The sequence below is a fragment of the Erigeron canadensis genome, chromosome 3 (assembly GCF_010389155.1).
Source record: "Erigeron canadensis isolate Cc75 chromosome 3, C_canadensis_v1, whole genome shotgun sequence".
NCBI lineage: Eukaryota > Viridiplantae > Streptophyta > Magnoliopsida > Asterales > Asteraceae > Erigeron > Erigeron canadensis.
The window spans coordinates 29567444-29637150 of NC_057763.1; the positions used below are offsets into that span (position 1 = coordinate 29567444).

General features: G+C 32.8%; 8 protein-coding genes and 1 non-coding gene across 11 annotated transcripts; 3 read left to right on the forward strand and 6 right to left on the reverse strand.

Annotated features, from left to right (window-relative positions):
* Positions 1-1466: 1466 nt before the first annotated feature.
* On the reverse strand, positions 1467-3402 carry LOC122590615 (transcription factor HHO5-like). 2 transcript variants are annotated; one of them, XM_043762802.1, is made up of 5 exons: positions 3107-3402; positions 2575-2825; positions 2204-2477; positions 1827-1900; positions 1467-1736 (listed from the first exon to the last, which is right to left on the reverse strand). In XM_043762802.1, exons 1-5 carry the CDS (start codon positions 3324-3326, stop codon positions 1560-1562), a joined length of 996 nt encoding a protein of 331 aa, XP_043618737.1. In that variant the 5' UTR covers positions 3327-3402; the 3' UTR covers positions 1467-1559. The 2 variants fall into 2 exon arrangements, with proteins under 2 accessions (XP_043618737.1, XP_043618736.1); XM_043762801.1 differs by having other exon boundaries at positions 1827-1903; positions 3107-3400.
* Positions 3403-6136: 2734 nt separating this feature from the next.
* LOC122590614 (serine/threonine-protein kinase SRK2E) lies at positions 6137-9587 on the forward strand. Of its 2 annotated transcripts, none has more exons than XM_043762799.1 (9): positions 6137-6735; positions 7840-7914; positions 8006-8107; positions 8184-8237; positions 8339-8431; positions 8549-8641; positions 8768-8872; positions 8977-9075; positions 9173-9587. In XM_043762799.1, the coding sequence occupies exons 1-9, from the start codon at positions 6562-6564 to the stop codon at positions 9461-9463; spliced, it is 1086 nt and encodes a 361-aa protein (XP_043618734.1). In that variant the 5' UTR covers positions 6137-6561; the 3' UTR covers positions 9464-9587. The 2 variants fall into 2 exon arrangements, with proteins under 2 accessions (XP_043618734.1, XP_043618735.1); XM_043762800.1 differs by having other exon boundaries at positions 6600-6727.
* A 2340-nt stretch (positions 9588-11927) lies between these two features.
* TRNAP-AGG lies at positions 11928-11999 on the reverse strand. Its single transcript has one exon. It is a non-coding gene; the product is annotated as a tRNA-Pro (tRNA).
* Positions 12000-23206: 11207 nt separating this feature from the next.
* LOC122590701 (kinesin-like protein KIN-12D) lies at positions 23207-33384 on the forward strand. The gene is made up of 26 exons (XM_043762881.1): positions 23207-23798; positions 23899-24054; positions 24142-24225; positions 24697-24816; positions 24919-25032; positions 25103-25195; positions 25279-25439; positions 25535-25609; positions 25693-25780; positions 25852-25910; positions 25985-26048; positions 26130-26195; positions 26305-26433; positions 26524-26864; positions 26934-27009; positions 27086-27133; positions 27218-27262; positions 27343-27422; positions 27508-27580; positions 27659-28675; positions 28771-29784; positions 30146-31072; positions 31300-31407; positions 31494-31613; positions 31698-31808; positions 32861-33384. The coding sequence occupies exons 1-26, from the start codon at positions 23262-23264 to the stop codon at positions 32990-32992; spliced, it is 5838 nt and encodes a 1945-aa protein (XP_043618816.1). The 5' UTR covers positions 23207-23261; the 3' UTR covers positions 32993-33384.
* A 184-nt stretch (positions 33385-33568) lies between these two features.
* On the reverse strand, positions 33569-34798 carry LOC122593363 (CCG-binding protein 1-like). The gene is made up of 3 exons (XM_043765757.1): positions 34486-34798; positions 34248-34321; positions 33569-34048 (listed from the first exon to the last, which is right to left on the reverse strand). The coding sequence occupies exons 1-3, from the start codon at positions 34682-34684 to the stop codon at positions 33698-33700; spliced, it is 624 nt and encodes a 207-aa protein (XP_043621692.1). The 5' UTR covers positions 34685-34798; the 3' UTR covers positions 33569-33697.
* Positions 34799-36964: 2166 nt separating this feature from the next.
* LOC122591870 lies at positions 36965-43460 on the reverse strand. Its single transcript, XM_043764098.1, has 16 exons — positions 43319-43460; positions 42599-42697; positions 42056-42458; positions 41604-41781; positions 41374-41513; positions 40537-41296; positions 40308-40408; positions 40083-40227; positions 39932-40000; positions 39819-39864; positions 39283-39701; positions 38071-38150; positions 37809-37944; positions 37544-37721; positions 37374-37456; positions 36965-37299 (listed from the first exon to the last, which is right to left on the reverse strand). The coding sequence occupies exons 1-16, from the start codon at positions 43458-43460 to the stop codon at positions 37177-37179; spliced, it is 3102 nt and encodes a 1033-aa protein (XP_043620033.1). The 3' UTR covers positions 36965-37176.
* An 11698-nt stretch (positions 43461-55158) lies between these two features.
* LOC122594430 lies at positions 55159-56369 on the reverse strand. Its single transcript, XM_043766886.1, has 3 exons — positions 55967-56369; positions 55685-55792; positions 55159-55608 (listed from the first exon to the last, which is right to left on the reverse strand). The coding sequence occupies exons 1-3, from the start codon at positions 56291-56293 to the stop codon at positions 55321-55323; spliced, it is 723 nt and encodes a 240-aa protein (XP_043622821.1). The 5' UTR covers positions 56294-56369; the 3' UTR covers positions 55159-55320.
* A 2144-nt stretch (positions 56370-58513) lies between these two features.
* On the forward strand, positions 58514-59176 carry LOC122592918. The gene has a single exon (XM_043765250.1). It carries the CDS (start codon positions 58637-58639, stop codon positions 59009-59011), a length of 375 nt encoding a protein of 124 aa, XP_043621185.1. The 5' UTR covers positions 58514-58636; the 3' UTR covers positions 59012-59176.
* A 216-nt stretch (positions 59177-59392) lies between these two features.
* Positions 59393-60497, reverse strand: LOC122592917 (transmembrane protein 45A). The gene has a single exon (XM_043765249.1). It carries the CDS (start codon positions 60409-60411, stop codon positions 59521-59523), a length of 891 nt encoding a protein of 296 aa, XP_043621184.1. The 5' UTR covers positions 60412-60497; the 3' UTR covers positions 59393-59520.
* Positions 60498-69707: the final 9210 nt, after the last annotated feature.

A 69707-nucleotide genomic window follows, 5' to 3' on the forward strand; every position in this document is an offset into this window, starting at 1 on the left:
AGTTAGCTCAAGTGGTTAAGTACCTGCCTTACAAGCAGGAGGTCTTGGGTTCAAGACTTGGAAAGTACATAGGAAGTCTTTCTATAAAGACTTGGCTTGGGTATACCCAGATTTAAGTCTGAGGAGGCAGGGTTTACCTCTACTGATCGTCGTGCCTTCGGACGGATTAGTAGGGGTTTTTCCTCCATCGGGTATTTGAAATAGACATTTCTACTTTGAGGGAGTTCTCTAACGCGGACCCGGTTAAGACAACGTATGTTAGACCTCTCGCTGTCGTATCGCGACACGAAGTTCTCAAGCGAAATTCACCTTTCAAAAAAAAAAAAAAAATTTAATTATATATATATATATATTATATAGGTATTGTTCTCTTTTTACTTAATAAACTTAATAATTAAGAACTTAATTCATTTAATCAAATTTCATGTTCTTTTCGTGTTTAATAAACAAAAATAACCGTCAATTTATTTTTTACTTAATAAATTTAGACATTATTTATACATTCAGCACCTAACGACTAAAAAAAACGAGCCCTACTTAATTTGTATTAACTCTTATTATTATGTATGAACTAGCTAATTAACCCGGGTTCAACCTGGGTATTCTAAACAAGTTTCGTAAATACATGTCTATTATTATCACAATGAAGAATAGAAAAAACCGTAAGGTAAAAATGTTTATATTTTTAGTTGCAAGTTATCAATGTTGCTATAATAAAAAGAGAATATTCAACTTTTACTACATCATTAAAAAAATGTTATTATATATTAGGCACATTTTACATTAGGCTTGATAGTTTTAAAAACTTTTAAATGAAGAGACTAAAAATTAAAATTCAAATATGATGTCATAAATTAGTTAGATAAAAAATAAATAATTAATAAGAAAAAGCCTAGTGATGCCAAATAAGATTTTCTTAAAAAAGTATTGATGTCATCATAATCTTGTTTTATTTATATAAAAGATTATTTTTTCTTACGGTTTTTAAACGCGTAAAACAATTTTCCTGCATGAAACAAGAATTATTTTCTTGCCTACTTTTCCAAAAAGAGAATTTTCAGTTAAAATGTAAAGCGTAAACATAATCACTAGTCAACCTATGACACCTTATGCATATATAATATTTAGGGGATTTATATGATATTGAAGGGATTTAAAAAAAGAAAGATATGAATAAATATGATATTTGCTCTTATTTTGATCATCGCATGCTTGACTTGTCAAAGTATCCAGACCTCCTCCTACCTACTAAAGCACATATTAAACAAATGAGTAAAGCCAAGTCCATTCAAACAAAATAATGATTCATGATTCTAGATTTTTAGAGGACCAATATTCATTAATAATTCATTCTTCAATGGCCATGCTTTCTTATCTTATACATTCTAAATGAAGCCATATTGGACCAATATTTCATAAACATGGCAATATAATTTATATTTAAATCAAGGAATGTAGAATGTAAGTTAGAATCAAACTATAGTCCTGCAAAATTTTGTAACTTCTGTTTAAGTAACACATATATATTTTTTTCAATTGTAAAAACTTGTTAGACATGACTAGCTACCATTCCACCAATTGTTCTCAGATTTATCGTCTTCGTCATCCATGTTACTACTCCCATTCGGAAGGGGGCCATCAGGAGAACCCGATTGAGAATTGCTACATTTAGAGGATCCGACATTTTGATCACTTGTATTTGAAGTTGAATGTCGCCGCGTATGAAGTCTGTATTTCTGTGATTACATATATGAATAAGAAAACATAAATTTAGAACTTTTGACATGAGCTGTTTTACAAAAGTTGCAACAAGAAATTAAACTTACTTGCAAATGACTTTTCACTTCGTCATTGGTAAGACCATCTACTTGCATAAGCTCTCGAATCTGCTTAGGGGTGGCTACTACAAAAAAAAATTTTAAAAAATTGTATGAATAATTAATTCTTGATTTTGAATCTTGATCAAGTTGAAGGATTCATTGATTCATATTTTATAGTGGCAATAGAAAATCATAAAGTGCACTATATCTAATGGCATGCCAAAAATGTTGATCAAAATGCACAACATATATAATTATCTTTCCTCGACTGACTGTTAAAAAAAAGAAAAAAAAAAATACTAACAAAATCTTAATTACTAGCTATACATACTATGTAATAAAAGATTGATAATGAAAGTAGACATGATCAATTAAGGGCTAACCTTGTGAACCTCCAAGTCGTTGCAAGGCATCGACAAATCGTCTATGCAACTCGGTTGACCATGATCTCCTTTGTTTCCTAGATGTCTGCTGTTTTAATGGTGCATGCACAATGCTGGCTCTAATTTGTATATTTTTTGGTTGAACATTTGGTGGAGAAAATGGAATCAATCTACCTTTCCCATTTACTTCACCAAATAGACCACTTCCCCTCATTTGACTAGTGATTTCATGGTTGAAAATTGCTCTATTACTCGGATCTTCTTTCTCATTTCGCTACAACCAAATCAAACAATAAGTAAATCCATACACATTTATCAATCATATATATCTAATATTCTAAACGTACCATATAATTAACTTGTCATTTTACCTTTTTAATCGTTTGTGTGAATGAATTTGCTTTGTGATCGTGGTTCTCATTAGTATTCCAAAGATGAGTAGAGCTCAACCAATTCTTCTTATCACCATTAATGTCATTATGATGATTTCCAATATTGGCTTCAATTTTTATATCATCATCATTATCAAAACATTTTTTAATTGGCATAAATTCTTCAAGTACCGGTTCAACATATGATGACTTCTTTAACACCATTGATTCCTCTTTCAAAGCAGCAATTGCTAGAAAAAGAAGAAAAAAAAAAGAGGAAAAAGTTACACATGAAAGCTAGCCTACATATCATCCAAAAAGAAAATTAAGTACCTTGTCGATCATGATCATTGTAGTAAACTACATATATATACCCAATGAACATCATTTACATTTTACAAGATAATATAATAACAAACCCGTCTCTAGATTATAATAGTAATATTAATAAATAACGTACAACAAAACCAATGATCAACTTGATAATTAAGAAGTATATATAATATAAAAAGTATATAATTAATAAACAAACCATCGTTGATAAGAAGCATGGATAGAGGGAGTTCATGTTTAAATGCTTCTATTAATCTTGTTTCGCATTCTAACCGATGGACAAAATGATCAACTTGTAGTGACTTCTCCCTTAAGCTACCGATTTTCGATACTTCTTCAAGAAACATAGTGATTGTTTTTGGAATAAAAATTGGTCTAAAGTCCAAACTTGGTTCAGGAGATAGATTCAGGTTTCCCATGTGTGACGAAAAAGAAAAGAGCGAGACCGAAAGTGAAATGATGGAGAGCGATATGATTATGTATATGTAAATTGTGAGAGAAGAATGGAAAAGAATCTATGAGAATGTGAAAAATGAGAAAAAGTGTACATTCTTTTTGCATATTATCGGTTTAAAATTGACTTTATCCTCACACCGACTCTTATCTCCTTTTTTTTTGTCTCCGATTGTAATGTAATTGATTATTGATTATGGGTAGGTTTGGTAACTAGATTATATGATAGCTTATTATGGCTTCAATTTTTTAATTTTTATTCTTATTTTAAAAAGGTGTGGATCAATATCTAGCTTACATTGTTTTAACCGGGTTTGCGTTAGAGAGTCCTCTCACCTTCAGTACCTAGTAGGAGGAGAAACCTCCAACTAAACCGTCCGAAGACACGACATTTAATTGGGATAAAACTCTGCCCCCTCTGCAGGACTCAAGTTTGCTTTATTGGAGGACTTTATTTGTGAAATACCTTAAAATGTCCTTCCTATATCTCGAACTCGAGATATCTAGCATGAAAGGTTGGTGCTGCTATAAGTGGGAAGTACACTTCACTTTAATTATTTATGAAATAAGATGACAAACTTATATGAGTGTTTATAATATTTTCTAAACTAAACTAGCAATGATATATTTTCTTAATTTATCTTCATAACGATCTTCCTTACAAGATCATGATATAAAAATCAAGAAATGAGACTATGATATAAAAATCAAGAAATGAGACTAGGATAGAGAATTAATAATATTGAAACTATAATAAACATAACCACAAGCCGTACAACGGACAGGCCAAATCCCACTAGCTAGTTTAGACGTTTAGTTTAGAAAGAAAGAAGTCTATTTAGTTGCTGCGTTCTTGGATAGAAAGCGCAAAAGGCTAGGAATATGGTTTAATACAATAGAAAACCATACATGCCGGAAAGCCCAAGTTGAATAAAATACCATATGGGCTACCGTGATATGGACCAAGGACCCAGACATGTTTTGGATTAGAAAAAGATTTTACCGTTCTTTTGATACCTATAGCCCTATAGGTGTCATTGACTCATGGGTCACAAAAACAAAACAGCTTGACATTTTCAATTTCTCCAATTTGTTAGGCATTAAATTTGACCAAGTATCATAGCCAATTCTTAGGTGCACACTTCGAAAATACTCCGAACATGTGTTTTGGTTATAAGTTCTACAATATTTCTCTATTGTTCACACCCAAATTGTAACTATTTATATAACTAAAAGTACATCCTAAACAAGTATTGTATCATCATGTGCATATTTAGAGGCGCTACCACAACATATACAATTAACAATTCGTAGAGAATGATTCTTTACCTTTTTAAGTATATGTGTCATGTGTTTAATCCACTTTTGGACCCACGAATACGTTAATCCATATGTATATTTACATGGCTATTTCTGAATGAGTCGACACAAACAATGAAAAACATATACTTATTTTTGTACATGCCTTGTCATAGTTGACCTACTTGCTTGCTGAAACGTACCCATACACATTAAAAAATTTATAACCATTCTATTAATTGAACGTATGAGTATTGAGTGGTATATGATTTATAGTATATGCTACAACTCTTAGACAGCTGCAAAGGTTCTTTATTAATTTGAACGATAAAAGAAAGGGAAAATCATTAAATATAGTTTGAATGTTTGATAGTAAGTATAACTATTATTTTCTCCTAAAAAAATATTCATAGATATACTATTTTATTTTCACATTTCTATGGTTTAATGTACTAAGAAAAAGAAATGAGTTAATATGTAATATACAAAATAAATAATAATAAAAAATGAATATGCCACACTCATTTAAATTGTTAAGGTGTAAAAGTAGCGTGACATGTGAAAAGTTTTGTAAAATTAGGTAGGTATTCCTCATAATTTTGACCATGTGAGTTGATATAAACAACTGATATAATCGTGAGAAGTGGAACAAAGAGGAGTTAAAAGTGATGACAATGCATCAATCTAAACAAGTAATTATTATGTTAATAGACAGATGTTGAGGCAATTCATGTTAATAAAGGAAAGGAAAGAAGTTAATGGCACAACATACAATTATCTAGGAGATATGAATTTTGATTTGAACATAGTTTTACTCAAGTTTTTACAGCCGATATGCAAGAGTTTAAGGAATGTGTTGATACAATCAAAGTAGAGCGTTGTCGCCACCCACGAAGCTTCACACCACTCAGCCGTAGGAGCTTAAAAGTCTCAAACTTATGAATAAGTCCTTTTAAAATGGTAGTCCTACTTGAATATGCAATTGGAATTAAAAGTCTTTGTCCCAAAAACTCATAAAAGTATTGAAAAATCTTTAAAATAAAATTTTGATAAAAAAAAAAAATTGAAATAAAAAACCAAAGTTCCTAGCTTCATTTTCAAACTTCAGCTCGCTCCAAAGCCAAGAAATCACCCAAATCCATTTGAGGGGGAAAAACAATTGAATAAGTTGAAACAATAAACTTGTTAAACTTAAACTAATATTACAATCCAAAAAAAGTTGTGGTGGCATTTTTCTAGGGACTTCCAAGTTCCACCAATCCACTAAACATGTGCGACTCCTTATTAAACTATACAAAAATATCTACCATGTCTCCCTCAAACACACCCACAAACACACAACACCACCTATGCTTTTAACACTCTTTAAAATATAAGAGAGCAACAACAACAAATAATAAAAAGTCAAAAACCAAAAACCAAAAAAAAAAAAAACACACACACACACACAAGTCTTCACAACAAATTTAATACAAAGAAATACTTTATTAATTTAATTTTTATACTTTATTTTGTAGCAGAAGCATATCATATGTCACTTCCATTATTGTTGTTATTATTATCATCATCAACTCCACCTAGATTTCAGCAATCTATATTACTCATTTTTTTATACAAGTAAACCAAAAAAAAAAGTTTCACGGGCTTTGTAAACTATAACTTACACTTTCGGTATTCTATCTCTATCTCTATACATACACAAACTTTTTTTTTCCCCTTCACCAGTCCCTGTGATCACTGTCTTGCCACGTTCAATATATATATAGATACAGAACAAATATATAGATATACATAGTTTGTGACATGGGGTTTACGTGGATGGCTTGAAATGAGAGTTTGTGATTCTAAAGGTTGGATATAGATATATATTGGTGTGTGTGTATATATATAAGAGGGGTTTGGATGGATCGAGGGGTGGGACCAGGAGGAGGTATGGATTTGCCTATTATGCATGATAGTGATCGGTATGAGCTAGTGAAAGATATTGGGTCAGGTAATTTCGGTGTGGCTAGATTGATGAGGGATAAACTCACTAATGAGCTTGTTGCTGTTAAGTATATTGAGAGAGGTGAGAAGGTAATTATTATTTATTTTGTTGTACATTAATTTTTATATCTATATCTATATCTGTATTTGTATTTGTTTTTTTTTTAACAGCGAGTTAGTGGTTAGTAGTATGATTCATGTTTATGTGTGTTAATAGTGTGAAGGGACTCCGAAATTTGTTACGAAATAAATGATGTATTTTTCTTGTAATTTTTTAGTTAGACAGGTTGCTTGTTTAAGTGTTATGTAGGTGTCAATTTGAATTTTTTTTTTTTATATAGTGATACAGTTTTATTCAGATTCTCTGCTTTAGAAATAAGCTGAGTGATGAACACTTAAATGTAAGCAAATCCCGAATGCCCGTGTAATTATAGTTTGTTATTGTTTGTTATATGGTGTTTACTTTCAGACTTGAGTGTTATTTTAAAAGATCCGATTGTTATTCATTTAACAGATAGGTGGAAATTCAGAAAGGGAACTTATTAACAATGGTTTAGTAAGGCATATCATTATTGTTACCAAGGGAATTAGTAACTGAAACTTTTGGTTGTTTATGAAGTGCTTATATGCTTATGTGTAAAGCGGATTTTAACAGTTTTAGGTGTTTCGATCAAATTGTTTAGTTGCTTATCTTAGTAGTTATGATTAAGCAGTTCGGAAGAGCAGGTTGTTATTTGTGAAGCCAATAAGTACTTAGCTTTCCCGAACAACCCTTAAGGAATGACCTTTATTTCTTGTTTGTATTTACGTATCAATGAAGAGATGAATATGGTATCGTATCAGTGTTGCTTTAAGCATTTGAGATGGAATATGAGATCGGAAATGATAGTGGTCTATTCTTCGTTGCTGAAATGCAAAGTAGTAAAACAGGATCATGTGGTTTATACTAATAGAATCCCAATGATTATTGTCTAAAGGGCTGCCAGAAATGAACTTGAAAACAACATATGGTTATCTGAATTTGAACGGAAATATTTGAAAGATTGTCCTTGCCTAAGTTTATCTCCATTTACTTGTTCACGATACTAAAGCTTCTGACATTACATTTACTTGCGAATAATTCATAGATTCTCCTTTCTTAAGATTATTTCATATTTCTAATCATTGCTCGTTTCCTTACCATGAATTCAATAGATAGACGAAAATGTACAGAGGGAAATTATTAACCACAGATCACTAAGGCATCCCAACATTGTCAGATTCAAAGAGGTTTGTTCTTTCGCAAGAGATGATGTTTCAAGATTGAGAAATCAGTATTAACATTTTAGGTTTTAATTATGAGGCTTCACTTCGTCTCCAGGTCATCTTAACACCAACACATCTGGCCATTGTAATGGAATATGCATCTGGAGGGGAGCTATTTGAACGGATATGTAACGCTGGTCGGTTTCCAGAAGATGAGGTTTGTTCTCAATGCATCCATTTCAACTGTTATTTAAAGTTTTGTTTGTATGAAAGTGCCGATGGTTGTGTTGCAGGCTCGTTTTTTCTTCCAACAGCTCATTTCAGGAGTCAGCTACTGTCATAATATGGTATGAATCTGTTCTGTTTCTGTACAAATGTTACTTCCATATATGTTTGTGTTTGTATCTGTAAATGAGTTACTGATTAGTTCATGCTTTGTACAACGTAGCAAGTATGTCATCGTGACTTGAAGCTGGAGAACACGCTTCTAGATGGCAGCCCGGCTCCTAGGCTCAAAATTTGTGATTTTGGGTACTCAAAGGTACAATGCATCCTATATCCTTTCTATTGATATGTTTTCTATGCAATTTGCATGATATTACGCCACTTAAGTTTCATGTTGGTTCTGATAATTGAATCTTTCTGTTATTTTGGTCAGTCCTCTGTTCTCCATTCACAACCCAAATCTACTGTCGGCACACCTGCGTATATTGCTCCTGAAGTCTTGCTTAAGAAAGAATACGATGGCAAGGTAAATCTTGTAGGGAGTACTAAACATGTACTGTAAAGAACTTTAGTTTGCAGTACAGAATCTCACTTAAAGCCTCATTCTGGGACTTAAATTGTTTCGTTTAATGACTTCATTCTATGCATTCAGATTGCAGACGTGTGGTCTTGTGGTGTCACATTATATGTGATGCTCGTGGGAGCTTACCCTTTTGAGGACCCCGAAGAGCCCAAGAATTTTCGTAAGACCATACAGGTACCAATAACATCATACCTTTTCTTTTCCTTTACGGAACTAGTGGCCAGTCAATCCCCTGTGTTATAGTTGACTCAAGGGATAGCTTGTTTAACTTCCTGCAGCGAATTTTGAACGTCCAATACTCGATTCCAGCATATGTTCATATATCTGCTGAATGCCGCCATTTGATCTCCAGAATATTTGTTGCTGATCCTGCCAAGGTATCATAACTTTTTTGTTAATCATTTTAGTATGAATTTCATTTTCTTGGTTTTGTTGATTTTAAAGAACACAACATAATTTCAAAAACAATGACAGCGGATAACCATGGACGAGATTAAAACCCATGAATGGTTTGTAAAGAACCTACCAGCAGAGCTGACAAAAGACAATGCAATGGACCAATTTGGAGGACCAGATCAGCCGACTCAAAGTGTTGACGAAATCATGCAGATAATTGCAGAAGCTACGATCCCACCAGCGGGATCAAACAATCTGAACCAGTATCTTACTGGTAGTCTGGACATTGATGATGACATGGATGAGGATCTCGAGAGTGATGCAGATCTTGATATTGATAGCAGTGGGGAGATAGTATACGCAATGTAAGTATTTGGGAATTCAAGTAAACCTTGCTGCATTGCATCTTGTATTGTTTTTGCTTATACTCTTATAAGTTATAAAGTGTTGTATTTTCATCTGAAGATAAATTCGTGTTACTGTTGTTGTACCATTACTTGCTCCTTTGCTTTTCTTCCTTTTTTATAGGAATTTTACAAGTAATAAATAGGGAAAAATCTTGTTCAGTACCATCAATATTATTTGTTAAAAAGTTTTTCTTTTGGTAATGTTTCCATAATGCTTCCTCTAAATGAGACAGAAAGATATTAGATGTTAGAGGCAGTCACATTTAACAGGACCTTCTATATCTATGGAGGTCCAGAACATGACAGCAGGACTGCAGGGATTATATACTTCCCTACTTTTTAGTAGTTTATATATCAAGATAAAATTATTCTAATGTTACTTGAAAATTGGAACTGAACTGTGGGAAATGATACTATAGTCTCTGGAACTTTTATATATAGATTTTTACATTCTATATGCGGCAGATTTACAACCAGAAAATACAAAGAATGGAATTGAGCTGCCCACCAAACACGTGACAGATGTCTATTTTTACTCTAGCTTCTCCAAATACATGAAGCCAACCAAACATTTGTTTGTTATGTCAATCATGCCGTAGCCCATATGCCATTTTTGATCTTCAGTGACATTATTCGGCTTTGAAATTGCACTTGCCTGATTATCCCCAATTGATATAGATAAAAAATCTCGTGCCAGACTACATTTCCTTCATTTAAAAGCTGTGCCAGACTACATTTCCTTTATTCTGAAAGTGTGCAGCTATGCATATACTCATTGTTACCATTTTTAATTTTTAATTACCATTGGTGGAAATACTTAGGATAACCCGGAAACTGACAGGATAATTAAAAGTTTGTGATGTGAATTCTCGACCTGCTAACCCACCAATTTGCCATCCTACTTAGTTTTCACTTAGAGTTGGAGTTGACAACCAACCTGAAAGTATTTTCTAAGTTATATACAAGTTATAAGTCTACCCGCCAAGTTACCAACTCGTTTGACCTGAAACAACATGCAAGTATGCCGACCCATTTCTTATTAAGCAGAATACCAACCCGGAAACAAACAAACCTACCAACCCAATTGCCCTATCATCCGAAATCAACCTACTTACCCAAAACTAAACTGCCAACCCATTTGATCTAAAGCCAACCTAATTTATCCAAAACTAAGTTGTTTGTTAATTAATGGTAGGTTACCCTATTATTAATCTCAGGCATCCTTTGTGCAAAACTGTCTGAACTGCACTGCATTGATTATATGGATATGTTTTCATACTAAATTATCAGAAGATTGTTTTGGAAAAGCTAAAAAGGGGCCTCGTCTACTGCTAATTGATATATAGTTCAATGGGATCATTTTCTAAGAATCTGTGACTTAAGCAAAAGTTACCAGTTCATAAAATTTATAACTCTTACATTTGGCTTAGCTTGTTTTGAAGGCTTATGTTCTAGCTTATTTGAGTTCCACTTATCTATCTTTTCATGACTTAAAAATTGATGTATAAACTCATAGGCTAAAAAAATAAGCCACGAAAACAGGCTTAGCGTAGCTGAATAAGTAACTAAATGTCGATCTATCAGATTCATATATGCTCTTCATGTTGCATATGCTCTTCATGTTGCATATATCTACTACTGCTATGAGTAAAATGTATACATATCAATTTTTCGTTTACATATCTAAGTTTGATAATCTGAATTCTATGAACCAAACAAAAGCAGTGGCTTTGTCATTATGTGATTTTTAATTACGAGTTATATGACATTATTGGTGGTAGGGTTTGGTATATCCAATAAGCTGAACTTTTGTGATACTATAATGCATAAAGGGAAAAGCAAGGGACCCTTTTGTGCTATTGGAATGACCTGTTTAGTCCATCTATTCAAATGTATTGATTGTAAAGAAAACTACAAAAACATTTCCTTGGCTCTTCACCATCATCCAATTTTTTTTGTTCTAAAATAGTAGTAGTAAACACTTTTTGGTGTTCACCCATCATCCACATTATTATTATTGTATTAACTTGCCTTTGTATTTCATTGGTTGACACAGTTACATCTCAATTTTAATTTAAGAATATAATTATTTAAAACCTGGCACACCTTAACAATGTGGCCGGGTTATACATCCCAAAATTGACCGGCTAGCTTACGAATGTTTAACAGACGAATTCCTTGCTTATTTACGAGTTTTCTTCAATTTAAAAAAATCAAAATTGTTAAATATAAGTATTATAGGTTAGCTATAATCATGGGTTCATTTGCTTATATTCTCCGTTGGTTATAGTATACCACCAATGGAAATTATTTTAATCACGTTATTGTACGAGCTGTGCTAGTTGGGAAAAAAAAATATGGCTTGTGATTGGTGAGAAATTGGAATTATTGTGCTATGCTGGAAATATTAAAAATAAAAAACGATGGGGGCATTCCGAGAATTGAACTCGGGACCTCTCGCACCCTAAGCGAGAATCATACCACTAGACCAAATGCCCATTTTGCTTTTATGCTTTATCAAGAAGTTATATAACAAAAATAACTGGTATGTCGCTAGAAATTAATTCCGTTTTACTTGCACATTTATTTTTAATCTACGGTATAAATGTTACTCGTACTTCTTTATGATTCCTGTTTGGGCAAGGAATGAAGAAAATGGAATTAAACTTACAATTGAAGTGTACATATATATAGTAGTGATACAATTTCACACATACTTTACCAAAATAAAAAATAAAAAAATTCACATATATACTAAATGGAAAGAATTTTTTTTTTGTTATCATGTCTTAGTTTTAGAAATATGTGATTAAATAGTGGGTCACTATGATCAAATTGAAAACGAAATTTTCTTTTTAACGACAAATCTACTCGACCTATTCAATTATTTCAAATAATCGTAAGCTAGAAAGATTGAATCATAGACGCTCTTCACCCCGAAAGGGCAAAAATCTCTATAAAGTGGGATAATCTCATAATCCCATTTTTAGAACCAGAATCCGAAGAATGAACCGTATGTTGCTAATTCTGTACGTTTATATTAACTTGCCGTTTCAAAGAAGAAAAAGATGATCAACATTATAAAAAATTAAAAAGTACTTAAATGATCCAAAAAAAAAGACAGTTTTTTACGAACTTTTAGGCTTTTAGCCTTTATATATCTCGTATCAAAAATGATACTCCATCAACATTACAATATATATAGTATCGTATTTGAGGAGATGTACTTTGACTTGACAATATATATGTATATATCCAACAAGAAACTACTATTAACAAAATCTAAAAAGAAAAAATAATAAATGAACATATATCGATCGGCCACAAAATTTTCTTCTTCAAGGAAGAAGACCAATGAAAGGAGTTGAAGGAGAAGAAGAAAGACTTGGTTGGTTGTTTTGTTGATGAATTGCATACTTCAATTCTCCAAAGAATTCCATCACATACTCAAACCCAAGCTTCATTATTTTCATCCATAAATCCATTTTCTCAATCATCTTTTGTATATGTATATGTATTTCTGTGTTTGAGTGTATTTTATAAATGCATGCAAAGATGCGTTTATTTATAAGGCAGATTTAAGCACGTAAATGTGTGTATTTGGTGAGTGTATTAATCTTGAAAGTGATCGAAAGCAATGATCAAGCCGTTTTATATGGCCTTTGGTAAACTTGAAAGGGCATATTAGATTAGATATACTAAATAATAATTGAGATTGAACGTGTGATGTAAGAAGATGCATGGAAGATATGTAAGGCAATACAAGATTGACTCATCTTACCAAATGCAAGCCTTATCTTCTCATTAAGAACAACATATAATGTAAAATGATAAATTCTCCTAAAACATTAAAAAAATAACATGTGATATCTACTAATTTTCTTTTCTAATTTTGCCTCTGATTTTTTCACATGTCATCATCTCATAGTTAGGAGAATTATTAAACTATTTGGTTACGAGAACTAATCATTTCCTACAAATAATATATTATATGTAAACAAAGGAAAATGATAAATCCTGTAAAAAACTAATCTAAAAAAACTCTTAAAATCATTAAATTTTGACATGTGCATATCACATCCAGAAGTAATTATCATTTACTCGATCGTGTGTAGTGCAAGGGGTTGAACGTTTTGTGAAATGGTGGTAGTCGTGGATGATAGGATTATTGACATTATTAATCAATTAGTGGATAGTGGTGAAATAAGGGGTTTTAGTTTGATTAAAAACGATATGATTAAAATTGAGTGTTTGAGATTAAAACTTTTGAGAAGGGTCGACTTGGTGTCGACTGTCGACCTTGGGCCGTCTAAACTCCTATTCAAATTCTGGGCCGTCTAAACTCCTATGTAAGTCGTGAACTTGATTGCTTTTCTTGGCTATATTTTTTCCTAAGGTATAGTAAGAGTAATCTACGCAAGTCTTAACAAGCATTATGAAATGTATGATACTAATTGGATTGTATAAAATAGATGATAGCCAAACTATCAAAAGCTGTATCAAAATATCATAACTATATGCTTGTAGTAGAATGTATGTTTGTTTTTTTTTTTTAAATTATATTATTAAGAAAATGTTTGGGTTCACGGTTTGACCTAACAACCTAAGAAATCAACATGAAATTTTCAAGTTGATGGGTTGACAGGTCGAAATTACATAACCTAACCTGGTTATTTTTAGGTCGATTTCATCTGAAGTTTCATGTTCGGTCGACTATTGACAGCCCTAGTCTGAAGTAACATTGTCGGTCACAGCTGGAGTGACAGCAAGTGATTTATTTCTCAAGGAAGGTTTTGTAACTTAATAATTTATAGTTTATTATTTTACTATGACATATAAAAACAAGCTAATAAAGGAAATCTTTAGATTAGTAGTGAATTAAGATGGATTAATCAACATCAGTGGAAATTTTGAAAATACATAAACTAGAAGACGCCATGAATTATATGCATAATCATATAAAGCTGTAATAGAAGAAAAATGGTATGTGAATTGCTCTGTCGAAATGGGAATGGGTCAATGAGTGTGAGCCACAAAATGTTTAATAAAAGGTTTTGTTACGAAATGATTTTTTTAGTTAATTAATGGATATGATAATCACTAATGGGTTATTAAAAAAGTTTAAAGTACCTACAATGGAATATTCTCTAGTGGATTGCTATCTTTGCTCCTACAAAACGTATAATAGTTTTATAGATCATGTCTAAGTCTTTGAAACAAAACGTAAACATCAATTGAAAATGACAAAGACATTTTTTAATTCTAAAAGTGAGTCATTAATCAAGTTGTTTCATATATATATATGATATGATGTTTAGTTAATGATTAGTAATAGTTATATATAGTTATATAATATAAACAATCACACCTTATACAAATATACAATCAAGGCAGAAAGATACGTAAGGTGTATCAAACATAGCTCTTCTCGATCATCATATCAAACAAAATGTAATTCACCTAACCTATTTAACCCAAACCCATTTAGATCGAGTATTATATAAGTTTGGTTATATTCAACACCTTACCTCAAGTGTTCAATTTTAGTTTCAAACTCTGTTCTTATTGTGATTTAATTTGTATAGAACGATTAGAATGTGCATAAAAACTATCAAGTATTTCATTGATTTATCTTTCTATATATATATGTGTGTGTAAATAGCTCAATCATGTTTCCGATATGCCGTAGTTCATATACATATTTTTTTATGTTTTATGTAAGAAAATGGAAATTATTGGCTTTATGTTTTATGTAAGAAAATGGAAATTATTGGCTTTATTAATTGAATTCTATCCTTTTTTATTGTTTTTCTTTAAACGAGTAGTCTAATACAATAGTTGCATACAAACGAACTTACAGAAACGGGGATGAATCATGGATGTATATATGTATTATATGTATGTTTGATAATTTTTTAAGACTATATTTTCTATTTTGTGGATAATGATAAAGACGTGCATGTAATATTTTTTGTTATTAGATTAACATTAAAAGAGTTGTCACTTTTGTTTTAAAAAACCATATGTTTCTAAAAGCTCACTTGTTTTAATATACATGGTATATACAATGATTATAATTATAATAATTGAAAAAATGTTCCATCTAATAATAACTAGGATTTTACTCGCACAATACGGCGGCGGTGATGTTAGCAGCGGTGTGGTATTGGCGGCGATGGTTAGTAGTGGTGTTGGGCGGCGGTGGTTGGTGGTGGTGGTGGCGGTGTGGTTATTATTGTAAAAATATCAATGTAAAAAGGTTAGTGTAGTTATTTTAAGAGTCGATGAGTTTATGTTGTAAATCATTTCATTAAGGGTACGTATTATATGTATTTTAAGTGAAGAAGTTTTAAATTAGTGAATAAAAAAGAGAAAATTAACTAATTCATTCAAGGTAAAATGGCTATTTTGTATGAGGATATTCTTATGAAAGAGACTGTTAAAAAGTATTAAGTCTGAAAATTTAATAATTTTTATAATTCTAACCTAATACATTGTATCATTTAAATGGATGTAAGTCCGGGTTGTCTCTGACCCAAAACATCAACTTTTTATCTATTTTGTAATATTTAATTAATACTGGTTAAAACTCCACAATATTTATATATTATATTATAATTCACGATCCAATATACGGTACCTTTTTTTTTTACTGTACTAAAGACTTAGATTATTGATGGACTACTAGAATATTATTGATTAGAATATTATTGAGTCATTAAGGTACTATCTGATTATATTTCTATTAAGCAATGTTATCAATACATCAATTCAGAAGAAAACCTTTTCGCAAAATTTAAAGTCATGGACTTATAGTCTCTAGGTCTTATCCCACTAATTTAGTCACAATCTTATACCTAGACATGATTGTATAAACGCTAATTTAGAGCACCACAATATTGACGATCCTTGAGTTGATTTAATGAAGTTTGTCGCTTAATAAAAAAATACAATCTAGAATATACTTGTTCAAAATGTTAGTTATGGCCGAAATTGTTTGAGCTTCTCTTCTCTATTTTTCTTCTTTTTTCGAATATTAAAGAAAAGTAAAAAATATATATTTAAAAAACCTTTAATCTAGTGTTTTTTTTTAATACTAAAATTTGTACCTTGATGGCTTTGAAACAAAAACTCATTGGAGTTGCGTACTTAACATGCACTTGGTTTTAGTTATTTATTTATCAATATTAATTACGATTTATGATTAATAATTTATAAATTGATGGTAATTTATAAAAACACAATACTGTAATTTTGATAGTATTTGCTCTTTTTAACAATTTCTAAATTTAAAAACTCCTAAAAATTGATATTTGGTATCTGGGATTTTCAAGTTACTATTACATTGTAAAATGTGACGCACTAAAAACTGTTTAATATTTACAACTGAAATGTCACTAGTAGGAATGCAGGAGTGGCTATACATCTTGCACTATCAAATGTAACGTGCAGTGCAATTATTTTATCATATCCAAAAGTCCTTTTAGAAGAAATTGGAAACGTCAATAGAAAGACAAAAAATAAAAAATCTTTTTAATTCTAAAAGTGGTTCAAAGCAAGTTGTAATATGATGTTTATGTTTATTAATTTATAAACGAAAACAACTATACTTCTATTCATATTTTAGAGGGTGTTTGTGAAGTAAGTTTATGGATTTGGGTTAAGGCATCACTTCCAAATTTGGATGCATAATTGTTATCAAAAATGAGAACGTTTAAAGCTAATGTATACATACAAGTTACAACATTCATAATGATATTGATTTTACCTAATACATAACGCCATCATATTACGAGTATGTCACATTTATCTTTTTTGGGTTTGGGTCACGTATGCGAGTTTTTATCAAAAACCTTCCTAGGCCTGAATCAGGGTAAAAATAAAATCATCCACATATCTAGCCTTAGACTTGAATATTCGTTGCAAACAAAAAATTTGACTAAAAAAAGTCAAAAAACAGAATATTTTTATCGTTTAGCGTGTTTTTTACAAAAAAAAAAAAAATCGTTGCAAAAAAATTCATCGCAAAAAATCATTTTTCCCGTAGTCTACAACAAAGAGTTCCCGTAACAAGAACCACTTTATAGCTCTTGAATGCTACCTACCTATCTACCCGGGCCCTTTGTTCAATCATGTATGAAAATGTGAAGCAGTTCCATACTTCCAACATCAATGGATAAGGTGCACTAACACTTATAACATATATTATATAAAGCATTAACTCTTTCTTTTTTTTCTTTTTTTCCCCTCAAATTACAACTTTAAATCATCCAAAATACTCCTCTTTTTTATTTAATAATTTAAATATCTTTACTTAATATACCTATAATACTCTTAATGAAATAAATTACAACATAAACTCCTCAACCTTTAAAACAACTATACCACCTTTAAAATTAACTTTTTTATAACATTTTTCATAAAATAATCATTATTTTCTAAAATATACAATATAATAATCATTATTTTCATAAAATAATCATTATTTTTAACATAGCTAATGTGATATATATGTTATGAAATTTAAACAAATGTTATTTTAATATAGTTTACTCAAAATATATAATATAATAGTATTGAACATAATAAAATATTAAACACTTTTAACTTAAAAAAATCAAATTGTATTCTGGTACCCACATAATATGCGGGTTGATTAACTAGTTAAATAATATACTAGGATACTGACTTTAAACAAGTTAAGGTTTTTAAGGTTGATAAACGCAACAAAACAATGACATCTACATTATAATACATTTAAAGTGAGCTAAAAAAAACATATCTACTTACCAATGGGTGAGGTTTTCGTGTTACCGTCGTCATGTAACCATATAGGTGTAACACCCGTCATTTAAAAACTTGGATTTTCAAAAACTTTGTCAAACGGCGTTTAAAAAATAGCGGAAAAGATCACTTTCAAACTTGCCACATCCGTAAGGAATGGTACCTTTCATAAATGGTGTTACTAAGTGCATCATCAAAACATTATAAATGAAATTCAAGTCTTGACACCAACATAAATGCTCACATTATTACAAAGTCTTAAACCATAAATAAAGTAGCCAAAACATAGGGTTAAGGGAGGTCTAAGCATTCAACAAACTATGTTAGTCTTCTTTATTACTTCTACCCATCTCACCGAGCTAATCCTTTCCTAGCTCAAGCTTGCTTATTCAGAAGGCACAATATTTTCAAAAGATAGCTAATAAATTAGCTGAGTAAGATAACATGATTTGAAAACATTTGTCATTTCATAATATATTAACAAAAACGTGTTATAAGAGTTAATATCACATACATAGCATTGCACATAATAAACATAACACAATATGATCATCATATTCCTAATATGCCTAACTTTTCTTTCTTTTCTTTCTTTCTTTACTTTGTTTCTTTGCCTAGATGTAGGCTAAGTGACTTATGCCACTTACATATGGGATGTGGGATTTGTGTGTAGGCGATCGTAGACCATACATGGAGTCCTCACACCCGACATGATGGGTAAACCATAAGGTGGTCCATCGGCGTCATTAAGGAATTGACAAAGTCATTTCCAACTGAATAAATCGTTTATACTTTTATGCAATGGTGGTTAGTTACTCCACCCGGAATACTCAAACGTAACTATGCCACGAGAGGTATATCATGATTCCCAAACCAGGTGACCACGTACGCACTAGCTAGCTCCTTGGAACTAGCACGGGTTAAGCTTAACACAAGACTTTACATATGCTCGAGACTTCTTAAATATATTAGCTTAGGCTACACTTTCACCTAAACTAATCAAATACATCATCTTTTACTTTAGGGCCCTTAAACGTGCACGTGACATGTCAATCCTAACCATATGTCTAGTGACTAGGTGTTCAAGCCACGCACGCAATCATATAACATAAACATTTCATCTTTCATAAGCACATAACATAAACATTTCATCATTTCATAGCATATGCACTTACCTCATACCTTTGCAACCTGTATAAGTATGCCATACATCGTTAATGGTAAGCATCGTATCCCTTATTAACCTCCTATAATCACCCGTAATCATATAAACATGCATACATAACCAATTGGAAATTTAACTTATAAAAACGTGTTTTGTTGTACCATCAGGTGACAAAAAGACGTTATCTTACCTCGGTACTGCGTAACAATGAGTTACGTATGTCTTACAGTGCTTGCTAAGTGCTCCCGACAACCTAGAACGAGTATAAGATCGATCTATAAGCTAAACAAGACTTAAGTACTGTTCGGACCAAATATGCACCGCATGAGGAAAATATGCACCCCATATTTCCAAAACCTCATAATATGCACCACATGGAAATAATATGTGCCACATATTTCAACTTTTCAGAAGTCAGAAAGTTTCATGTGCTGCATATGCTCCGCATATTTTCAAAACCTCAGGATATTCCCCGCATGGAAATTCCATGCACCGCATATCGGGCTCCGATTAGCAAAACCCTAACTTAAACTTCTTTAAACGAATTCCATTTGAATCCAAACCCTTGATCCGACTTGGAGACTTAATAATAACCTTTTTAATGATACTTTTGGTGACTTTAATCAATCAATTGATTCTTTAATCTATTGCAACATATATCATATTTTGAATCACCCGAATAACAAGAAATTGGTAAACGTTTAATCAATTAACCCAACCTAAACCCCATGCCCTGGATTGAACTAATATATTAGACTCATATGATCAAATTTCAAAGGGAAAGTACCTATATTACCTGTAGATGACTTTGAGGATTTAAAATCTTAACCAAACTTGCACGAAACACCTAGAATTGAAGAGTTTAGATGAATGATTACTATAGAAGAGGGAAGGGGGTAGCTGGGGGTTTTCTCACACATGTAATGCAGAACTTTTGGGAATTAGGGAAGCCTAATTAACCCTTAAGCCCTTGGCCATCAACTCCTAATGTTACACTTTGGTCCCTTGACTTATAATCTTGACTTTTGTAGCTTAACTTTACTTTCGGGAGTCTTAACGATCTAACAAGCACTTAACTTTCATACCTCACTTTAAATTAGGTTCATTTAACATATCTTAATCATTTAATATTAAACACATAAGCATTTAATCACATAATCTCATACAGGGCATATAAACTTAACGAACTTAATGTTGAATAATGGTCAAGTCAATAAGTCAAACTTGAAAAGTTTTGGATATTACAATAGGTTCAGTTTTGAAGCTTAAGGAACATGTTCTGCCAATATCAAGTGGAGAAATTATATCTTATCATCCATGTGTGAATATAATGACTTACGAATGATGAGCTTTGTCCTGTGCGCTTTGAATACCAAAATGTACAATGAAATCAGAGGGTTCTCACCCATCATATCTTCTTGTTATATAAACGTCTTCCAACGCTTTAATTTTTGAATAATCGAAATATGCCGCTGGGAAAATAATTTATCTTCCTAATACCACCAAAATATGACATGCAATTTAGACTAACTTTTTTCTTTTATTAATCTTATCTTTTATGATTCTATAGTTAGATGGATTTTTTTTTTATAAATTTAGTTACCTGTATCACAAATAAGTGAACTTTAATAAAATATTTTGGATAGTGAAGTTAATTAATTTACTCGGATTTTTGTTATAACCATAGTTGTCGACTCGTAACTTTTGTCTCGACTCGAAAACATGATTTTTTGACTCGTAACTCAAAACGTGACTCGACTCGTAAGAATCATGACACTTTTAAATATTACATAATATATTGTATTCTATACATATGAAGTTTTTAAAAGAAAATATAAGTTCATTATCTAAATAGATTTACCAAAATATTACATATTTAATAGTTTTAAGTCATAAATTTGGAATTTATCTTCAAATTCGCAATTAAAAGATCAAATTTTACATTGATAACATATAATATAATTTAGCAAACTAAATATAATACTGTATATAGAACTTTGTTCATTTGAGTCTTAAATTTCTTTGAAAACTAGAGGACAAATCTTGGCCATTAGATTATCCCCTCAAAAATAAATCCCAACCCTTGATATCCCTCCCCTTCCCCGTCGTCTCCTTCCCCCCAACACACACACACACAAAATCTGCCTCTCTCTCTCTCTCCCCACTTTTCCGGCGGCGGGATCTTGAACCACCGCCATCTGCATCTTTATCTCTGACCGGCGACAACGACCAACTCCTCCTCCTTCTTCTCCGGCGATACAACCGTCTGAAAATGCAACAAACTTCGTCGGAAAACTTCAAACGCCGATATATCCTTCGTTCCTTCGAATTAGAACATCACACTTCTACCAAAACACTCACAATCACACCGCAAACAAACCTTGACCAGAAATTAATCTGATTTATACCGTCGGAAAACTTGAAAAACTCACCGGAAAAATTAAAAACACTATAGCTGTGTTATTTCTTTGAATTAATGCATGAAACTTGTACCAAAACACTCAGAAACACATTCCGCACAAACCCTATTCAATAAACACTGTTTTTGAGCTCGCCGGAAAAATCAGTGTCGTCGGAAAAATCAGAATCCACCATCTCTTGGATCGCCGCCCATCAAATCCATACCATTCCCATATGCGTCCCTTGACGGTCAGTTTAGAATGGATAAGGGCCTCTGGCCCGTTCCGTATCCACCCGAAAACGAAATTGATATAGCCGGAGAAGTCGCCGGAGAAGATTCGACGGCGTTAGTGTCTTAGTGATTACCAATCAAGCTTGATTTGGCTTGACCAATCAAATATGATTAGAAAATGTCGTCGGAGTAATTCACCGGAGTAATTCGCCAGAGTAACCAATCAAATATGATTGGACAATGTCGCCAGAGTAATCCGCCGGAGTAACCAATCAAGCTTGATTGACTAGACCAATCAAATATGATTGCACAGTCGCCAGAGTAATTCACCGAAGTAACCAATCATGTTTGATGGGATTTTGATGATGGTTGATCCAAGGGCTGAGATTAGTCCCTTGGTTTCCATCATTTTTAAAGGATCCATATGAATCCAACCCACTGTATATAAGTAATTCACCAGATTAACCAATCATGTTTGATGGGATTTTGATGATGGTTGATCCAAGGGCTGAGATCAGTCCCTTGGTTTCCATCATTTTTAAAGGATCCATATGAATCCAACCCATTGTATATAATATATAACTACAATATCAAATACAATAATTATAAGTTCCGTTCAAAAAAGAAAACCCAATAATTATAAGTTTGTGACTCATGACTCAGTCAAAATTTACACAGCGACTTGTAAGAATTTGGACAAAAACGAGTCACGTAACGAGTCAACTCGCTTTTGGTATAAACCGACTCCACACTCGTAAAATTTAACAATGGTTATAACTTTAATTTACTCGTATCAATTAACTTTAACTTTGTTTAATGAATACAATCCTCGTATTTTTATGCCCTAAAATTTTTTGTAGCCGTTATAAATCAGTCTCTAGGCTTATAGTACTATTTTGCATTTTTGTGCCCCAATAGAGCCTTATCTAATTTCAAATTGGAATAAAGCGCCATTAACGTTGCCCCCAATTTTAAATATCACAATCAGATCTCTTCTCTTCCAAATTCATTCATAAAGTTTTCATTTTTTTCCTTCCAGAAACTGATTCAAGTAAACACACATAGATATATAGATTCTGTATCTAATATTCTTAAATACTTCCCTTTCTTGTTTTACTAAAACCTATGTCAAAAAAATTTCATTTTAGGGTTTTAGATTTTTAGAAATTTCTAATCAGGATGTTGCGAGATACGAAACTCGGGAGACGAATCTCGGGCAAGCATTTAACTTTTGAAGAAACCGAAAATGTAAACCCAAATCATGAACTATCTCAAAACCCTAAAAAATCGGAGCAAGATTCAGGGTTTAAAAGCACCAAACTTTTTAAAACACCCACCAAACAGAAATCAAGAAACATGGATTTTGGGATGTCGATGAGAACACCCGAAAAGCAAGGGGCTTTTTCGAGAAATCGAGACGAAGGACGAGTTGGGTTTACTCCTAGGTCATGTAGGACTGTTGGGAAAGTTTATCAGGAGGCTAATTCTACTTTTAGTACACCATCGAAGACCGTAAGTAGACCTCCGAATACGGGTTTGCTTTATACAGGTAGTTCTAGGCCGCCGGTTAATGGAGGTGGACGAACAAGTAATTTTACTGCGTTATCTAAAGGAATTCCGGTGACGTATAACAGTTTTACGACTGTAAATGCCGTTGATGTTCCACATTTTGAGCTAAGAGAAGATCCATCTTTCTGGATGGATCATAATGTTCAAGTAAGATTTTTTTATTTTTTTATTTTTAAAATAATTTTTTTAGTACTAGTATTGTATCGAGTATGCATACTTGTTTAATTTCGGATTTATGATTTATTAGGTTATGATTCGTGTTCGACCACTAAATGGCACGGAGATAAGGGCACAGGGCTATAACAGGTGTTTGAAACAAGAGAGTGCCCAATCCTTAACATGGGTTGGGCATCCGGAGACTCGGTTCACATTCGACCATGTTGCTTGTGAAACGATTAATCAGGTACTGAGTGAAAGAAAATGGATAGTTAAGTTTGTTACCTAGGTTTTATCTATTGCAGAATTTTAGTAACAATGGAAATTTTTGCAGGAAACACTTTTTAAGATGGTTGGCTTGCCAATGGTGGAAAATTGCTTGTCAGGATACAACAGCTGTATGTTTGCATACGGGCAGGTAATATTAGCTCATAACATGTTCTTCATATGTAGTTCATTCTTTAGTGAGTAAATTATATTTGAGGAGTGTTTGCATTTTGCTTGTGAAAAAGATAGTAATCTTGTCTAATTATAGTCAAATAGTTGGGCGGGTTGGATGTGCTTTAAGCTATATGAAGCGGTAAAAATAAGACGTTTAAGTGTTTGACGTATTATGTTATAATTGACCAAATGATCACAATGGATATTTATACGAAAAGTAAACGTTTTGTTACAGGACATAATAATGTCGTAAATTAGGAGCAAATGATTCTCAAGTAGGTAATTTAACAGCTTAACCTTAGATAATTCTGGTTTCTGAACCTCTAATAACTTAAGTAATCAGAAGCATGTTATTTGAATCTTTATGTATTGATTATCATGACCTCAGACGCTTTCCGTAGTTTGTTACTTGTTTCTGTATAAATATATGACTATGTACCTTTTGCAGACTGGAAGTGGGAAGACTCACACAATGCTTGGTGAGATTAATGATCTTGAACTAAAACCAAGCCCATATCGGGGGATGACACCACGGATCTTTGAGTTCTTATTTGCTAGAATCACCGCGGTAGTTATAACATAAAGCTAATTTTTACTTGAGAGTTATAACATAAGTATTAAGTGGTCCCGTACTACCATCTTATAAATGCGTCTTCATATTCATGTACAGGAAGAGGAAAGTCGAAAGGATGAAAGACTTGTGTACAGCTGCAAGTGTTCTTTCTTGGAAATTTACAATGAACAGATAACTGATCTTCTCGATCCTTCAACTTCAAATTTACAAGTATGTTTGTTCCTTTTGTGATGTTATGGTATTATTATAGTGTAATATTCTGATATACTCCAACTTTTAGCTGCGGGAAGATGTTAATAATGGCGTATATGTTGAAAACCTTAGTGAATATGAAGTGTGTAGCGTGGGTGATATTCTTAAGCTTCTAACTCAGGTAAACTACGATCTTTATTGTGTAATAGAATTACTTTTCCCCCTTTATCTTTCTCTTTACTTATATTCTGTTTTTTCTTATAGGGTTCTGCAAATAGAAGAGTCGCTGCTACAAACATGAATAGAGAAAGCAGTCGTTCACACAGTGTTTTTACATGTGTGATTGAAAGTAGATGGGAGAAAGACTCCACATCCAACCTGCGATATGCAAGGCTAAATCTTGTTGATTTAGCTGGTTCAGAAAGGTCCTGCATCTAGGCAATATTATTCGAGTAGTTTTTATCTTTTAATTGTTTTGGTTTTGTTTTTAGACTCAGATTTTACCGTTTTCTATAAACAGGCAAAAATCCTCTGGTGCTGAAGGTGAACGCTTAAAAGAAGCTTCAAGTATTAACAAGTCATTATCTACGCTTGGGTATGAACGGTTTTAGAAATTAGCTTCTTCTTGGTAATTATTTTCCTCACGAAAAAATAAAATTCAATGCATATTCTCTACAGTCATGTGATTATGGTTCTCGTGGACGCTGCTCATGCAAGGACACAACATGTTCCTTATCGAGATTCCAAGCTCACATTTCTTCTTCAGGTTCTTTAAAAGTTTGCTTTTCATCCATCAAAATGTTACTTTCATTTTTACTTACTAAAATATATATTCAGGATTCATTGGGTGGAAACTCGAAAACAATGATAATTGCTAATGTCAGCCCATCAATAAGGTATATTAATATTGAACCTTATGTGAAGATGCAATGTAACTAGCAATATAATCATCTTTGCTTTCTGTTTCCAGTTCTGCCTTCGAGACATTAAGCACGTTAAAGTTTGCCCAGCGTGCAAAACTCATCCAGAACAATGTAAGGAACTCCTTATCTCTCTTTTGGTCTTAACGTGTTAAACAAAACCTTAAATTATCTACCTCATTTCCATTTACGAAGGCCGTGATTAATGAAGACGCATCAGGAGATGTTGTCGCACTGAAACATCAGATTAGACTTCTCAAGGTAAAACCGTTCAATTCTTTCCTTGATTTTCAAATTCAACAAAACAGGATCCACCATTCCATCTGTTCGTATGCAAAATAAGAAATATTCGGTCTTTCTTTTTGTTTAGCAAGAGCTTGCGTTGCATAAACGCTACAGTATATCTAGGTCTCTAGCATTTAGTTCAAAAGATGAGAATGGTAGCAATACAAGTTCAGTTGGAGATGATGACAAAATTCTCAGGGTGTCTTGTCAACAGGTATACATGAACAACCAATGTTTTTATCTGTTAGGATTTTTGTCTGTTTAGGGAGAAACTTCATTTAATTCTTTTATCTTGTTATATTAGTTGAAGGCCTTGGAGACTTCATTAAATGGAGCCTTAAGGAGAGAGAGATCAACCGAAAATTCTATTAAACATCTTGAAGCAGAAATTGAACAGTTGAACTGTCTGATTCATCAAAGGGAGGAGGAAAACAGGTGCACGAAGATGATGTTGAAATTTCGAGAAGACAAAATTCAGAGAATGGAGTCTGTTCTTGGTGGAATAGTACCTGTTGACTCTCACTTGCTTGAAGAAAACAATACCCTCAAAGATGAAATCGAAATTCTTCGTGCAAAAGTTGATAAGAACCCAGAAGTGACACGATTTGCTGTGGAAAATATCCGGCTTCTTGATCAACTTAAAAGGTAAATTTTGACTACATGAAATTCGACAGTTTATTAATTATGTAATGCGATACATTTTTTGTTATGTAGATATCAAGATTACTGCGAAGAAGGGGAGAGGGAAATGTTGTTGACTGAGGTATCTGAATTGAGAAATCAGGTAATTGTGACTTAGAAAGGAAACAAGTTTTTCTGTTTTCGTCTTGGTTAATTTCTTTACAAGGGAAATTGTGTTATGGCAGTTAATTCATTCACAACAAGAGAATCATATGAATCCATATATGGAAAAGGTAATCATGTGCAGATTGTTAATACTTCACCTCTCACATGTACCAACTTTAAACTTTTGTTAATTCTTTGGAAAATGGTAACAGGAAGCTGCAGACGACAAAAAAGAAATTTCTCTTCTCCAATCAGAGGTTCTGCTTAGTCGTTTCTCAATAATCTATGTATGATTTATTGAGTTTTACTCGAGTTTGACATTTTTCTCTAATTTCAGTTGAAAAAGAGTCGAGAAGAGTTAGACAAGTGCAGGGATAACCTGAATTCTTGCCTAGAGAAAAATGCAATACTCTGCAGGTAACAATTAACATAATTTTTTCGACTAAAAACTTGCACGAATGATTGTATTATTCTAATTTTTTTTTAAAAATAATTTCTACAGAGAGATTCTTGAATTAAATGCTTCACTGGAAATGAAAAAATCTGTCCAGGAGGGTGACATTGAGGTCGCAAAGGTAAGTCCATTTACGTGTTATGTATGTTGTGTTTATATAAGAGTCATTCTGAAAAAAAAGTATTTGATTCTTTTTTAGGAACCCATATTGGAATCTTCTTCACATGGTGATCAGTATTCTCAAAAGAAAAATGAAATTCTTGGAAGGGACAAGGAAGAAGTAGTGGATTTACAACTGGAGATAGAAATTCTTAAGATTATGCTTAAGGAGGAGAGATCGGCCCGTGGGGAAACAGAAGAAAAGTTTCTGTTGGTAACAAAACAATGTGAAAACTTAAGGGAAGAGCTGCTTGAAGCACAATCTGTCATTGAAGCTCTAGAGATTTTACAGCTTGCGTCAATCAATGGGCTGGAAGATTCAAAAAATGGCAATAAGCAGAATGATGAAATATTGCAGAATCAAGGGATTGAAATGACATCTTTGAACAGTAAGAATATATGTGAAGCATCAAAAAACCATTTGGAAAACAGAGAATCATCTTTACAAGAAAAGTTGAAAAAGGTTCAGGATTCTCTTGAAAAGGCCATGAAGTTGAATATGTGGTACCAAACTGATCAGGCATATCATGCATCTAATGAAGAAGAAATGGATGAGGTGCGCAAGCAAGTTGAAGCTGAAACTACAGATGTCATAGTCTGTTTGCAGGAAGAACTGGGCTCTTTTCAGAAGCAAATGGATGAACGTATCCTGATAGAAAAAGAGACCCAACAAAAATGGAGACAAAAGTGCGAAGAGTATGACTTGCTGGCTAGTGAGATTGCTGAGGTGCTTAGTGTGAGCCACAAGGCACTTGACGATGCCTCGAACCAGCTTAGTATCGTAAAAGAAAGATGGGTTTCTGAGCCATTACAGATTATTGCAAGAGACATATCTGAAAAGGAGTTAAGGATTGCAGAACTTAACTCATGTTTAGAGGATGCAAAAAGCAGATGTGGCGAGCTGGAGTCTATGTTGAGGTCATTAAGAGGGGCAACCTTGGTTATGTCAGAAGCCCACCAGCAAGATGGCACCAAAAAAGATCAAAAAATTGATCAACTATTATCACAGTTAAGCGAAAAAGATTCCATCATAATACAGTTGGAAGAGCAAATAAAGGTTCAACTTGATTCTCTTAACTTTCCTTTATTTTCATTTAAAGATCTATTCATAATTTTCTGAATTTACATCTAGCTTTATCTGTGATTGCATAGGTATATGAGGGTGAGCTGACTGATGCACGGCTAAATGCAGCACAACAAGCAGTGGAATCTTGTTGTTATCATGATAAACTTGTTGAAATCCAAAACAACAATAAAGAAGCTGGCATTGTGATCAACAGCCTATTCTCCGAAAATGAAGCAATGAAGTCTGACATTACAGAGTTGAATTCGGTTCGCCAAAGACAGATTGAAATCGATACTGTTGGAGAATTAAGATGTTTGGAAGAGAAGCTAGTGACGGGTTTCTTTGCCAAAGAGACCGAGTTATTTATCTTGTCCTCAAAACTAGAACAAGTGTCATTAGAAAATAATGGACTTGAAAAGCAGATAATTAGTATGTCTGCGGTCCTTGAGAAGTTTAAGGAAGAAATAATTATTTTGGTCATAGATATGCAATATAAAAATAGTCTCTTGCTGGAAAAAGATGCTGAGATTGGTCTTTTGCAGAATGAAATCAAGATGCAGAAAAAAGCTTTCGAGATTTCATCATGCAAAATTCAATATGAACTGGAAGCCAAGGCCGTAGAGTTGAGCAATATGAGATTAGAAATGGATGAAAATGAGTCACTCATAGTCATGATAAGAAACCAGAAAGATGTGGTCGAAGCTTTAGAGTATGAACTTTATGAAAACATTGTAAAAGGTCAGGTTCTTGAAGCTCAGTTGAAAGAACTCTCCAGAGAATGCAAGTATTCGGAATCGCTATCTTCTGAGATTCATTTTCTGAAAGAAGATGTGGAAGGTATCTTGAAAGCAAAAGAGTTGACTGAAGAGCAGCTTTCAGAGACAAAGCAGGTTGTGGAGAGATTAGAAATAGAAGTTCTTGAAATCAAAATTGCTCTTGACAAAAAGAACACTTTGGTGGAATCATTGACGGGAGATCTGGAAAGTGTTATCTGTGAAAGAAATGATCTCTATGTTGAGCTTCTTAGAGCAAGGAAGGAGGTAGAGATGACAGATGCCTTCACTCAAGAAAATGAGGCAATCGCTACTAAAGCAGAACAAGTATGTTTCTTCATATTTAAACATACCAAGCCAAGCTAATATAACAAAAACTAAAACAAACACTAAACTGACTTACTTTCAAGAGGTAGTTGCTCTCCAAACAGGCCGAATTTAATATATATAGATATTTCTCTCCCAATGCAATACAGAATCCTTAACTTATTAGAATGACTAAAAGTAACATAATTCTTTTATACAATTATTATGCAATAACCCAAAAGAGACCTTGTTCTCAAGGAGTTAATGCAGAAAACTTTTTTAGGTTTCCAGTTAACGATTTGCTCAGACATTTCTGATTACTTAAAATATCAAAGACAATTAACTCAAACAAACTGACCCATATTACTACTCGTTTTTGTAGCTATATGAGCTCGAAATTACGGATGCAAAGGTACTCGCAGCACAGTATGCAGTGGAATCTTCCTGTTATCTGGATAAATTTGTAGAAACCCAAAACAGTATTATAAAAGCAGATTTAATTATCAAAAAGTTGATATCTGAAAATGAAAAAATGAAGATTGACATTGCAGCTCTGAAAGGAAAAGAAGTTGCTTTTATGAATGAAAATGATATGCTGAAGGACAGCTATTCACTTCTTGAAAAACAGCTTAAATTAGAAGTAGAAGAACTTGAGTGTATGATTCTACATATTCAGGCTACAGTAGATGAAGATCTCATGGCAATGACCTCTGGTTTCTTAGACGTCAAGTCTCGGTTTCATGACACAAATAAGTCAGTACAGACATGGTGTGAAGAGATCTGGTCTGAGATAATTGCAAAGGGTTGGGCTATATCAATTTTGCATGTTTGTTACATGGGGGTTTTGAAAGAAAGTGTGTCTGGCTTTAGTGCAGAAAATAGTCTCCTTTACCATGACCTTTGTGTATCACATTCTCTGGTGTCTCAGCTAAGTGAGCACAATGGTAATTCAAGAAGAGAACTAGAAGCTTGTAGCTTTATACAAGGGAGGCTATTGACTGATATCAAGAATAGTTATGATCGTATTTCAAGCATAGAAGAAGAAGCTGAGAAACTCTCGATCAAAGTAACTAGTTGTGAGAAGAAGATTCAAGACCTACAGGTTTTGGATGAAGCAATGTTAAAATGGTCTACTCGTATGGGACATGACCTCTCTATGCTAATGAAGGAAGTGACAAATGAAAACAATGAAGATTTAAGATGTTTGGAAGAGAAGACAGTGACTGATCTGTCAGCAAAAGAGATTGAAGTACTTATCATGTTGTCAAAACTTGAACAAATGGCTTCAGAATCTCATGATCTTCAAAAGGCAAGTTTTCTTTTTTTACTTTGCAAAATATTCTTTTTTCTTAAGAAGGCAAATAACCAGACAAATACACACATACTTAAAAGAGTGTCCTCGACGGGACTAGAACCCACAACCTATTGGTTTTGATGGGTCACCTCACATACCACCAGGCTAAAGCCCTTTAGTACTTAACAAATAATTGATGACTACATATCAATAATATTTTATGTTGTGATAATAATAATTAGGAGTTTGAAAAGAGTAAACAGTACGCTTCGGAGAAGGAAGAGGAGGTAAAACTTTATGAGAAGTCAGTGGAAGAGCTCGAAAGCACTATTAGTGTACTTGAGAACCAGGTGAACCTCTTGTCAATCTTAGTGTAAAAAGACTATTTTCATAACGTAACTTGACAAAATATCGTTCTTTTTGTTGAATGTATAAGGTCAATATGGTCAAAGCAGATGCTGAAAGACAACGGTTAAAGAGGGAAGAACTTGAATTAGAGCTTCAGAAAGTTCAACAGAAAGAACAGTTGCTTACTATGGAAAATGAAAGTATCAAGGTATGAAGCATATAAAAAGAATAGTGAATATACTTGATATCCAGTTTCATGTACTTTTGCTAATGAAATGTCGATCTTTTGTAGACCGAGAACGCCAATCACAAAACGAAGCTCATTGAGCTTGAAGATGAAGTAAAGAAGTTGTCAGGGCAACAAAATTTGCAACAACGTATTCATCATCTTGCGAAAATAAAGGTCAGAATTTTTGTTTTCTTTCTTGAACAAATGCTAAAAAGAAAATGTTGCATTCTCGACCTGCTTACTTATTGTTGAAGATTATCCTATAGTTGCAAGTTGTAGTAGCCGATTACATATAACTTCCTCACATAACTCTCATTCTACTAACTATTAACTTTGAAAATATGTGGTTGTTGCAACTAATTTTGTTTGGCATATACTAGTTATTTCTCTATGTAAAGAGAATAGATCTATGCTTGTAATTCGACCACAGTTATCAAATTTACGAGTAATCAGACCCTTAGATCTGTATACAAGTGTAATCATCCGTTGTCGCTGATGTCACTGGAATCCCTAGTGATTGGTGATGGGAGAACCAAAACTAACTGGCGCCACTGGCATAATCATTCATCACACCATTCGTGAGTTGAAGTACATAGAACGCTATTTAAGAAGTTAAAGACCGACTAATATCTGTTCATACTGTTGTTCATGCTCGTATACCAGATTCGACTACTGTCCCTATAGGTTCTTATCTTTTAAGTGGATTTCAACAATTGAGTGCAATCGTAATGGGTTCTTGACATGGTTTATTAACAGAGACGTGACATTCACGAAGACAATCCACCATCTACTCAACCGTGGCCAGAGTCAAATCCAGATAAAATCCCAACCAACACCAAAGAAATACTCCCTGATATAACCCCTTCAGGACTTCCCATTGCCCTCCGGAAGGGGACCCGAGCCTGCACACAACATTCTTCTACATCAAGGTTCGTTTCATACATAAAAGCTGACACATAAGCACCACGTCATCACTTTAATAGGTCACCAAATTACCCACATTTAAGTGCCACATCAACACCAACTTAGCAAAGTGGACCTCTTTGTGAAGTAGATAGTTATATATGGAATTTTTCCTTTCTATGATTGCTAGAAACAAGTAATATAGATAGTAACTATTTTTTTTATAGCCCCCTTTAATTAGTAAATGTAATCAGGAAGACATCCTTCACACGTAATATCTTATGATAGTGTTTGCTGAAGGCCAATGTTCTTTTTTATATCAGGAGGAAAACAATGTGCTAAAGAAACAGAATGATGAAATTAGTCTTAAGCTTAGAAGAGCGGAAGCCATAGTTGCCAGAGTCAAGGAAGAGCTTGCTAACTTACGTGCAAATGGGAAATCAGCAGCACGTTGACTCTCAAGGAAGCTGAGAATAACATAAATCTGAGCAACAAGAGTTACAAGACCTTAGCCACGGGGCCGCTCTTGAAACAAAAGCAAGAGCTCTGCTGTGAAGTGAAATTGACTATTTTTGGACTAGTGATGATCACTATTGATTCATCAAGGTCATAGATCAAGAAACCTAACAGTAAGGTATATATCAAGATATTCATATTTTTGATTGAAGAATCTCAATTGAGATTTGCACATTCAAGATTTCTTGAAACGACAAAGTTAATGTTTGTGGGTATAGCTTAAGCTAAGCTTAGGTACTTAACTAGTAACTAATTGATGTTGTGGAAGATGTATATATAAAGTTTAGTTGCATAGTTCTTTCTCATCTGTAAATACGCAGGAAGTAATCAAGTGATGTATGTTTTGTTATCTACTTCTCCTGGCTTCCCACAATGTGATATTTGGAAAAAAAAAAAATGTTTTTTGTGATACATAAGCTTTACCCTTTTCTATTTAAGTGATAAACCGAGTTCTTCTGCTACAAGCCAATACATACAATGAAAAAACTGGAAACAAGTAAAACATGTTCATGACCTACAGGAACAGGTGAATAAGCAAACTATTGATACAAACTAGCAACAAGATATATGTATATATATATGTACATACAGTGATAAAAATACAAATTACAAAAATCACTCAGACAGTTGAAATGATTTGAGGTTTAGTGATCAGGAGTAGGGGAGAACCAAGCAGGGGACCTTCCTTTAGACCGAAGCAATCGAGTGAAAGGGGAATCGGGCATTCTCCCTTTTTCTTCTTCCTCCATTTCTTCCCTACTCTTCGGCAATCCGCTTGGTACAGGACATGCTCGTCTACTTTCAACAGCTGTTGCTGTTGCTGCTAATGGTGTATTCTCCGATTTCAGTTCATTGACGACGTTTGTTTCGTTCTTTTGGTCTAGTTCTTTTTTTGCCTTGTGGATTTCCGAGATTCCGTGTAAGCATCCGATCAATGATTTTACGCCTCCTGATTCTATTATCACTCTCTCCACCACTTCCTTTGGCGCTTCTTTCTATTCATTTTATTATATATTGAAGTTATTATAACGATTATTAACTATCTTTGTTTGTGTTATATAATACTCGTATATCAATGAAAACGTTCATATATTATACATGAATTGTTATATAATACAAACAAATATTTTTATGCTCAACCTAGAATAAAACAGAAGAATTGACAGATAAATGTGTAATTAAGCAGGCACTTACTTCAAAATCTTTGAGCTCAAAATAAGCTCTCCAGCAGCTATAAGATGGATCGCCTTCCAGTGTTGAACAATAATCTAATAATAATAATTATTCATAAACCAAATATTTATTTTAGTATTAACTTATATTACAGCTAATAATAATAAAAAGATTAAGACATCATGTAAATTTATATGTAGACGTACATGTAGTTAAAACATTTATAACTACTACTCGTATAATATAATTAGTAGAGCACCTGCTAAATCATTTTCGGATTTTTGGATGAGGGGAGGATCCTTAACGATTCTGTCAAATTTGCTTCTACTAAACGGCTCAAGCTTTGGTATATACCCATTGTTTCTTGACGAACAGCATATGGTCGTTGACGGAGGAGGAGGGGGAACTAACGGCGGTAAATTAACGGAATACGGAACTGATTTTATCATCATCATCATCGTTATATTATATTAATTATTAGTGATACAAATATATATATTTATGAATTTTGTTTTGTTTAGTGTGTATTATACGAGTACTATTTTTGAATGTTTCTTTATGTGCAAGTGAAGTCATGTTATATTTGTATGAGTTTTAAGGTGGTGGTGCGGAAGATATTTGGATAAGAATGAGATATTTTTTTAATGACTTTTTTTTTTTTTTCTTTTTCCTTTTTTGTTTAATCTATAAATATATAGAGTGACTGCGGGTGAGGGTTGTAAGGTGATCTTAGCCGTTGATTGGTAGCTCTTTGATGTATGTGGCGACTGGTGAGGGGCTGATATTAGATACGGTTGGCTAAGCTGCTTTTATAAATCTGAGAATGGGATATTTTTTAGTTTTGTAGAACATCTGTGGGCGGCCCCACCGCTGTTTCACTTTTCTTCCAATCCCCGATAACCTTATCTTCATCCACAGATATAAAAACACTTGCATTATATTCTACGAGAGAAATATAATATAATTATATTTTGCGGCGGTGATGGTGAGTTGATGATGTAACGGCGGTGGTAGTGATGAAGTGATTTATCTGTAGGGTTCCTTCTTTAGTCGTATAGGCTCCGCCTTTGGATTTAAAAATTCGTCGAAAATATATCGAATGACCCTTTAATGAAAGAACATGAAATTATAAGAACACCCATATAATTTTCATAACTTATGATGGTTTTTGAGATAAAATATTTTAAATTAAACAAATTAAATAAATAAAATGATTTATGAAGAAGGGATAAAAAAAATGAGCAGTTGAGATTTGAGGAGAGAGAAAGAGTATTATAATTATCTTAGATAAATATATAATATATTAAAGGAATATTTTGGGGAAGTAAATGTTGAAACTTAAAATTTTAGACAAGGACTATTTGCTTTATAATATAGTATAGATATTAAGATATATATCGTATTGTATAATTTATTTTAATTCTATTAAAAGGAAAACCAAAATGTATTAAAACACAAAAACGAGTTACTAAAATTTAGGGTTGTCAATGGGTTCGGGTTGACAGGTTCAGGTTGGCGGTTGAAAAACTCCGACCCTAACCCAATCCACTAAAAGTTTCAGGTCAGAAATTTCAACCCTGACCCACAACCCGCCAACCCATGACCCAACCCATGTGACCCGAGAAGCAAATATATATAAATATAAAATGGAATAAATCAACCAATATAAAGCTTTATCATTGATGGTGTAAGCCGAAAACGAAGGGTACAAAAAAGAAAGAAATACGAGGGTATTGTTAATACTTGGCACAAAGTTAACAAACTTACCGCCTCATCCTACATCACTTATCATCTCACAGAATTTTGAATCGTCCTTTTATTTCATATTTGAAGTTACTTTAGGTTAGAAATATAAAAAATGAGAATTGGACGTATGAATTAGTGTAATGTGGAGTATGAACTATTATATATAATTCAATTATTTTAAAGATATTGGGTTGGCGGGTCGACCTGACAACCTAACAACCCAACCCGGACCCAACCCAGAAAAAATCAAGTTGGTGAGTCGAAAATACTCAACCCTAACCTGATTTTTTTCGAGTTGGGTCGAAATTGACAGCCCTACTAAAATTAGTACACAACTACAGTATAAAATATGGATGTATCAAAGAAGCTTTTAACATATCTAAAAACTCTAACGCGTTTGGTTCACAAAATGTTTTGGGAAGGAATGAAATCTTTCAAATGAATTGGAATTTGAAGAAATGGAATTTGACGGAATGTTTTTGATATTTTGAAAATTCAAGTGATGGAATGTTTACATTCCTATGGAATGAGATTCTATCAAATGATGGAATGTTTACATTCCTATGGAATGAGATTCTCTGTGCAACCAAACGCACCAAGGAATGGAATTCAATTCCAATTCCATCAAATTCTGTGAACCAAACGCGACCTGTTTACAGGATGTTTTTGGAAAGAATGAAATCTATCAAAGAAATTGAAATTTGAAAGAATGGAATTTGACAGAATGTTTTTGATTTTTTGTAAATTCAAGTGTGTGAAGAAATGAGATTCTTTCCTCCATCCCTAAGGAATGGAGATTCCATCAAATGATGGAATGTTTACATTCCTACGGAATGTGATTCCTTTTTCTTTGAACAATCAAACGTATTAAAGAATGAAATTCAATTTCAATTCCATCAAATTATGTGAACTAAACGCGCCCTTACTTTACTATACATGCATAACCCGAGTATAAATGTTTTAAGCATACAAATTCTAACTACAACTTTTTTCTTTTTTCATTTTTTTTTACTATTGGGATATAACAAAGAATGATGCTGCCAAACTGGTAAAGACAAGACTGTCAATATCTCACTTCCCTCATATCTCGTATGCATGGATTATATTGAGTGTTGTTGCTGCTGCTGCAAAGAATGATGCCGCCAAACTATTTACAGAATTACAGATAATGACTGGTCAATCTAAACATCAAAACATTTGTGATCTACACCTTTTCGTCTTTTTTCTTCTCATGAACATCTAATATAATGTCTTGCAGCTCCGGGAAGACTGTAATGAGTGCAAGTTCTAGTAAACCATATCCAAGTTGCTTCAAACACACAGCGGACTACAAAGTTCATGCTAAAATATCAGTCTGCGTCACCAAGTATATTCACTAGAAAACTAAGATACAAAAATTACCTGGAGAAAATAATATACATCTTTAGCGCAACGTTTGTATTGCTTATGCCCGATTAAACTAACCAATGTAGTAGGTGCTCCCTCTGAAAACAAAATTAATCTAGTCATGTTTGATATTAGTAATTATAACAAATGCATTTGAGTTACATGGAAAGTAATAGATAACTCACTGAAGATCATCTTTTTTATATCGCTAGCTCGACGAGCAGCCTCAAGCTGTTCCTCAAAGGACCCTTGTTTATTGTTTTTACTACCAGATTGGTTCTGCAATGAACCATCGTTTGACTGAACAGAATCTGTTTGACTCGCTCGTAGTTTCAGAAAGAATGTACCTTCGGGCCATAGAATCTGACAGACAATTTGCATTTCAAATGTCAATATAACATTTGTTACTTTAGTTTTTTTACACAAATGTCATTCTGTTTAGTAACTTACATCTTGTACCCAATGAATTCCTTGAGCAACCACATTATCTCTTCTGAGCCAATGAATTTGCCTTAACAACCAATCATCAATAGCATCTTCCATCATTAGCTGCAATATTTGCTTTGATATCCAAAAGACTTGTCGCCTGAAAGCACAAGTACGATATTCAGAGGTTTGGAGTTAAGAGTTGAGAATGTTACTAGAACTAAAATACCTAAATGATAACAAAAGACGGCAACTACATTCTAAAGTAAAGATAAAAATGGCAAACCTTAACCATCCTCTTCTCTTGAGTTGAAATATCTTGTCCACTAAGTTTAGCAACGGAACACTTACATTAGGCGGTGCCCACTGCAAAAAGAGATATTTCTCAAATGAAAAGCGTGGCAATCATGTTGTGTTTGGGTTGGCCAATGGCTGGTTGGAATCACCCAACCCAATATATAATAATCATATCAGAATGTCGTCATCCTGAACATGGACACACCCACTGTTTAAGGGTAAAAGTACACTTAAATAAAAGGTGGTTTAATCTTGTATGAGAAAATCGTGTTTAATGATAGATAGGGTGAAAGTATGTTATATAGTACTTGCTGGCGGTTCCCTAATGGTGTGAAGGATTAACCTCACGCCACCAAGTATATGTGTATAGATGTTTGTATGAGTGAGAATGCATTAGGGTTTTGGCTAGTCTCACAAGGAGGTATTTATAGAGTTCCCACGAAGGGTCCAGAACTTGGGCCTAACGGAATTCGTTAAGAAGTAGAGAGTTTGGAAGTTGGGCCTAACGGCGACATTAAAGAGTAACCGTTATCCTTTGACAGCTGTATTGGAAGGTACAAGTACGGGCTTACTAGCACTTTCTTGGTTGTACTTCTTGTCCCCTACTTGAGCGTACCCGTCGGAGCCAGTTAAGTATTAGGCTCCGACGTCCATCTTATCTTGTCTAAAGGGTTTAGTCTAATCATTAGTATGTCTGATTCGGACATTCCGGAGGATGATACATCATCACCCACTTAACCACCATCATCCCTAACACAACCCGTTTACTTGAATGAGTCAAAGGGGTAGCTAGTTGGTGTCCAAACTTGTCAAATGGGTTGAATTCTCAAACAATCAAACAATTACCACTAATGAGATGAATACTTACATAAAACACAACGAAAGTAATGATGAAGAACATATGTATAGGAATTTCACAATTTGTTGATCTTCTAACTTGTGATACTGTACTGGGTCAACTCTTTTTTATTATAGTTTTATCTTTATTTTAAAGGCTTACACTTCAACGGGTTGGCAGGAACCCATTTATGACAAGCCTAACCCAAAAATTACCCATTTTGCCCAAACCCACTTCTTCCATGTCAGAAACTGCCGCAATATTTAAAAACTAAATAACTTGACTCTCAGATAATCAGAGGCAGGATTTGTTTATCCAAACATGAGACCTAGTTAACTGATACTATCGTATGAATCACATTACCTCTGCTGGCACACCAAGAGGATCTTCCTTGAGACCAGAAGTTGATGTAAGGTTTGCAGTGAGGCCAAGTATTTCAGACCGATCCTCTGAACTCATTTTCTTATCCAACTCTAAGCTTTTATCGTCTTTTGACTTCAAATCATTATCCAGATTCTGCTCATTAGCAGACTCTGAGTCCTCAAGGTGAAGTGTGCCATCTTTATCACTTCCTTCATAGTCGGAAAAACTATTAGCGCTACCTGAGGTAGTCTGCTTGGTCATTGAACCAATTGCTTCATCAGATTTTAAAGAAACATTTTTATTAGTAAATATTCCAGAAGCTTCAGATGGAGAACCCGGGGCAACAACTTTCCGCTTTAAACCTCCTGAAACTCCTTTGAATTGACGCACAATATCATCCACAGCATCATCCACATTGACTGTCAACCATAAATAAACACAAAAATAAAATTTAAATGGGTCGATAAAGGTTATGTTTTATCTCTAACGGGTCAAATGGGTAAAAATTGATATGATAGTTGATATATATAAAGTACCTGCTAAAGTTTTCACCACCGATGATGACCTTCCAAAAGAGTAACTCTGCAGTCATAATATCTGTTAAGAAAACTAACGTGTGATATTAGCAGAAGTTAATGTATATACAAACCTTAGAAGACATGCTCAAGAAGTCCCATACTTCATGTTGCTCGGCGATATTAGCTATAGACAACAGATCCTGCAAAGAAAGATCTTCTTTTAAGTTAGAAAAAAAAAAGTTTTTAAATTATTATAGGAGTTAGATAAAGGTAGGTTCTTACTTGAAGATATTTATCAAGCTGTATACAACGTTGATGAACGAATGCATCCTCTGTGCTAGATGAGAATATCCTTTTAGGAGGCAAATGTAATGAATAATTAGGAATATCTTTAAGCTGACGGTGCAATCTCTCAAAATTTCTATATCTGCATAGTGAAACAAATATAATTCCGATTTCTTATGCAACTATAGATAAATGGTTACTTAAACAGCTTAGAAACAAAACCTTCTTTTCACAAACCAAGTTTTGTTATCCACATCCGTTACTGCAATCGAATACACTGCAAATGGATTTGAATCAAGATTTTCAAAGTATGCTCCTAGAACCTGTACAATGTACATAGCATCGAAATCAATACACGTTGTAATATAAAGGTAACAACTAGTCTCACATGGAAGAAGATAGTTATTTTGCAAGTCTTAAGTTGTCGATTCCTAAAACATCATAAACTTACCCGACACCTGAGCTTTGGAATATATCCTTCGGTACGTGTTACTTTATCAGATACTGTATTGGCATTGCGCACATCATTCTCACCGCCAACATTCGCGTTATAAAACTCTGGGATTACTAATCCACCTACTTGGATTGCACCTGAAGGTTCGGTTTGAGTCTTATTGTTCAAATCTAAAGCACTATTTGATCTTTCTAATGAAGCATTACTATTAGAATTTTCATCAACTGTCTCAGAAGGGCCCGATGGCTTGCTTTGATCACACGAAATTCCACCATCAAGATTCTGCTCTCTTTGTTGATCGTTTGAATTCTCATTAGGTCCACTACTGTTTTGTTCTGAAGCACCTTTCTTCTCAGCTTTCTTTTTATAGTTTCTTCCTTTGGTCCACATATTTTCAAGATTTTCTGGCTGAAGAACTTCTGTCCTTCTTTGGGTTGCTGCCTCAAGAACTCGAGCCCAAGCAGATGACGGTTGTTGCACAGATTCATCTTGAACCAGATCACCGACAATGGTCCCAGGTGGATTTAAACCCGCTTTCTTTTGATCATCAAGTGTAAATTGTGTCTTTTCATCACTCTTTTGACCACTTGAAGAGCCTGTTTTTAGGGAAGCAGACTCTACGCTTTTTAGATTGTTTGCAGCTGCGGGCTGATTCTGAGTTTGACCCGTGACATTAGATGACTGATCATTACCTTCCTCATTATCTCCCTTGTTATTTTTGGCTAAGAAAATAGCCTCAATCAACTCATTAACTTGCCTGACAAAATTTATCTTATTTAAGTGTTGTTATATCAAACAAAATAATGAGTCAATTAAACTATTTTATAAGCTCACCCAGGGCTTGCAAATCTCATTACAGGTTCCATTACTGTGCATGTTAAGAGCTCACGTGCAATACATCGAACTAATGGGCATTGGGCTTCCCGTGGTCTTAGTACTGCAGCCAAAAGCGCTCCCATAACCCGCTTAAGAAACTACAAGATGAAATATATAATCAGATCAATCATTCACATAATAGTAGTCTAAAATACTAATCACTTTACATTAGAATTCTTCACTCACACCTTGTACTCACTCTCGGGGGATATCAAAGCAGGATGAAGCTCCTTAGAAGCCATAAGATGATGTTTCAACCGTTCATCTCGCTCTTCAGAAGACAATGTCACCATAACCTCCCGTCCAATAGCGATATGGTTTTTCCTAAAAAGCTCCAAGTGATCTCCTACTAGATCAACTACATCTCTGAAATAAATGGCAAAATCACAAATTTGGTAAGTTTCAAATTCTGCCGTACTTTATTTATTTTGAACGACAGTCTGTCCTACTCCTAAACTACATGAATGTCCAGGATGCAACCGATGACTTGACAACCATTCTCCCCCCCCCCCAAAAAAAAAGAAAAAAAAAACCCAAAAAAAAAAGTAATCCATTTTCAGAAAACCCAATGGGTCAAAACTGACAGTACTAGCCAGATATATGCTTAAAGTCCCATTAGGCAAAAACAAGAAATACCAACCTCGTAAGCAAGTCAACAAGGTTTATATCTTTAACTCTAATCGAAATCTCAGCAAGAATATCCATAATAACCGTGTGAAGCAACTTTGGGGCTTCCTTATCGGGCGTTATACCCGAATACCACATATCAACAACAAACTCTTGCAAAAGTTTGTGAACAAAATCATCCAAAGCAGCCTCGACTATCGGAGAATCAATCTTTCTCTTCCATTTAGGCGGAGGAGGCAATGTCGAAAGCCTAGAATCATTAACAGACATTTGTTTCTTCTCTAGGTGTGACAAATATGATTGTCGGTTTGATTTCTTGTTCTTCCATCGAAAATCGACTTCTGTTAACAAAATATGAATCCCTGCTACCAAAAGTATTGCTATAGGTACATTCATCCACATTGATTTACTTGTGTCTGTAATATGTTAACAAAATATACGGAGTAGTTATTAACTAACATGCATTTAGACATAATGTACGTATGTAAAGAATGTTTGTCATGCAAAAAGTATTACAATTTGAAGATAATTGGATTAGAAAAAAATTAAAACTTACGAGTTAAGACATAAGTAACGATGAAAATACAAACGCCCCACCAAACAGTACGAAGTTTTGCTTCTTCGATAAGATCTTGTAACGTTTCCATGATCGATATATATATGTTTTATTGATGATGAATTTAAACCCCGGGCTAATGAGATATTAACATTATCGAAAAAGAAAATGATTGTTATATAAGTCCAAATTATTTTGATTGAATTGAAAAAACAGATTTTTAATCGAGAGTTTCTGGGATTCTTTGTGGTGACTTTTGCCGTGGTTTTTTTGTTTTGTTATGGTTTGGATTGGAGAGATGGATGTTGGGAGGGAAGGAGGATACAGTCAATTTAGGGTAAATTGCACAGTTATCCAAGTTTGTTAATTGTTAAATTTAAAAATAATCAATCTTTTTATTAATAAAGTTTTTCAAAACGTAAAATTAAAACTTTTTTGTAAAATTTCATTAATAAAAAGTTGATCAATATATTAAAAATTTGAGTTTATATTAAATTTTTTTTAAAAAATATAGCTCTTGAAATTATATACTTGACATACTTAACGATATTTGAATATTAAAATTAATAATACATTACTATGTATTATCATTATTTTTATTAAATGTCATCTAGCCGTATACACATACAATTTAACTGTACATATATAACATTTCTAGTTGACAAACTTAAATATTCAAGTTAATATTCTTACTTTATTGTGAAGCAGACCAATGATTACGGTTAATGACTATACGTTTTGACCGTGTCGTAGAACTTTTAGCATCGACCTCAATCGCGTCTGTAAACACCTCTAGACTACTATCGCCTGACCACTCGAATGGTACATCTAACAATACAGTAGAACCAATTTGTTTTTCCATTTAGTGGTTTGTTTGAAAAAAATTTAAAATTTTTATGCCTCTCTCAAAATTGTGCCCCGGCCCTCCTACGGGCCTCCCCTATGTGTTGATCATGATGCCAACTGGCCCTTACAAGGTAGGTTGCAGGAGGGTTTGTATAAGAAGTCGGGCCGATTCGATGTGAGCTCATATGAGGCGTAGGAACATGACCATTAATATCCTTTAAACATTTTACTTTTCGATCGCTTAAAATCATAATGAAATACCATGAAGATATAAGTTCCTAATTAAGACCAAATGGTCATGGGTTGTTGGACAATATTATTCTTCCTTTGGGCTTTATGGTCATTTTGATGAGGAGACTCTATTTTTGTACTCGCTTAAAATTGGGATATCTTTCTTTCAACATAAATAAACTAAGTAATAGAGCACGAGGGGCACCAAAATTTAAACAGAGGGCAAGGACAGTAAAGGGAGAAGCATCAATTACGAAGCAACATTCTATGCATTTCCAACTATTAGTAATACAAAAATCTCTAGATATGAACTACTGATAATGTTACCAGACTGCTATACCTCTTCTTTGTAAACAATATGCACAATTGTTGAATGGCTACACACTACTTATTACAGCAAGAAATGTTACTATACGGTTTTTTATATGCCCCTGATACACACATGTCAATCATCTCACTTTCCACTGCTAGTTACTCTGTCAATCTCACTTTCCACACATGAGTTATATATAAGTCAAATTAAGATGATTTTTATGTTTTATATATGAGTTACTTTTTTGTGTTGATATCTTCATTTATTTTTTGTTTTTATTGCTCTGAATGGAATGAAGATGCTGCTGATGATGAGTATGATGAAGATGCATTTACAATCATGTCCTTAAAACTTTTGAGTTTTGATGGATTATATAGAAAGATAAGGTTGTTTAATTTTGGTTTTGAAGACATCATCAAGCCTTTTTAATTTTGCAGACATCATACTTTTAATACTCTTACTTGTGCATGTCTGAGCCTTCATAGTCTTTATATTACGAAAGTTAAGGTTATGATGGTTGTCTCTCTCTTATTGGGTATGATGATGTGTTTAAATTTAAAATAAAGTTAAGGTTATGCTTTCCTTGGCATGGATTTGAGGTGTGTATGTGATCTTGCTCTCACATGCCAATCTTCTTAAATGCAGCCATTTTATATCACCACTCTTACTTTAGTATATCTGAGCCTTCATACTTTGGTCATAACTGTTTTTTGAAAAGCAAATTATACAAGGAATGAGTTAGATATGGCCTATTTTTTTGGTGCATTTGAAAAATAATTAGGGTATTGAGTGACATTTTGGAAACAAGAAGATTCCTTGGAAAGCTTAATGGTACCAGTTCTTTTTTTTGGGACCCAAGTATTCTGTTTTTACTATTTATACTATAAAAACGTTTAGCATTGAACGTGGTGGCCTAATTACCAGGGTGCTTTTCTTGATTAAAGTCTTTTTGCAGCTACGATTCTTAATGTTGCTGAACTTGCAACAACAACAACAACAACAACAACAACAACAGGACCCAATCCCTGCGCGGGGTATGGGGGAGGTAAGCTGTAGACAGTCTTACCTCTACACAAAGGTAGAGAGACTGCTTCCATAGGGACCTCCGACCACAAGGAAATGCAAGACGGAAAATGAGAAATGTTTAGAAAATCATACCTGTCCCAGAGAAACTGAAAAGAAGAGATACTTGTCTGCTGGGTCCGGCTACTATGCAGGTCGAACGTTTATCCATCATGCGTCCTACTGATATCTTAGAAACATGTATGACAATACAAATACAAATATCACTTCTGGCTCATCAAATAAATTACATCAGAGATTTCTGTAAAAATGGTACGAATATCACTTCTGTAAAAAATGGTCATACATTCTATCAATGTGAATATTATATTAGCGTATCAATTTTGATATTAACCCACAACTCTACATTATGGATGTTTCATTGGTATGTTTGGCAAAAGTAGCTTGTAGCTAGTGGCTGAAAGCTGGTAGCTGATGGTTGGTGGCTGGCTGGTGGTTATTAGCTAGTAGCTGATAGCTGTAGCTGGAAGCTGGTAGTTGTACCTTTTTAGATATATTTAAGTGTTTGGTAAAATAGTTGAAACTTTTAATAAATAAATAAAATGACAAAAGTAGACATAAGTAAAAAACATTTACTATTAAATATTACATATTACATTATGTTATTTATTAGTTAAATAAAAAATAATATGTCCTATGTATTATTTCTTTTTTCCTTTTTATCTCTTGCTTGGATTGACCATTTGACATCATAAAAATTAGTTCGTACATATGCCTCTGTACACTATAAAACGTTTTATGTTTTTATAAACAATTATTGAAATACGAGCATAGTGCCCGCGCGTTGCGGCGGCTAAAAGGCGATGACACTATAAAAGGGAGGAGGTGGTGGAGATCGAGGGAGACGGTAAAGAAAGAGGGCGTTGCGGAAGGTGAAAGAAGGTTGATGAGAGCGTGTAATAATTAAAAAGAATGGGGAAAGATGATATATAAGGGTTTTATGTTTAAGTAGGGGTGTAAGGGGTATTATGGGAATGCTGAAAAAGTGCTTAATTTCCTAAAATAGATGTTCAATATGTTTTATAAAGGAGTATAGAAGTATAGATATAGATAAAATTAAAAAAATAAGATATATTTATACTATTTATTAAAGTTTCATCTTAAACAACAACATATTCATATTATAAAAAAACTCAATAGTTAGTACTTGACATAATCTTTCTTAATCAATGGCTCATATCCAACAATGGAATATTATGTACGTATTTATATTTAGACATAGTATTTTTAAAAAGATTATTATTTAATCTTTTAAAAATAAAATTTAATTAACTGAACACATGACTAAAGATCATATTCATGTGATTTATAAAATTCTCACTTAGCAATAAAATTTTATTGGCAATAGCTAAAAAAATACTCATTTAGCAATAAAAGTTTATTGGCACTTGAAAAATAGTATGTAGTTGTAAAAATGGTCATACATTGTATCAATGTGAAAATTATATTAGCGTATCAATTTTGATATTAACCCACAACTCTACATTACAGATGTTTCATTTACTAAGGGTGTGTTTGATTGTAGCTGAAACCATTCAGCACTGAGTTCAGCACTCAGAGTGTTTGGTTTGTCTATCTGAACAAGGAACCATGCTGAACGAAAATCCAAATGATGTTGAACCATCCCACCTTTAAAGACTCTCTAAACCATTCAACAATCAACTTTTACCCAAATACCCTCCTCCCTTTCATCCTTACACCATATTCTTCTATACATTTTATACGGATGGATCAGGACTCTGTTTTTCAAGATATAATCCCTCTTGAAGACAAGAATTTCCAGATCTATTGTTATAATAATAGGGTTTGATTCATATGGATCCTTTAAAAATGATGGAAACCAAGAGACTAATCTCAGCCCTTGGATTAACCATCATCAAAATCCCATCAAACATGATTGGTTACTCCGGTGAATTACTCCGACGACTGTGCAATCATATTTGATTGGTCTAGCCAATCAAGCTTGATTGGTTACTCCGGCGACATTGTCCAATCATATTTGATTGTCAAGCCAATCAAGCTTGATTGGTTACTCTGGCGAATTACTCCAGCGACATTGTCCAATCATATTTGATTGGTCAAGCCAATCAAGCTTGATTGGTTACTCCGGCGGCGATCCAAGAGATGGTGGATTTTGATTTTCCAGCGAGCTCAAAAACAGTGTTTATTGGATAAGGTTTGTGCGGAATGTGTTTCTGAGTGTTTTGGTACAAGTTTCATGCATTAATTCGAAGAAGCAACACCGCTATAGTGTTTTTAATTTTTCCGGTGAGTTTTTCAAGTTTTCCGGCGAGTATAGATCGGATTAATTTCTGGTCAGGGTTTGTTCGCGGTGTGATTGTGAGTGTTTTGGTAGAAGTGTGATGTTCTGATTCGAAGGAACGAAGGATATATCGGCGTTTGAAGTTTTCTGGCGAAGTTTGTTGCTTTTTCCGACGGTTGTATCGCCGGAGAAGAAGGAGGAGGAGTTGGTTGCTGTCGCCGGTCAAAGATAAAGGTGGAGATGGCGGTGGTTCAAGATCCCGTCGCAGGAAAAGCGGGGAGAGAGAGAGGCAGATTGTGTGTGTGTGTGTGTGTGTGTGTTGGGGGGAAGGAGACGACAGGGAAGGGGAGGGATATCAAGGGTTGGGATTTATTTTTGAGGGGATAATCCAATGGCCAAGATTTGTCCCCTAGTTTTTAAAGAAAATTTAAGACTCAAATGAACAAAGTTCTATAATAATAACAATAATAATAACAATAATAATAATAATAATAATGTAATATATATCACTCTTGAAAACAAAAATATCCATATCCCCAATGTTACTGTAATTTTGATAAACTTTATATATCACTTTCGTATTCTGTTGCAAGTGGTATAGTAGCAAAATTTAGTTTTATAGTATTTTATGAAATTTAAAAGATATTTATAGTTTGCAAAGAGATTTGCTAAAAGGAAGTCGGTGATGTGTGAGCGGATTCCATCCGAAATTGAAACAACAAGGTTTGACACTATCTATATTTTTGTTAGGAGCGGAATTGTTGGCATTGAAGTCATGTAACACCCCAACCCCTTTTATTATTATTGTTATTTTCTTTTAAATACAAATTTGACCTTAACATTTCTATTTTTTTTTTATAAACGTTAACTATGCCAACATTAACATTTCAAAATAATATCATAAATACATAATTTTAAACACCACTTACAAACTTTTTTTTTTGTAACGATTTCCATTTAATAACCTCAACAAAATCATTTACCGGACATACATAGCTTAATTCAAAAGAAAGATTACTATGGGTCGGTCCCTTGCCAAGTACTTCATTTCCATACTTCAAAATTATCCATTCAATTCATCATAGGGATAGTTCCCTATTTATCTCCCCGCCTACAAAAATGTTAACTAAAACGTAAGCTTAATGCTTAGTGAGTTCTAATTTACAAACATAACCGTTCCACGTGCTCTCAGCACTTTATGTGTCCCCGACACTTTTTGTGGCCCCGTCACTTCATGTGCCCCTGGTACTTTTATTTTCTTGTGCACAACACTTTATGTGTCCCCGCCACTTCATGTACCCCCGGTACTTTTACTTTCTTGTGCACACAACACTTTAGTACTAGTACTTATCACACAGTTCCTATCACACAACATGAGCCCTCGGCTCTTTTAACAATTATACTTGTAAAGTAGAACTCACATTGCACGTGGTTATGCTGTCTAGCCAACACTACTTCTTGCACAATATTACCTAATTCAACGTCATATATCAACGTCATTTTCTTCTATAACATTGATCACGACTACTAGTTATTACCATTCTAAACTTACTTACATAAATTATGCTTAAAATCTACATGTAAAATTTGTTCGTTCTATCTTCTTTTTGTTTTTCGAGTTCACAGCTTACAACCCATCACATATCCACTTTAAATTTTTACATTACCATCTTCAATAATTTACTTTTGATTTAATATGGATCAAGAGCTTAGTCATTATTTATTGTAAGGAAAGTATGAGAAATATCATGATATTGCTACTAACTTTGTATTTATAGTACCACCATTCTACAAATTAACCCATCATATGAATTTCCAATATTTCTACCAATACATATCATGTTAACATACTACAATTACTTACTATTACACCAACCAAGACTATAAATTAGTTTATTAAGCTTTATAAAACTTTTTTCTTAAATAGCAAGTCATGTACATACACATCGATATTTCAAGCACCTAAGAATTTACCCATTTGATTAGGATTAAAATTCATAGTTGACTAATTAGTTTCTATCTTCTTCTCTTCGTTTCTTATTTTTGGAACACAATAACTACACCTAGTTTCTTAGCAAAATTTGAGGATTCAATCTCACTATTCTTAACCATAAAGTCATCGCAGATCATCATGTAATATTATTTATTTATTTATTTTAATTAATGATACTAGAACTGATAATAACATTACTTGTAATAAAACCACAATTTAATAATTGACTGACCTTTATTTATTTACTAGAATCTCACAACTTTGATATTTGTTGAGTGCCATTGTTTTCGTTTCTTTTCACAAGTCCACACCCACCCACACTTTCAATTTAGTCTTCTCCATAAATTTTTTAATAGTTTTTGTCTATGATGTTATTAACATCGCAAGCTCTTGACTCCATACCATTTCTAGACAGACGACTAAAATATGGCTAACGGGTTTTGTATCTAGACATTATCACCAAGTATAAGGTCGGTTTCTTATATGTGATTAAGCAAGTATGGTGTGACTAAGCAATGTCAATGTAGGCCAAGTGTCCGTAAATTTTATTGTTACTATTAATATTCGTAATAATATAAATTTACATAATCATTTATTTATTTCTTTATTATATATATATGTTAAAATATTGAACCTAATATATGCATATATATTTAAGAAAATGAGACGTTACAAGTCAATATATTATTAGTTTTTTTATTTTTTAAAATTTGATCTCTGTTGTTGAAAAGCTTAATATTATCATGATATATATTAATATTCATGTTATGTTTTTGTTTTGTTATAAAATGATGTTATGTTTGTGGTTGATAATCTTTTTACAGCACATGATCATGAAGGAGGTTGAAAATGTCATTTTAATTATTCAGATTATCCATTCAGAATAAATATTAAACATATATTTTTCATTGAAAATCAAATTCATTGAATGTCTTTGAGCCATTCAGACTTTATAATTATTCAGTGCTAAATCATTCTGAACACACCCGAAGTAAGGATGGCTAATTATATTTAAAACTTTATCATAAATCTAATTTTATCAAAATAAATCTTTTTAATTTTAAAAATATATAATATCCTTAAAACTCTCCTAATAAATATATATACAACTATCATCCAATTACCCTTTTTAAAAAATTATTATATATACAACCTAAACTTTTATTAATTATTTTCATTCATATTATATTTTTTCTTCTTATCTTTAATAAACAAATCAAGTTCAGTAAATTTTACAATAATAAAAAAAAACGGTTTTTTTATATCATTTTACTTTTAATTTTGGTATTTTGTTTGTGACTGTTAATTATTCGATATTGAATTGTTATGTTATTGTTATTTTTCATCTCTTTTAGGTTAGTTTGTTGTAAATTGGAATTTGATTATGATTTTTTTTAACTAAAAAATGGTTTACTCTTTTAAATTTTTTTTGTTATTTTTTTATCTATTTTATTTTTTACTATTTTAATATTTAATTCCATCAGATGTCAGACGAGCCTGACGATTAGAATTGGTATATCCATAAACCAATAACAAGCAACTATAATAATAAATGTCTATCGGTACAAAACATTTAGCGGTTTGGTTTTGTATAGGAATTGGGATTTGTTTGTGTATAATAAAAATCAAATAAAAAAAATATGTGTTATTAAGAGTCCTATCTTCTTTTTTTTTTTTTTAAACCTTCGGTCAATATGCGACATCAGGGAAATCTCATTGTATAATGGTGAAATCTTGCATGTATTCTAGACAACGAGATGTCAACCATAGGCCGTTATAAGTATTCGGTGGAAAAAACTTCGAGACTTATCATCCCTAAGAATCAAACTCAAGACTTTAGGTAAAACCTGAGATGCCTGTAACCAGTTGGACTAGTGAAAAAAAGCTCTAAGACTTGCTATATATACGAGTAAAAAGGAAAAGAAAAACAAAAAAGAAACCGACTTTTAACATAATAGCGGTTTGATACTAATTGGGATTTGTTTGTGTCCTCCCACCCATATATTGATCGAAACCTGTATATAAACAAACTCTCCATGCCCTATAAATTTAACTGTTTAACTTTATATTCATTCATCGATATATAAAATATAAAATATATATATAAAAGAAAACTTGTGAAAAGTTATTGAAAATTGTTGATCGAAGATGTTTGCCGCAAGGAAACTCCTCGATCACCACCATCGCCACTGCCACTGCCACTGCCACCAAATCTAATGTTTCTTTCCGTCCAGCAGCCACCCCATCAACGTCAATTAGTCGACGTGATTTTACTACCACTATCAACGCTAAGTATATACCAGGTATGTATGATATAGTACTAGCTAGTTTCTTTTGATATATATATATATATATATATATAGATGTTTCTATCTTTATTATTAGGATTGTTTTTGGTTAGATAATATATTGAAAATATAATACTAAATCAACATGTATGTATGTATGTATGTATGTAGAATTGGCGGTACATCTTGCAAGAAAGATATTATTAGACAGGATGCCGTATACACTCTGCTTGACGGAAAATCGTGAACAAGTACTTGAAGCCATAACTCTAAGTATCCCTCGAATCGTGGAGAAGAAGGAGACTAATGAAAAAGGGGCCTTGAAGGTTTTCCTAGATTTGAAAGCAGCCAATGAATCTGATATCTCCTCCAGTTCTGTGGACGTGGACAATAAACGAAACGCCGTTTTCTTCGAAGCCCAGGTGGATGATAGCTGCAGCAGCAGATATTATTATAACAGGGTCAATCTAAGAAAAAACAGTATCTATGATGATATCGATATCGATAATCACGATGCACTACAACAAATATGTCATTTTTTCACGCTTGATTTTTCATACCTTTAAACAGTGTGAAAAAATTTGTTAAATAAATCACATTTAAAAGTGTGTAGAAATAATTTACATTTTAAAGTGTGAAAAAATTTAAAAAATCACAATATTTACACACTTATAAATGTGGAAAAGAAAAGTTCACACTTTCAAGTGTGTAAAAATATATCAATTGTTCACATTTAAAAGTGTGGAAGTTAATTTGTAACACTTATTTTCTTCACATATGGAGGGTGTAAAGAAATCATGTGTTACAAATTGGCTTTCACACTTTTAAGTGTGGAAATATTTTACAAGTGTTCACACTTTTAAGTGTTAACATTTTGTTTGCACACTTACAGGTGTGAAAAAATTACAACTTTTGAAATTTATTCACACTTTTAAATAGAACTTTTTTTTACATATTTTTATATGTAATTAAATTCATAAATTGTTTTAAATTTTTTATAACCAAGTGTGAACCAATGATTTGTAGTGATGGAGGTCTACCGGTAACTCTTTGCAAGTACGTTCCTCCCTTCCTCCGAAGAAAGTATATATGAGAGTAATTTATAAGTTTCATCAATCAAAGATGATTGTTCCATCTTTTACGTACGTACGTACGTACTTACTGATGATTTTTTTTTTCTTTATTATTATATATTATATATTACTATTAATTGATTAATTATTGATAATGATGGTGTACGTGTGTTTGTTATTTTTTCTTCATTTACTAGCTAGATTTAGAGGATGAATGTTATGTGTTTTTTTATTTAATATATCAGCTATAAAAAAAAATCAGATAAGCAAGCACAATTAGAGATCATGTGTACAACTTCCTTCGATGATCCGTATGTTCTTAATTAAACATCAAAAGAGTGTTGTTTTAAGCTTGTATATCTTTCAAAATTCTGGTAACAACTTAACAGTCTGGAGCGCATGAATTTTGGAACCAACCCGGCCAGTCAGGGGAAATTTTTTTGAAACAGTTGTTTTTCAAGGGTGTTTTGTTAAACAAGTTTTCGAAAAAAAAATAATTGTACAAGTGGGTAAACCGGTATTTCTCGTTTTTTTTACTCGAAAATGGTATTTGCAATACCGGGTTAAGAAAAAGCAAAATGAAACCGGTATTAGCATTACTGGTTTCGAAGTTTGGTGGAGGAGGCAATGTCTAAAGCCTAGAATCATTAACAGACATTTGTTTGTTCTCTAGGTGTGACAAATATATATGATTGTCGGTTTGGTTTCTTGTTCCTCCATCGAAAATCGACTTCTGTTAACAAAATATGAATCCCTGCTACCAAAAGTATTGCTATAGGTACATTCATCCACATTGACTTACTTGTGTCTGTAATATGTTAACAAAATATACGGAGTAGTTATTAACTAACATGCATTAGACATAATGTACGTATGTAAAGAATGTTAGTCATGCAAAAAGTATTACAATTTGAAGATAATTGGATTAGAAAAAAATTAAAACTTACGAGTTAAGACATAAGTAACGATGAAAATACAAACGCGCCACCAAACAGTACGAAGTTTTGCTTCTTCGATAAGATCTTGTAACGTTTCCATGATCGATATATATATGTTTTATTGATGATGAATTTAAACCCCTAATGAGATATTAACATTTATCTATATTTGAAACATAAAATAAAATAAATGATATGGGAAAAAGTTGTTAATTGTAACGCGAAATTATTTTGATACAATTGGGAAAACAGATTTATGAGAGTTTCTGGGATTTGTTGTGGTGACGTTTGCCGTACGTGGTTCTTTTGTTTGCGTTTTGATTAGCTAGAGAGGTAGATATTGGGAGGGAGGATTCAATCAAATTAACATGTTACAAACAAACAATCTGTTAACATCCAACATACGAGTAATTCTTAAAGCTAAATACATATAACTAAAAACTATATCAAAAATTCAGAAAATAATTATTGTTCAAAAAATGGGATAAAAATAAACTAATTAAATATATTTTATTTACGAATATTAATCTTTATATTATAAACGAGAAGGGTACCCACGCAATGCGGCGACGACGGCGACGGGTGATGGTGGTGGCGGCGAAAACCATGTGATTATTAATGTAAATGGGGGTAACGTGGTTATTTTAAGACTCAAAAGATGTTGTAAATAATTTCATTACATATATTAATAATATATTAGGTGAAAATATTTAAATTAATTAGTGAAATAAGATATGTAGTTTGAATAGATCAAGTATATTTTAGGGATATTTTTGGTAAATGTAGTTTGTGGACTGAGAAACTGTTGAAAGTTAGTATTTCGAGATTTTTAAGGATAGAAAAATTGAGAAGGAGAATAAGTAGTTTATTTTTATAAAAAAATAGAAATAAAAAAACAATTATGACCATTACATCAACCTTTAATAAAAAAAAAAAAAACTTAGTTCGTACTTGGCATTAAAAGAGACCCTTTCGAGCCTTAGTTTCTAATAATAAAATATAATACAACATCATATATTTTTATATAAATATAAATATTTTCCAACATTATTTATCCAAACTACCTCTTTCATCTATTAAATAATTTAAAGCCTTCACTTATAATACTTATAATTCTCTTAGTGAAATTATTTACAACATACATTTTTTAACCTTTAAAATAACTATATTATCGTATTTATGTCAATTAGTTTTACATTAATAACCACACCATTACTGCCACCACTACTACCGTTACTTTCAGCGCCGCTACATTGTGAGAGTATCCCCTCTCGTTGCTCATTTATAGCTCGAAACTTAATCATTTTATTTTTATTATTTTATGAAAGATTGATTAAGGCATTTAGCATTTAATTTAATTATAATATATACTTGTATACTCCGTATTTCTGAAGGTTCTTGCCATGACCCGGCCCAAACAGAGCAAACTGTTTGATACATCATACATATGGTGTAAATTTAAATGATGCCCGAACGTAGTTATTTGGCCACATCAATAAAGTTGGACATACATTGAGCATCAACGTTTTCGATTGTTGCAACTTTTTGCCTTCGGTAAAATTTAGAACCCAAGAATCATGCATCATTATGATAAATTACACTAAATTTGTACTTTATCTTTTCCACTCTAATAAACAAGTACAAGTTATAAAATTAACCGAACCAGACGTCTCTCGATATATATGGACCTGGTCTTAACCAATTAAGCCATTGATGCCTTCGTACAAACCAACTAGCGAATATTGTCTAAGCTTTTCGACCTCATACCACGAATTAAGAACTTCTAACATCTTATCTGTGCCCGAAAACGCTAGCTGCACACTAATGCTACAATCCACCGAGCCACCATTAGTCTTGCACTTTGAAACGGGTGTAGCACATACTTCATTGTCGAGGCAAATGCCCGATCTCTCTGCACACGATTTACACCCAAATTTCTTCCAATATAAGTTAACTAGTCTTCCTTCTTTGAATTCTAGTACCTTCAAAAAATCAAAATATTTGATCAAAATACGTTCAATTCAAAAAGGTGTGTGTTCATTTTTGTACTCGTCTTACCAAAGTGAAACTTGTGATGATGTTAGATTTATCCGCAACTAAAGTAGGGATTGATCTTGCTGCATATCGTCTTCCAGCAAATGCAACCATGTATCCCCCGGCTTTTGCCTGTGCAAATTGTTTTTTTTAATAGCGAGTTAGTATTTAATTTCACTAAATTAACTTTTAAGATTTAATGTGACATGGGAACCTAACAAAACTCGATCATTTTGTCTCTCAAAGTGACAATTTATAGAATTTTGGCCTAAAATTAAGTGTGAAATTAATGGGAGATATGTGTACCGGATCAAAGTCAGAGGTATTAAGAGTGAGAAATGTGAGCTCGTCGACTTTTGGCCTAAAAACAGCGAGTTGAGCATTAGTTCCGTGGAGGGAGAGGCGAGTATCGCAGGGTGAAAGCTGAATTTGGTTAGAGAAGAAAGATTCCTTTGAAGAAAATGCGAGTCCAAATGTAAATCCATCCCCTCTCAAAACCTTTGTATCCGAACATGGATCAAACACATTGTTGGTATCTAAGGAATAAACCGCCATCACTATTGCCATAATCATTGTTAGAATCGGAATTGCCCGATTCGAATGGAAATATAGAATCGAAATAGATAAAATCATGGCTGCTTACCCAAAGATCAGGGGAAATTTTGCGATGGAATTTATAAAATCAAACTATATAATGTTCTTCATTTCTATCGGGATGCTGGTTTTATATTCATTAGGTGAAAATTAAAGGGGTTTTAGTTTACTTATAGATGAAGTTTTTTTTTTCCTTAAAAAGAAGAGTTTAGAGATTTATGAGACAGGCTAGAAATGGGAGCTTGACACGGCTTATTAGGCTAAGTGGGTGGATCTTGTCCTAATTTGAAGTTGCTATAGAAGTTGTCAAGTAATCATCAATAAATTCACATATTTACATGCTTAATCACATATATTGGGATAGGAAGAAAACATTGTTACGCCTTTGCCTAATTGTATAAAAAATGTTACTCTTCCGTTCCACTAGAAATGTCATAATTTAAATATTTAAAGTTTTTATTTTTAAACTTTGACTTTAAATATATTTTGTTGTGTTATATAAAACTTGATAAAAGTAATACCATTAAAAAACACGTCTAAAACACAATCAATTCGTATAACTTTTATCAAACATTATCTAACACAAATAAAATTATTTAAGGTCAAAGTTACAAAAGTTAAACTTTGAAAATTCAAAACATGACATTTTTAATAGGACGAAAGGAGTATTAATCTGACTTTTTCAATCATGTTTGTTACAAGTATAACTTATAAGTTTTGAGGAGAGTAAACTTGTTTTTCTTCTGTTAAGGACAATAATTACATGTTTATCGATCTTTGCTGTGTTTAATACCTTATCAATACAAAGTTAGGAAAAAGATAAGTGACATGTGAAGATAATTTTTTTAGTTATATATGAAATTAAAGTGAAGTTGATTAATATATGATTTAATAAATTTGTTAGAACTAATTTAAGAAAATCCTAATCCTATGAAAAGCATATGAACTCCAAACATGAAACACCCTTCCTTGTACAAATGAAACGTAGGCATTGATGTGTTATCATAGTTGTAGCGCTCTAAACAATGCCTCTTCAAACAAAAACAGTCGATCTTTTAAAAGCTGGCTGACTCAACCGGTTTAACAGGTTGAACCAATGACCGGTCGAGCTTAATTAGTTTTTATCTGAGTTTATTTTTGTGTGATTCAGCTGGTTTCCAGTCGGAGCCAGATTATTCTTAACCCAGTAACTTAGACCTATTTGACCATAGTACAAGAAAAAAATTGGGATAATTATAGTTTATCATGAACTATATGTTTTCATAGTTTATCATGGGAAGGGGGAGGGAGGGATTTCCCTAAAGTTGTCCCAACTTGACTATTCATGGGAAGATTTTGACCCTTGGATAAAAATCAAGGTTCAACATTAACTAATCTTTAAATTTTGACCCTTGATTTTCATACAAGGGTCAAGATCTTCTCAACTTAACTAGTCAAGTTGGGATAACTTTAGGGAATCCTTTCCCCGAAAAACCTCCTTTTGAAATCTAAAGTGGGATAATTACTTGTACCAAATTGATGCAAAATTTTCTTTCATATAGGTTTTTTAAGTGCAAAACACTTAACTACTTAATTGGGCTCTACTATACATTAGTCAAAACTAGCAAATTATAGGTAATTCATATGATTTTAGTTTTTTTTTTTATCAAAGTACATGTCAAATCGCAAGTTTGTACACGGTATGTGGTTTCTGTGACCTAGTGAGCAAACTACACATGCATAACAACAGGTGAGTCGCACCTCAAAGGCGACATGCGTGGATCACAATGCCAATTGGCCATTATAAGGTTGGTTACAGAATGTTTCATTAAGAGAAATGGATCTGGTACGATGTGAGCTCATGTTAAGTGAGAATAAGAACATGATTAGAAAGATATCAAATAAGACTAAACTTGAAATCTTAAACATGTTGAACAACTTGTCAACAAAATATTTTTGCTTAAAGAAAAATCCATAATATCCTTTAAACAATTTCCTTTTCGATCACTTAAAAACTTGATAAAAAACAAAGAATAAGTTCCTAAGACCAAATGGTCATTGGTTTGTTGGACGGTATTATTCTTCCTATGGGCTATAGCCTATATGTATGTTTTCTTTTTAGTCATTTTGATGAGGAGACTATTTTTATTTTTCAAAAAAATTAAGGGAACTACCAAAAATGTCCCACATAAGATTTCTAGGCCAAGATTGGAAGAATATGTGTAAAACACAAGCTCTGAATTCTCCTCATCTTGTCATCTTCTTTACAACCATCCATTCATCTTCTCATCTTATCCAAATATCTTTCTTTTTCTCTTTTCTTTCATCACCCACTCATCATCTCCACATTTCAATCCAACCCACCCAACTTACCAAATTTTGTGTTCAACCAAAAATCTCACAATGGCAACAGCCTCAGCCACTCTATCTCCAGTCAACTTCACAGTGGTTGCACCCACAAGTAAGTCATCAAACAGAACAACAACCAAAGTGACTTACATCAAAGGCATGAACTCATTTGGTGGGCTTAAAGCCCATAACACCACTGTGGCTGCATTAGGACTTCCTGTTTGCACTGAACAACAATTTGCAAACATTGTTTGCTCATTGAGAAAGAAACCATCATTTAAAAATGGTGGTGGTGCACTAACTTCAACTTGCAGTGCAGTGGCTGAGATTTTCAAGATAGCTGCAATTATGAATGGACTAACACTTGTTGGAGTTGCAGTTGGTTTTGTTCTTTTAAGGATTGAAGCATCTGTTGAAGAAGCTGAGTAAGATAAAATATTTGTGGGGAATTCTTCAAGAGATTTCACACTTTTTGTTTTACCCCAAAAACATATTATTATCTTTTGTTTCATTGTTGAATTCATGTAGATTCAATCATCAATCATAAATATGTATGCAGCAGATGTTATATATATAATACCATCATTTATGCTCTTTCTTATATCCTTTTAGTTAGGTGCATATTATAAGCTTTCTTATCTGTCGAAGTTTAAATGTCCTAGTTAGATTTTTCAAGTCGTTCTGTTCTAATTTTGACCGTAAATATTTTGTTTGTGTTATATATTTGTTTCTCTATAACGAATATTAACCATACTTAATAGTCTAATACCATCATATATATATATGCTTTCTAATCTGCTTCAAGTAATGTGTAACAAAATTCAACCAAAAAGTATTATTAGACTAGTAGCAACATATATATCATTAGTAGTATCAAAGCTTTTTGACAATTTATAACCCTTAGAAATGATTCTGTTATCCCATATACATAAGTTGCATTATGGGTAAGTAACTTGCTTAAATCCACCAACCGAAAGAGGGATTTCAGCAATTCGACTATTAAGTCGTTCATACTCGATAGCTTGACTTCTAGGAGGGGCCTTTTTCTGGAAACATAAGCATATAAACCCCACAAATATTAAAATTGCGGCGAGTATCCAACTGAACTGTAAATTAGCCAACCCTTTAGCCCTTAAAGCCGCCTCGTGGTTCCCACACATGACTGCGCCGTGCATATCACTGTCACCACCGTGGCCTAACCGTATGGTGCACCCTTTGGGGACAAACTCAGGAACCCATAACATGAACCCCATGTTAATGAACCAAAACCCTTGAAACGCGACTGATATAGAAAGAACAAGTGATGAAGGGAAGCTGGATGGCATCATAGTGACAGATAACGCTGTTAAAAAGGAAACGATCACAATAAGTTGCATTAGCCAATGGTAATGACCCTCGATCCCTACATGATCGGCTGAGTGGTAATAAAGTAAAAACAGCTCTTGACCGAAAACAGAAGCAGCAAGAATTCCAGAAACTTCAAACAAGATGTCGGATTTCTGTTTTAACTCGCTGTAAAGGGTAAAGCCAGCATATATAGCTAAGTGTAGAAACATTGTGGCGTGCTCGTAATTATTGAGCTTAAATGCAAAGGAGAATAAAGGGTAATCCAAAACCTGCATAACTATGGAAAATATGGAGAAAAAAATAATAAGCATGAGCTCCATGTATGCTAGCTTGGACACCGGACTCACTAAGGGATGCCAAAAGCTTGATTTGAATTGGGTCGGGCCTTTGAGGTGGTAGGCTCGGATGGTATTGATGATGTGCCATAATCCAAGTAGAGCAAGGGCCGAACCAGGGACTAGATGTCCTGCTAGTGTTCCCATGGAATGTTGTACACTAAAATATCCGGGTTATTGTAAAAACAATTGTTTGAACATATATATATGAAGATTCAATCATGTAAAATAAAAAGAAGGTAGATGTCAATAATCAAACTAGTGCATTTGTAATTTGGTGAATGTTGTATGTGTTTTCCACAAACAAGTAATCAGAATAAGACAGCCATTTTTAAGCAAAAGCTAGCACAAGGCAAAAAGATGTGTCTTATCTAACATTCAAGGGGCAAATGTTATGACATAAAGAAAACATATATATATGTTTGAAACTACAAAACTCTACGCAAAAAACACCTTTACTTGTGCATGAGCTAGAAAGTAAATGTATCCTTGGTGAAATGGACATTGTTGTCCACTAGATGATTAGAAACAAGAACATCCTATGTGTCCATTAAACTTGATTAAGGACAATAATTATGAGTTTTTAAAAGATTAATTATGGGACGGTATATTCGCACGGGTCGTTCAAAGATATCCTTTTCTATGGTCTGTTTTTAAGAAGAGAAGATTATGTATGAGCAATATACACTAACTTTAAAAGATGGATCAAAAAGAACATTTCATCAATCACAATATGTATGCACCAGAAATACTTGCATTATTGACAAGTTAATTAAAGATTCACAAAAGTAGGCAAACATCTTGAGTACAATAGGCTTTGTTTTTTCTTTGTTTTTTCAATTCAATCAGTGAGAATTTAGACTAAAAATGTAGGACTGTGAAAGGGTAATAGATATTATGAGATTTATGAAGCATTGCAGTTTTTTTAAGAAAATACTTTCCACAGTGAAATTGCAAGAATTTATAGTAGTAACTTATGTGACACTGAATAATGATAAAATGATAAACCTTGAAGGTAAAATCAATGTCCCAATTTATATACTAAGAAAGGCTATTCATCTTCTATATAAGAAAGAGGCTCTGCCCTTTATGAATTAAGTTAGTCCCATACTCCCATATGTAGTTGCTTTGATAGTATCAAGCTCCATGGACCATGGAGCTGTTTTCTCATTAATTTGTAATTTAGTTTCTATTTATTTTAGCTTTAAAAAAATGTTAAAATACACTTTTTCGTACGTTAATGAAAGTTTTTAATAGTTTATTTGACTTTTGATCATCACTTTAGACTTGGGGCCATTTTGGCCTAAACTGTAATAGCCCTCTGAAATTAGTTTTTCTGCCCCCAAAGGCCCAAAGTCCCCAACAAGGCAAACAATACATTCTGATCCACCTACATAATATTGGCATGCACACAAACACTTGAAAGTCTATACAAAGTTACAAACAAAGAAATTCTTTGTAATATTCAGTGACGAATCTAGGATTTTTTTTGAAGATAATGGCTGAAAATTCTTTTCACCTTGAATCGGGTTGGGCCGTTGGGGCCTAGTAATTTGCGATTGTTTTTTGTTGGGGCTTATATATATATAAACTTGTACGTATAGAAATTCTTAGTTGAGAAGGGGTGATGAACACCTTGCTAGTAGTGGGTTAAATACACTCCTGATAATATTGTAAAATAATGTGAAACACATTTATTATTGTAAAGCTAACAAAAGTTAGATGTACGGAATTACTTCCCATTGCCATTAGTTGAGCTATTTCGGTTAAGGTCAGGTTTGAGTTTTAGGTGGGTTATGCACATGCCTAGCTAACTGGCAATGTATTCATATCTCGTATGAATGAATGTTCAATAATGTCTTAATAATTTAAGTTTGACCTGATTATCATTTTAAATACTTATCTTCATTTTTTGAATTATATGTTAGACGTATTCATGTCTATTTGGCATCCTGCATGGTCGTTTTACTTATAAAATGGCTTACTTATGTTTAATAATAACCATTATAAACATTTAACTAACTCCAATAATTAAACGATTAATAATCATTATATTTAAATATATAAATGATCAAATATTTACATGATTAAATATAAACATTTAAGCTGGTAATAATTATAATATACTGGAAAAAGTATTATTGAATCAATAATAATTAAACGATTATTATCCAAGTATATATTATATTCCACATGCTTTTCCAAAATGAAAAACTCCACAACTAAAGATAAATAAATAAATATCGCTATCAAAAACAATATATAAAATGTGAGACCAACAAAGTGGCAGTTGACGGTAATTGGTTTGATGGATTATCTAAAAAACAATGGCTTTGTACATATAATCTAAAAAAATGCCCACTTGTTTAATTACTAACAGCACATAGTTCAGAACTTTACTCAGTAAATTAAAACTATTTATACTCTAAAATCTGCATATCTCGAAACATCAAACAAAATAGAAGAAAAAATAAATACACATAAACTGAAGCAAATATTGAAAAGATCGAAATAATGTCTGGATTAATTGATATGTGGACTAGTGAGATGAAGAAGCTGAAGAGCAACAATAAGGACGAAAAGGGTCATGATCAGACTGATCAGAAACATGGCTCGACCACATTTGAAGCAGAGTTGGCTAAGCAGTATACGGTGTGGTCGCAGGCGTTGCTCAAACGAGTTAACGGAACACCGTCGTTGGCTTACTCGGAGGCTTGCGTGTCTATGCTTGTTGATTGCTTTAGCCCTTGATTAATTTTGATTTATAATAATGTGTGATACTATGTATAACAATGAACGTCTAGTTGTTCATATTTGTATCTTTGTATTTGTAGTTTGTGGTTATATCTATGTTGTACCCTTATTTTCACTATTCGACTTATTTAGTGACTACTATTCTCTGTCGAATTTTGATTTGTTAAATCTTCTACTTTCAACTTTAATCATAAAAATATTTGTTTGTATTATATAACATTTCATATAAAATATATATAGACGGATTGAGTTTTAAATAATATAACTTTATATGCATGATGCACAACACCTTTTGACTTTCGTCTCTTTCTAGCTTTTAACTTTTGTACACATTAAAAATTTCGTTTTCAGTTTTTTAAAACGAACTTTGTTCTTAATTTCTCATGTTTATATCCAACAACTTTCAAAATATATAGTTTTACCTTTAAATATTTGGTTTTGATTATATAAACTCATTTGGTTAAGTAACACTTAAAAGAAAGACACTAAATTACATCATTATCATCAAAGTGCTAGTATCCGCATTAATATAATTATTGTTTTTGTTCTATGTTTTTATACATCAAATTATTCTTTTTGTTATTATTATTACCGTTACGTGTTTTGTTGCCTTTGTTTATATTTGGATTCAAGATTTGACAAAAGAGTATATTTATTATACAGATATTACATTAATTGTATCCAATACTTAATCGTGTAAAACGTGTTTTGCGACAACACGTGAGTACAATGAGTAGTTATTGCTAAATTACAATGCAATATTGATACGACCAAAAAGAATAATGTCAATTGACTAAAACAAGTTTATCGTATTGTATCTGTGCTTTGCGTCAGAGAACTCGATTAAAATGTCAAGAAAAATAAAATTCGAAATTAGAAGTTCATAAAGAAAAAAGTTGAAGGGGCAAATTTAAAAAGGTGACAAAGTGAAACTCACATTTCTAAATAACTTTACCTGTTACCATACCGCAAAGCGCAATCTATAATATTTCAAGGTTAACAATGTGTGCAAAAGTGGGCCATGGCCCATGAGCCTTACGACCACAGTTTGTGGCCGGTGCACCCGTGGTATACAATCGTCTTTTGTTTCTAGCCAATATATAGTCAGCCATCTACCATCCATCCTTATCTGAATTCTTGTTTGAATTTTTTCAATACAAGAAAACTGAACCAACTCCGAATGAAAATTGACTTCATGATTTTTCAAAAACAAGTTTTAAAATTAATTTCATTTATCGAATTATAGCATATCTATTACTCGTAAAATTTACCGGTATATTCCTTTCATCTCAATGTTCTAGCTTGACTTTTAAAGTTTTTTCCTTTAAATTTTGACTTTTATTACTTTTTGTTTTGTTATATAACCCTTGACATGAAATGAATATAAATAAATTAGGTTTTTAATGTAGTTTTCAATGATATAAATTTCATTAATTATTATAAAATACATAAAAAATATTTACGATCAAAGTTAAATTCAAAAATCAAATTTGGACACTTAGAATTGGACAGAAAGAGTAATTTGTAGTCCAATCCAACCGTACTAAATAAATAGAGACATGTGTAAAACACAATACCAAAAGTGGTCGATAAGGTGAGTACTCTTCTTAAAATTTAAATTTTGTCTTGGACTTTTAAATTCTTTTATGGATTTTATATATAGGAAAATTACTTAGATGATCAAATTTCATAGCTTATATTCTAATTTGAACACCTATATAATAATTTACCTAAATGGTCATAAAATTCATATCATCTAACATATTTAGTAAGAAATTAAAAAAACCAATAAAATTAGATTTAGATTTTAATTCACAAAAGCATATATCATATATGTTGTACATAATCTTGTTTTTTTATTTCAGATAAATAAAAATGATGATTTCTTATCAATAAATCGTACTTTTCTTTTGTTTACATATATAGATTAGTAACATATATTTTTACTGCTGAACCTATTCAACTGATCACATATTAAACTTGAAAAAACAATATAAGAATGATCGAACCCAAGCTCCAATTTTGAACTTGGAAAACATTAATCCAAATGTCTAATTTAATTAACATTGCTAATAGTATTAAAAATTCATGCTATTTAAATATTGATAGGAACTTCCAAGTTTAGATATCACAGGGAAATAAAAAAAAAAAACTTACTCTTCAAATTATGAAAAATGGCTGTGTAGTATCAATGCATTATTCAATAGCCAACTCTTCCATTTTTTTCGGTTCATTTAGAGCTCGATAATATTCCCCTTTATAAAATTTTTTGAAATGGTAAGACTTGTATAAATTTACGAAACCCTCATGGACATCAGCTGCTCTTATTTTACCACTGTAGGGACAATTGCTTCCATTACTGACCAGAAAATGCATATCTCATCATTTGATTGATTAATTTTATTTCTTACCGAAAGAGTTAATTGGTGAGGGTTATATCACCAGCTCGGTAAATTTTTTTATAGGTGACCAAATTAGAATATAGACCATAAAATTTGACTATATAAGTAATTTTTTGTTTTTAAATTTATATGGGTTTCTTAAAAGTTTTCTCTTTTTTAAAAGATAACTTTATGAATAATTTAATTTTACCAATTTTTGGATTATTATTATTTTTAATATTATTTTCACCTATCCGATCAAATCGGTATGTGAAGTAGAAATTTTTAATCGCAGGATCACCTAAACCCGGCCACACTAGTTTTTAGGTCATGTGGATACGAAATTAAGTTGTAACTTGGAAGTGTTTTTGACCTCATCAAAGGCTCAAATGAACTCATTCGATTCGTTTTTGCAACGCACTTTTACTATTTCACCCTTCCAGAACCACTTCTAGATATATATATACTCTTACTTATAAAGTATATCCATTTTCTATATTCTTTAATAATATTCGCATCCCATGAATCATCATAGAATCCATGGGCGCCCGCCACCACCTTCTATTCTTATTTTCCATATTATAAATACGTTCATATCATTTCACTTCACTTATTAATCACATATATAGTTTTATAATAAACTTAACCAACAAGCAAGCAAATAAATTATCGTGACAAATAAATGGCAACTATGGTGAATATATGGCTAAACGAGCTAACAAAGCTACGAGAAAAGGTCATGTCGGATAAAAAGACCAACAAAAGGTCTAGTTTATTCCTCAAATCTAACTCAACTCGGCAACATGAAGAAGAATCAAAAATTAGTAACGGAAAATCGGTTGCAAGGGTGTCAATGATGCCCGGCAATAAACAAGTATCGGAGGAGACGATTTTTATGCTCATGGATAGGTTTGCACCTTCTTAATTACGATCGAGTAGTTACATACACACTGTTCTATAGCTCCTTTTCTCTACTGTGAAATATATACATATGTGTATATTAATATTACTTATGTTCTTTCATTTTGTTTTTCTATGTCGATTATGTATATATGATATGATTATGTACATATGAACTTTGTCTTTCAAATTTTGATGTAAAAATGTTTTAGTTAAGACGAGAGCAGGTATCCGTGCGTTGCGACGGTGAGATGACGAGGGTGATAGGTCATATGAGGTGGTATGTCATAGAGTGTCATTGAAAATTGTCTTAGCCGTACAGGCTCCGTCCTCGGATTTAAAAATTCGTCGAAAGTATATCGAATAACATCTCTAATGAAAGAACATGATATTTTAAGAACACCCATATAATTTTTATGATTTATCGATGTACGGTTTTTGAGATAAAAGATTTTGAAAAAATTAAAGTAATAAAATGATTTATGAAAGAGAGAGAATGTTGGAGGCATTAATGTATTGTATATTATGCATTATCATGTGTACATTGTTGAAATTGAATATTGAAAAGTTAAAAGTTTAAAAGTGGATTTGCTTTATAATATAGTATAGAAGTATAAATATTGAGGATTAACATTTCTTAAAGTTGATCCAACTTTGTTCCTTGTGTTAGATCCAATGATCAAGATTAAATTATGATATTTAAATCTTGACCATTGGATTTAATCCAATAGTTAAAAATGATTCGATTTCATTTATAAAATTGAATCAACTTTAAAGAATCTGAATCCATATATTTGTGAATCAAATAGTTATTTTGTCTAATGAATTATTTTTCTAAAAAGCTTCCTAGATGTCACATATTAGTTCAAATTCACCCGTAAAAACTTTGGATTTTTGCTATCAAAAATCTAATCTTAATATCTTGTCTTTATGATATGGTTAAATTTGAATAGAAATAAGAGAAAATGTCACAAATGGTTCTTGTGGTTGTCGGTATACACATTTTGCCCCCTGTGCTTTTCTTTCGTTTCAAATAGTCCTTTGGTTTTTCATTCTTATTGCTAGTAGTCCCTGACACTAACTTCCGTTAGTTTTGACCGTTTAAATCAATCACGTGCATATCACGTTAGGGAATTTTGGTCTATTTCATAATCACAAGGAATATTTGTGATAAAAAAATATAAAAAATATTTTAATTAACAATACATCTATACTGTATATTCCTTATCTATATCTATATGTAGGGGTTGGGTATTGTAAAACAAGTAATAAAGTAAAACAAATAAGACAAGATTTTGACCATTAGATCATGGTTAGATTGATGCACGAAGATTCACAAAGCAATTGATGCATAATGACTTTCATGATGCACGGTGATTTTCAGTAAAGAAAAACCTATTGTTTTATTTGTTTTACTTTAATACTTGTTTTATTTTATCTATATATATTCTATATGTATTACCTATAACAAATCTATATCATCATAAAGAATCTATATTATCATAAAATCCATTTTCACTGTGAAATCAAAAAAAGTTAAATCATAAAGGATCACATGAGTCTCACTAGTCCACTGATGTGATGCCATCATGGCACCACCATAGAGCTGCCACCCACCATCACTGTTGAGTCATCATCGGTGGTTGGGGAACACCCGGAAGGGCCGGCTAAGGGAAGGGATACAGCCAATAGGCGTGAAGAGCTCTAGAAAAAAAATTATGGGAGGTTTGACAACGAACAAATAAATGAAAGTTTTAATCTGGCCTCCACCTTTGTCGTCGACCACCACCTAACTGTCGATCGACCACCAGAAGGTGCCTGGTGGCGCGAGTAGAACAACCAAACAGGTGTATCTTGTTGTCTATGAATAAATCTTTCGTTTGCAGGTTTCAGTTGCTAAAGTGAAATATATATACTTATAGTTATAAGAGATACTCAAAGAAGTGAAGAACATTGTGGCTCCAAATAATACATAAATTTGTTATTGCTACATGATTACAGATTTACAGGGAATAAACAAACAGTCAAACACTGTAAAAGATATATATAAAAAAAAGATAAACCACTTATGGAGTGGAAGTGAGTTGTACTTTATGGAGTGGTAGCTGTGAATTATTGAATTGAGAGTTTTGGATCTGGATAAAAAGATAAACCACTTATTGATAAAGGAATCTTGGATTTTGGCATTATATGTGAAACAAGTTTGGAATTCTAATTTATAATCGTTATTTTTTGTATTTGGTCTTAATCCATTCTTGTCCATTGTTTTCTGGTGATGGGTGTTGTTCAAGTAGGGTGTGTATGGCAGTATGGGTTTAAGTTTAACCATTTTTATGTAGCTGGATCTTTATATATGTAGATTTACTTTTATATTATATAGATGTACATATGTATTGAACTTGAAACAAATAATTGATTGGGGAATACTTAAGGTTAAGACTTGTAAAAATGAGAATGAATAGAATACATAGATCTTTAAAAAAAATATTTGGTCGGATTTTGGGGATGGTGGTGGTGGCTGGAAAAAAAAAGGAGAAGGAAGAAGAAAAAGGGCGTTTTTTGTATAGATGGACGATTATACCCTTTTTAACGGCCTTAAACTAATGGAAGTTAGTGTCAGGGACTCCTAGCAATGAGAATGAAAAACTAAGGGACTGTTTGTAACGAAAAAAAACACAGAGGGCAAAATGCGAACACCAACAACCACATGGACCATTTGTGATATGGTCAAATTCACCCGTAAAAACTTTGGATTTTTACCATCAAAAATCTAATCTTAATATCTTGTCTTTATGATATGGTTAAATTTGAATAGATTTAATTATTATACCATAAAAGTTAGTTAATTAACTAATTTTAATATCTTGTCTTAATGATAAAGTTTAATTTGATATGCACCTGAATGAGTTATTCCAATTAGAGGAGAATGTTCATTTGAGTCTAGTTTTTTTTATGAAAACCAAAGGACAAATTCTAACCCTTGATTTTATTTCATCCAATGGCTTAGATCTCACATTAAATTAATTCTCTCTTCCCCTAACCCCCTCATTTCTTCCCAGACACACACACCCACACATAACACACACTTTCTGACCACCACCATCAACACACTCTCCGGTGACTCTCCGGGAACTGATGTTTTCAGAAACAATGGTGAACAGTTACCACGGCGGTCAGAAAAGGTAATAGTGGCCGGAAAATGCAACAACTTCGCCGAAAAAATTCAAACGCCGATAAAACCTTCGTTCCTTCAAATTAGAACATCAAACTTACACCAAAATACTCACAATCACACCGCGAACAAACCCTGACCAGAAATTATTCCGATCTGTACTCGCCGGAAAACTTGAAAAACTCACCGGAAAAATTAAAAACGCTATAGCTTTGTTGTTTCTTCGAATTAATGCA

Bases quoted from the DNA above. Each gene is read 5' to 3' on its own strand.
- LOC122590615 (XM_043762801.1), bottom strand. From the start codon at position 3,326: ATGGGAAACCTGAATCTATCTCCTGAACCAAGTTTGGACTTTAGACCA. The intron at 2,826-3,106 runs GTTTGTTTATTA...TTCTTTTTCTAG, and splicing joins CATGCTTCTTATCAACGATG to CAATTGCTGCTTTGAAAGAG. The intron at 2,478-2,574 runs GTAAAATGACAA...ATTTGGTTGTAG, and splicing joins TCACACAAACGATTAAAAAG to CGAAATGAGAAAGAAGATCC.
- LOC122590614 (XM_043762799.1), top strand. From the start codon at position 6,562: ATGGATCGAGGGGTGGGACCAGGAGGAGGTATGGATTTGCCTATTATG. The intron at 7,915-8,005 runs GTTTGTTCTTTC...CTTCGTCTCCAG, and splicing joins ACATTGTCAGATTCAAAGAG to GTCATCTTAACACCAACACA. The intron at 8,873-8,976 runs GTACCAATAACA...AACTTCCTGCAG, and splicing joins ATTTTCGTAAGACCATACAG to CGAATTTTGAACGTCCAATA.
- LOC122590701 (XM_043762881.1), top strand. From the start codon at position 23,262: ATGTTGCGAGATACGAAACTCGGGAGACGAATCTCGGGCAAGCATTTA. The intron at 25,781-25,851 runs GTTCTTTAAAAG...ATATATATTCAG, and splicing joins AGCTCACATTTCTTCTTCAG to GATTCATTGGGTGGAAACTC. The intron at 28,676-28,770 runs GTTCAACTTGAT...GTGATTGCATAG, and splicing joins AGTTGGAAGAGCAAATAAAG to GTATATGAGGGTGAGCTGAC.
- LOC122593363 (XM_043765757.1), bottom strand. From the start codon at position 34,684: ATGATGATGATGATAAAATCAGTTCCGTATTCCGTTAATTTACCGCCG. The intron at 34,322-34,485 runs GTGCTCTACTAA...TATTATTATTAG, and splicing joins ATCCGAAAATGATTTAGCAG to ATTATTGTTCAACACTGGAA. The intron at 34,049-34,247 runs GTAAGTGCCTGC...TAAAATGAATAG, and splicing joins TTGAGCTCAAAGATTTTGAA to AAAGAAGCGCCAAAGGAAGT.
- LOC122591870 (XM_043764098.1), bottom strand. From the start codon at position 43,460: ATGGAAAAACAAATTGGTTCTACTGTATTGTTAGATGTACCATTCGAG. The intron at 42,698-43,318 runs GTAATCATTGGT...AAAACATATATA, and splicing joins AAAACGTATAGTCATTAACC to TATCGATCATGGAAACGTTA. The intron at 39,702-39,818 runs GTACTTTATATA...TATGGTTGACAG, and splicing joins GGTGGTGAAAACTTTAGCAG to TCAATGTGGATGATGCTGTG.
- LOC122594430 (XM_043766886.1), bottom strand. From the start codon at position 56,293: ATGATTTTATCTATTTCGATTCTATATTTCCATTCGAATCGGGCAATT. The intron at 55,793-55,966 runs GTACACATATCT...CAATTTGCACAG, and splicing joins ATACCTCTGACTTTGATCCG to GCAAAAGCCGGGGGATACAT. The intron at 55,609-55,684 runs GTAAGACGAGTA...GATTTTTTGAAG, and splicing joins TCATCACAAGTTTCACTTTG to GTACTAGAATTCAAAGAAGG.
- LOC122592918 (XM_043765250.1), top strand. From the start codon at position 58,637: ATGGCAACAGCCTCAGCCACTCTATCTCCAGTCAACTTCACAGTGGTT.
- LOC122592917 (XM_043765249.1), bottom strand. From the start codon at position 60,411: ATGGGAACACTAGCAGGACATCTAGTCCCTGGTTCGGCCCTTGCTCTA.